Source organism: Euphorbia lathyris, chromosome 2, assembly GCF_963576675.1.
Source record: "Euphorbia lathyris chromosome 2, ddEupLath1.1, whole genome shotgun sequence".
Lineage (NCBI taxonomy): Eukaryota > Viridiplantae > Streptophyta > Magnoliopsida > Malpighiales > Euphorbiaceae > Euphorbia > Euphorbia lathyris.
Window position 1 is genome coordinate 75265531 of NC_088911.1, and position 72089 is coordinate 75337619.

Consider the following 72089-nt stretch of genomic DNA (forward strand, 5'->3'; position numbering starts at 1 on the left):
AACAGACGGTAGTGAGCCCTGTGACAGATTTATATTGTGCGGGACGACGGTTTTTAACCGTCATCTGAATGGGGTTTTGGCATAGTGATGACATTATCAGTTGCGCAGAAGTCAACTCTTTATCTTGTCCAGCGTGGTTGATTCTGTCCAACGTGGCTTGATCTTTATCTTCCGTATTGATCTTATCTTTGAGACAGCTCACTGACTTCTAGATCCTTTTAATTGCTGGGCGGGAGCTTTGATCCACAAGCCTTTGTGTAATGGGCTTGGATTTAAAGGCTTAAACCTTATTTAATTTCTTTGAACTAAAGCTTATATTATCAAACACTTCAATAAGGATATTAGTATAAATAAATCAACATTTTATTTTAATGTGTTGTTAATTATGAAGATTTTAATTTAATATTTTTGTCATAATTAAAATCAATGTGGAAATTGTGTTTCAATATAAATAAGCTTTGACCCTTAAAAAATAGCATCCATCTCAACTTGGATGGTCGAACACCTTTTTATGTTCATGATAAAACCCGATATCCACTTACTCAGGAATTTTCATATGCACCTTAATGAGCAAATGAATTTGCTCATTCACCGTTAGATATAGGCTTATTAAATCTAAGCCTTAATTAGGATGCTTTGAATTTCCACTTTAGGATTATAATAAGCCTAAATCTAACGGTGAATGAGCAAATTCTACATGCTCATTAAGGTGCATGTGATCAAGACTGTCCACTTACTATTAGAGTCATCTAACGGTGAATGAGCAAATTCTACATACTCATTAAGGTACATGTGATCAAGACTGTCCACTTACTATTGGAGTCTTGTATAACGTTGTCAACTTACACAATACGTGGATTGCTCTTACTACAACCATCGTATTAATACATTCATTAGAGAAACTTAAAAGATCACCCTAAGATAATTAATCTCATAATTAAGGTCTTCGGAATATGAAGTTCAATGTGTAGGGTTTTTATTGCGCCCTTTAGATATAAAAACACATTTGAATATAAAAATCTATCCCTTACCAGAGATAATATTCTAGAATGTAAGGTGTTGTTTGATAAAACTGAAAATTAAATACTGAAAAAATAAGTACTGAATTTTAAGTGCTGAATATTATAAGTGGTGAAAAATATTAAGTGATATAATTATTATAAAAATATTAGTTGATAATGTTTAACTTAAAATGTTAAGTTAAATATTTTGACTTACCAAAATAAATGTTTTTTTAACTTAATTTATTAATTTAAGTGGTGGAGAAATAATTGTTATCGAACGTACTTAAATTAAATAAATGCTTAATATTTTAATTTAAGTCATTAAGTGGCTTATCAAATAAGGTCTAACTTTCCTATGAATATCTGTGATGATCTTGAGAAGTTGATGAATTCTTTTTGGTGGGGATCGGATGTTTCAGGTAAAGGTAGCTTACATTGGAAAGCGTGGGATAAGCTGTGTTGTCCTAAAAAAGCTGGTGGAATGGGTTTCAGAAAATTGCATAATTTCAACTTAGCTTTATTGGCCAAGCAAGGTTGGCGGCTTAGCTCAAATCCTGAGTCTCTTGTGGCTCGAGTTTTTAAGGCTCTTTATTATCCAAATTGTTCTTTTCTTGATGCATCTTTATCTGATGGGCCTAGCTTCATTTGGCGCAGTATTATGGGCGCTCAAGAATTGTTAAAGTCGGGTATTCGAAAATTTGTAGGGGAGGGTGGGGAGGTCCGGATTTGGGATGACCCGTGGCTCCCTGACGATCATTTTCCATATATTGTAAGTGAAAAATTGGATGGGGTAGGGGTGGAAGTGGCTGCTGATCTAATGGAGGAGGGTCAGCGATCTTGGGATGTTGGGTTAGTTTCGAGCATTTTTGCTCCTCGAGATGCAGATCTTATTCTCCGTATCCCCTTATCTGATCGGGTTGATCAAGATGTGTGGTATTGGAGGGATGACCGTCGGGGCAACTATACAGTTAAAAGTGGGTACATAAAGCTTATGTCTGGATTTGGAACAAATTGGTTCATTGATTCTCCTCTATGGAATAAAGTTTGGAATCTTAAAGTGCCCCCTAAAGTTAAGAACCTCCTTTGGCGGGTTCTTGCTAACTGTTTCCCTTCTAAAGTCGCGCTGAAAGCCCGAGGGGTTCCTATCTCAGATTTATGTGAGCTCTGTCATGGGGCGGTGGAAGATTCGTATCACATTTTTCTCAGATGTACTATGGCTCGAGCTATTTGGACTATTTCGCCTATTGGGGATGTGGGAACCCAATTTCAAAACATTTTTGATTATTGGGGGTGGATCTTCTCTAAACCGATGGAGCTTGTTGAGCTTGTAGCGGTCTTATGGTGGATTATTTGGGGTTATAGAAATGACATTGTGTGGAATCGGAAGGATTCACAAGCTTCGATCTTGTTCCATTCGGCTGTTTCATTCCTATAGGCCTGGAAGAAAGCGTAGGCGTCGGTTTCTCCTTCAGGTAGTCCGGCTGTGCCAAGCCTGAAGGTGTGGCAGCGTCCTCCAATTGGATTCCTAAAATTGAATGTGGATGGTGCGTTATTTGTAGACAAGAATGTGGCTGGGTTTGGGTGTATTGTTCGGGATGAGTTGGGCCGTTTTGTTGCGGCTAAAAATGGATCCTTGCAGAATTATCAAGATGCATCGTTCATTGAAGCGCTATCGGTCCGAGAGGCTCTTAGTTGGATCAAAGACCGCGGATGGAAGGATATAATCATTGAATCAGATTCTTTGATCGTGGTACAGTCTATGGCCCGCCCGTTACAGGTTTCATCTCCTTTTAACGCCTTAGCCAATGATTGTCATTTTTCTTTGAACGAGTCTTTTAATTGCTCTATTCGTTTTGTCTGTCGTTCTGCAAACTCTGTTGCTCATTTGTTAGCTAGAAGTAGTATTTTACCTTTACATCGGGGTGAGTGGTTTTCTATACCCCCTGATTTTATTTGTAATATGCTTCTTCTTGATTCTTAATATATGTTATTTGGTTGTCAAAAAAAAATAAGGTCTAACTTTCAAATTGAAATTTAATGAAAATATGATAAATAATTTATTAGTCCCCTAGTTTTTACCTAATATATTGTTTAGTCCTTCTATTTTGAAAAACACATTTTAAAGTCCCTATTTTTTTGCCAATACTAACCTTGTAGTCCTTTTATCTATTTTTTTTAGATTTTTAACCATACATATCTTAGCTTTTAGGACAGCCACAATATAATACAAGTTGACTGTGTTACTCTGTTATTTTATATATATATATATATATATCTGTTTATACTAAAATATAACGATTACAAGTCTGAAAAAACTAGATAAAATGATCAAAAGGTTAATATTGGTAAAAATCATGAACCTTATAATATATTTTTTAAAATAGAGAGACTAAACAATGTGTTAGATAAAAAAATAAGAGACTAATAAATTATTTATCCATGAAAATAGGTAAACTTTTATATGAGAGCTATTTATTTATTTATTTTAGGTTCGGTATTCGGTTTCCATTCCATTGCCTGTCTCCCTCCTCTCCATTAACGTTCCAACTCCAATCAAAGCCTTATTAGTATAACTTAAACTTACAAAAGTAAAGTAGATTGTTGTAGTGAATCAAAGATTAGATTTTATGAACAACGTTGCAGCTAAGGTCGCAGTGATTGGTAGTGGAAGTGGGTTTTCAGTTTCAACTCTTTGTCTCTTCTTCTACTTAATTTTCTCTCGCACACGATCTCACTAAAACTTGAACCGCGCTGCAGTATCAGGAGCGGTATGCGCTTCAACTCTTGCTAGGAATGGAGTTTCAGTCACTCTCTTCGACTCCGCCCGAGGCCCTGGCGGCCGCATGTCCCAGAGGAGGTTTTTCACAATCTTTCCCTTGTTAATCATTTCTCCATTTCAACTCTTTCTCTTCTGTTTTCAATTTGTATCTCTTTCATCTTATGTGATCGATTCATTAAATTCCCCTTTTGGGATTTTCCTTGTAAAAACTGGATTTCAATTTCTAACAGAGAAATTGCTGAAAATGGGACGGAACTTGTGTTCGATCATGGTGCTCCGTGTTTTAGCGTTCAAAATACTGATGCGTTGAGGCTTGTTCATGAATGGGAATTGAGAGGTCTTGTTGTTGAATGGAAAGAGAAGTTTGGCTCGTTCGATTGTCTCTCCAACAAATTTCTTCACGTTGAACAGGTTTATAAACTATTCTTCTTTTATGTACTAATTTGCTTAAATTTTGCAGACTGTACCCTGTTATGCATATATAAACTATGGTACCATAGGTTGGATTGGGTGGAAAGGATCCACACATACATCTTAAGAAGTCAGTATCCAGTTTGATTTTGAGCAGCAAATTTTAATTGGGAGTGACTACTGAGTGCCTGATAAGCTCGAACTCGTTTAGTTTGTTCCACCTACAAAAAATATATATTAATTGCAAAATCATAAAAGGAATCAAAATAAGCAAGCTGACTTCTCAACTATTAATATATATCTCAAAGTAGCTAGATAGCATTCTGCTTGCGCGCATAGGTACTTGTATATCCTATTCCCATTATAATGCATACATCTGTTCCTAAGTCTCCATTTGGGTGATTCCAACATAAGATCATGGCAATTTGGTTAATCAATAATATCAATTTGCACTTATTGGGTTACTTAGCCTTTTGATCATCTGTGGCACAATAATCTCTTTCCTTCCCTTCTAACTTCTTAGTAGCTGAGACAATCTTCAAACTACCTCCAGTAAGACTCTAGTTGGCATCCCTAGTCGAGATCATGTTGATCAACCCCAGTGAATTCTAATACCTGTTAAAGGGACTGGCAAAGAAAAAAAAAAGGGGGAAGTGTGGGCATATTTTTGTACAGGTGAGGCACTTTAGTCCAAATGTTTGCGTATGTTCATGGATATATCAATGACTGTTACTATTTCTTGTATGTTGTCACCTTTATTTTGTGTGATTTTAGCACTGAAATCTCCTATTTGAATTTTCAACAGTTGTTGGTCTGTGTTTCTGTTTTTCTATATTTAACTTTCTGTGTTTAATGAAAATTCAAGTTTCTTTTATTTTTGGGTAATGACACTGTGTTGCATGAACAACTCGGAACTTTTTGTTGTACATTGTTCGAGTGCATATACTTCAACTTGAATAATCTATATATAATATAAAACAGTAACGATGGAACTGAGGTGTCACTTCCTCATTTTTTACTGATAAAAAATATAATATAATATATAATATATTAGTTTTTATTTTATTATTATATTTATCTATAAAAATATTATTTAAAGTAAATGTGAAAATCAAATAATAATATTTAATTTATATAACACATTTATGTCATTAATTGTAATTATTAGATTGTATTTTTATTAATATTTATATATTAAGATGAATCCGTGCATCGCACGGGCCAAAAACTAGTTAAGTGCATAAATGGTCTGAGTAGCTATGGGTAAATTATACTCATGGCCTTCCAACTTGGGTGCTTTTCACATTTTGGTACCAAATTTTCACTTAGAAATGCTTGAATTTGGTGACCAAGCCCAAATTACGAGTTTCTTACCTTTTGACCGTGACACATCATTCTTTAACTCTCTTTTAACACATAGTTTGGGCCCACCGTACTTGAAAATACTCTTTTGTCCTTCACCCACTCACCCTTTTCCTTCTCTTTCCCAAATCCTCTCTTTCTCAAATCCCAAAAGTTCCAATTTCCATCATATGAACCATTGCTCTCTCTTAAACCTCTCTCATGGTTCTTCCCTTTACATTCCATAAGCTATGGCAGTAATTCAATTTCAACAATGGATTTTTTTGTTGGAGTCAAACCATCTTATCTTTAATATTTTTTCTTTCAATATTTTGATCCCATCAACTGAGAAAGCTTATGCACTTCTTTTTCAGTCTCACATCCGTAATAACTAAACAAACAAAACAGAAAAAAATCGTGAAAAAAATCAAGAAACATAGATTGAAAGGTGTGAAACATAAAAATTCTTCATTGCTATACCAATAGATCTTTCCACGTTTGCATCTTATCCAGGTGCTACCATATACTCCGATGATGCAGCACCACCACCTTCACTATCATCAGCATCATCTCACCAAACCCCTCACTTTCCCACATCACCAATTGCAATTGCAGGAATTTTGCATCAAAGAACATAAGTAACATCTCACGCTAACCTGTAACAGTTTCATATCCGATTTGGAGAACCTTTTGCATTTTGTTTTTGTCGATGTTAGTTGGTATACATTGGACGAAAAGGGTCTGGTAAAAAAAAAGGGGCGGCCCGGTGCACTACGCGTCCCCGCTAAGTGAGGGTCCAGGGAGGGGTCTCACCACAAGGGTGTACTTGGGGCAAGCCTTCCATTGCCAATTTTTTTTGGCAAGAGGTCGCTCCTAAGACTCGAACCCGTGACCTTCGGTCACACGACAACAACGTTTTACCGTTGCGCCAATATGTATGCTGTCAAGGTGGTGGGGGAACCTTATAATATAACCACGGTGGCAAAGTTTGATTGGAAGATTTGAAGTCTTCCAGAGATCAATTAAAGGCATCCTTAAAAGTTCAATCATGGGCACACCTCAACAACATTGTGACTCCAACTTATGGTAGGATGAAATTGTTTAGGAGAAAACTAAATGGATTGGAGAATCAAAGATGAGAATGATAGAGTGCAATGTTGATGGCGATTTGGGGAGACAAGACCGATTGACGAGTGAGTAGCAGTTTAGTTGATTTTTGGAGTGAAATACAATTCGATTTGGGAGATAGAGGAAACTGGGATGCAAGCAGAGAATATGAATTCAAAATCTAAAATAAAATCATTTCAGATTCAGGATTGGTCTGGAAGAGACAGAGACGAGGGTGGCTGCTTCTGTATGTGAAAATTGATATCATTTCGGATGAGAAGAATGGTTTCTTCGAGCATCTCCAATAGAAAGGAAGAGATGAGAATAAACAGAAGAGTGGCTCAATAGAGGGAGAAGCAGGAGATTGAGAAATTCTAAGAGAGAGAATGGTTAGCCTTGGTAAATTGAGAAGGGTAGAAGAACTTTTGAAAAATTAGTGGGTCCTATATTTTATGTTGAAAAAGCATAAAATGCTGATGTGGTATGAGTAACCTTTGATAGCAGTTCATATGGGATACAATGTTAGGTCATCACTAAGTTCAATACTTTTTAAGTAAAAAATAGAAGTTTAGGTACCAACGTGTGAAAAGCGCATTAGTTGGAGGGCCATGAATGTAATTTACCTGAGTAACTACAATTAGTTGCATATGGAGATAGCTGAAATTGTTGTTTTGGATCAAGGAAAATAATAAAATTTTACTTGTTTTTACTTTTTAGAACCAACCCTGCTCATTGGCGGCGGTATTGATGATGTGCTTGTCATGTGATCTCCAACATTTTTCATCGGATACCCTAATCACATGATACAAAACGTGATCTACATTTTCAAGAAAGAAATTTGAAACCACTAAACTATAATATATACAATAACATAATAACTTGTCATGAGCCATGGAAGGAAAGGATTAGTAAACCCTAACTGGGTATGTGCACGGGCAAGAAGTTGACACCAAGCTTCCATTTCAAAGAAGAAACATTTATATATGGATTTTGCTAGAGCTACTTCACTTTCCTATCAATCCCATTTGAAATGAGAGCATTAGTAGCCCAAGGTTTTCAGAGTGTGCAATCCACCAAAATAACTTTACTAAATCCACTACAAAAGAAACATTTGAAAGAACTCATAAAAAATGTCACACATTGCTCCAGAAGGAAATGAATCATGATTTACGAAGAATCATATGGATGAAAAAGAGAGTGAGAAAACCATAGTGCATTTGGGAAACTAAAATGAAGTAGAGACTCCTTAGGATGAAGGAGGAAGATGCAGGGAAGATACCAAATATAGGAATCTGAAGGATATATAGGGAGAAAGTAGAGAAGGGTAAACAAAAATGAAGAAGCGAGATCCATTAATTGGTTATTTAGCAAAGAATTACTTTGGATAAAGACAGACAACAAAAGGACAGAAAATGGAAACAAAAAAATAAAGGAAGCTCAACTAATTGATTTAAGATTAAAACATATTTATGTAGTTTATTTTCATTCCCACATATAGTCACCATCCTTCTGTTTTTTTAATGAACTTGTATCCTGGTTGATCAGATATGACTGGACTTTTGTATTACTACTCAGTGTGCCGTTTATTTTTTATTGACATTCAAATTTGAACTTGAGCTGGAACTTTTCAATTTTATACCGCCTGCTGCACTAAATATAAGACAGGCACAAGTGACACTGCTAGTCCAAGATGCTTAGACTCAATAATTGCAGCAAATTAGTCTTACCTTTTGCTGAATAGCGTGGAAAATATAGGATGTTATTTATCTTAAAGGATTTTTTTTCAACTTTAAACTTCTTATGATGCTGGTGTTAGATGCAAGATGGTGCGCTTTACATTTATTTTATTTTTCAATAGTAATATCTTTATATATGAATTTATTTAGGAAGAAGTGGGCAAAAGATATGTTGGTGTACCAGGCATGAATTCTATTTGTAAAGCATTATGCAATGAGATCGGTTCGTATTCATCTTTTCTCTTTTATTCTGGAACCTTTAGAGTTCAATTACCAAATGGTTATCTTTGTGTTTCAGGAGTGGAAAGCAAGTTTGGTATCGGGGTTAAGAGGTTGGAATGGGTTGATGATGTGAATTCATGGATGGTAATGGGCATGGATGGACAAAATCATGGTTATTTTAAGGGAGTGGTTGCATCAGACAAAAACTTATTGTCTCCAAGGTTCAAAGATGTGACGGGACATCCACCACCATTAGGTAAGCATTTAAATTGAGATAGATAGAAACTAAATGTTTACTTGTAGATTCTATTGAAGTCAAAACATTGATTACTATTATTTTCTTCTTTCTTTCTTGCTCTTATCAGAAAGAATATGAAAAGAAATTGAAGCTTTTTTGCTTCCTCTTGTTTTCTTCTTTCTTTCTTGCTCTTTTGGTAAGGTTGTTTTGTATTATGTTATCCCAACTAGATATTTCTAGGGAGAATGAGAAAGTAATTTTTATTATAAGCAAGCATGCTTTTTATCATTCTTTTTGCTTCATCTTCTTGGAAAGTTCTTCCTATTTTACCCGAACATTTACCAAGCATGTGCATTTGATAACATGGCATGAATAACTGCACAAACATCTACTGCCTGTGTCATGGAATGCGGTTAAAATACAAAATAGTTTTCAAACTTAGCATTTATAAAAAAAGATTAATTTTATAGTTAACATTGTAGCTTTAATAGTTCAAACTTATTTAAATAAATTGCAAACTTTTTTTAATAGTTCAATTTTTTGAGCTTGTTAGAGATTTAATTTATGTAATGACATTATTTTCGGATAATGCACTGAATTTAATTGATATTACTAATCATATGATTTGCTTGAAATGTAATGTTTTATTATTTTATTTATTTTTCAATTTTTTTTTTTTTCGGGAGACAATGGTGTCATTGTCTTTTTAATTTGTAGCTTTCTATCATAGGTATATTTTAGGCAAAATGAATATTCATCTCATCCATTAAGAAAAAAGTATAAAAATAAAAAATCATATATGCAATTTATGTAGTATATATACACCAAAATTTCTAAATTTATACATATTAATATATAAAAAAACTATTATTTATTCTCTTAAATTTTTATTCTTATTTTTTATTTATTTAATACAATATCTTTAAACTAATATTTAACATTATTATGAAATTGATAAAAAAAAAATTTCAAATTTTTTTTCTTTTATTTTATCTATAAAATTCATTTGAGATAAAAGTTCACATTTACAATTTTGAAATATTTTTTATTCATTTTTGTAGTGAAGCAAGTGCTTTGCGGCTAAATTGAAGTTCTATAATTATATAAAAATTAATACATCAATTACTATATATTGAAGAGATTAATATTACATGGGAAAGAAAAGAAAAGAAAAGAAAACATAAAATAGAAAGAAAAATAATTGTTTGATCATTATAAAATAAAGTAAAGGGTAATTTTGTTATCTTAAATTTGATTTAGTCTAATTTGACCATTGACTCTAATAGAAGGACTAAGGCCCTATTCTTTTTTACTGAAATTAAATGAATTGAACTAAACTGAAATTACTGAATTGAAATAATAAATTTTATATATAAATAGTTATAATTATAATAAATAATGATAAATTTTATATAAATAATGATGAATTATAATAAATAATGATGAATTATATATAAAGAATGCTAAATTATTATTTTTTTTTGGTAGGGAAAAGATTGCTAAATTATAAATAATATATATATATATATATAAAATAATAATAAATTATATATAAATAATTATAATTATAATAAATAATGATAAATTACTGAACTGAAATTAAGTAACAAAGAACATGGCCTAAATAGTTTGATAGAAACAAAACTTAGGGACTACATAATTATTTCTAAAACACAAGGGCTGACTAGTGTAATATGTAAAAACATAGAGAGTAATAAATTGCTTACCTATTCTTTGTGTGACCCATGGGATTGCTATCTAGCCTAGTGCCCCACCATGTAGGAATGCCACATCAGATGGGCACATACCTTTGAGCTTTCTTTTTTCTTTTTGGGAGAAAATGAAAGAAATTAGAGTATGTTTATACAGAAAATTGTAAAAGATATATTTGAGAATCTGACAAAACAGCCAAATTGCCATTATATCGATCACTAGACCTTATAGAAACTTGCTCCAAATCTCCACATAACATATTAAATAGCAATGCAATTAGTGTTTTGTGCTGTATTTAATCCTCAAGGAATATATCATAAAGCGTTTGTGTATGTAACAATTTAGTGAACATACTTGTGAGTTTAGGGATTAGAGAAGGATCACCTGAGATGGTGCCATCACACAGCTTCATTTATTTTTATTTCATTTTCTGTCTTTATATGAGTTCCCCAGTTGATGTACAGTGGGGAAGGCTCTTATCTTTACCCATTAGCCATTTATGATCAATTCAGATTTGCGGTTGGTTCCAGAACTGGCAATGAAGCTAGAAGATATTCCTGTAAATCCATGTTTTGTTCTTATGCTAGCATTTGCTGAGCCTTTGTCATCAGTAAGTTGTCACCTATTTATTTTTGTAGAGCACTTGCTCGTAAAAAGTTTGCCCATATGATTTTATAAAGACCGGCTGAAATCCAATTTTTCATGAACTGACTGAATTCTGTTGCGGTGGTTAAGATACCTGTAAAAGGTTTCTCATTCAAAAATTCTGAAGTTTTAAGCTGGGGTCACTGTGACAGTAGCAAGCCTGGGCGTGCCACCTTGAGGTATGCATTTTATCACTTGCAATGATACAAAACAACGAAACAACCAAGCCTTATTATTCCTAGCTAGCTGGGGTTGGCTACCTAGATTCTGCTCTAGCTAGTACCCGTTTTTTTCCACTATAATATGTCATTGTAAGATCTTCAGAAAGATTTTTATCAAAAAAAAAAAGATCTTCAGAAAGATCTAATAAGCTGAAGTCAATTTCATAATTTTGATCTAAGTTAATCTGTCTTCTTTCTTCTTATACTATATAGAATTTCTATGTTGCATGAAAACATACCTGGAAACTGACAAGGAAATGGACACTTGAAATGGTTTTTCGTTTCAAAATATAAGAAATGGAAACATGGGGGAAACGTGTAAATAATGAAAATATAAGGGTATATTTATGAGGGCGAGCCTTGGCGCAATGGTAAACGTTGTTGTCGTGTGACTGAGAGGTCACGGGTTCGAGTCTTAGGAGCGGCCTCTTGCCAAAAAATTGGCAGGGGAAGGCTTGCCCAGTACACTCTTGTGGGGGGCCCCTCCCTGGACCCTCGCTACGCGTAGTGCACCGGGCCGCCCTTTTATAAGGGTATATTTATAAAATTTATAACTATTAAGGTATTCATTCGTACTTCTTTATATAGAAAATGAAAAGAATTTACATAAAAAGGGTAAAAACAGGTTTTTATTTTTCAGTTTGAGAAGCTTGAGAAAGTTGATATAGAAAATATTAGGGATCTAATGCGAAGTGTGATATGCATGATATATTTGGTCGATGCACAAATTTGCTTCTGGAAACCTATTTTATTTTAATCAAAGTAGTTTCCAATTTTTTAAATTTACAGAAATGTTAACCAAAACGTTTTCTACGAGTTCCTGAAATTTCAAAGTTTCCATGCATCATAGCCGAAATTTTATTCAATCAAATTTACAGACGGGAGCATCTGTAGGCTCATGTTGAATCAGATGTGTTAATTGTGAGATAAATAATTTCCCTGTTTTTCCACATTCTTATATTTGCTATCTTGCTTTGTCGTGTAGTGAACGATGGGTATTGCATTCAACAGTGCAGTACGCTAGGGATGTAATTGCCCAAACTGGACTTCGGAAACCTTCAAGTGAAACATTAGCAAAAGTAACTCAAGAGTTGGTTCAAGAATTTGAAAACACGGGACTTAATAGCTCTCAGCCATTTTTCACAAAAGCTCATCGATGGTCAGTATTTACATTAATCCGCTGAAAACAGTGCCTGCTATCTTTGTTTGAGTTTCACGTGGAAAAGTTGGCATTAGCTTTTTTTCTTCAAGTCTATCCTAGAAATATTAAACTCTGAGGCATTGGATTACTCCAGTTTCAACTCTGAGGCATTCTATAACCTACCCGAATCTAGGGCTGTAATCGAGCCGAGCCGAGCTTTGGCCTACTCATGCTCGGCTAGTCAGAAAATTGACGAGTTTGAGCTCAACATCCTATTCATGAACTTCGCTCACGATCAGCTAATTAATTATGTACATTTGAAATTTCTTTAACACAAAACTACATAGTTTTGAAACCTACAAAACTAAAATTTACACAAAACTACATTGTTTTACATTTCACCTTTTATAGAAATACTATTATTAAAGAAAACATTGAACCAAGCTTGCTCATGAACACTGTGATCGAGTTTGTTTATGATCTTGTTCATGAACCTATAACCGAATATGTTCGCGAGCTTTCGATCCGAGTTTTGCTGTGCTCAAGCTCGGCTCGTTTATAAATCGAGGTGAATGTGTTCGAGCTTTTATTGAGCCAAACGAGCGGCTCGGCTCATTTGCAGCCCTACCTAAGTCTGTTTGATTTACTTTCTTAAAATGGCTAGGGAGAAAATGTATATACTATAGCTGTCCCTATCTATATTACTTTGCTGGAGTAATACAGCGAATTGAATTCAGGTTCAATTTGTTGGGCGTAGATAACCAAGTGAATTGATCAATTGATATTGCATACTTTACATCTAAGTGACAGGTCCTAGAAAAGTTAAGGCTTGGGCTGAAAATCTAGAGATAGGGCTTGTATATGGCACCTCACATGTAGTAATGGTACTCTGAAGGAATAAATGTTATTTGAGTGCAGATATGGAGCAGTTGTCAATTTTAAAAAGAAAGAAACTAGAGATAGGGCTTGTAAAGGGGACCCGAAAATTTCTAGTGGTTATTTGAAGGAAGAAATGGACTTTAATGTCCATTTTTTAAATTATGAAAGAAATTGGAGTATTGTTATTGGAACAGATTTGAATCCAAGCGATTCCCACTGTTATGTCATCAATCGGTTTGGCCTTGTGTGTCTATGTATTTGCTTATTATATCATCTAGGTAATGAATCCATGGAAAACGCCATAAGAAAAGGTTTAGACTAAATTCATTAGATGGATAAATTTGGCATATGATATGATTGCAATTAAACTTCACGTGAGACCTTTTATGTTTGGGTTTAAAACAGGTAATTTTGGTTGTGACTCTCTTTGTTTGTATACTGATAGGGGAAGTGCTTTTCCGGGTGCAACAGTAGCAGGAGAAGAAAAGTGCTTATGGGATAGTGAGAAAAGATTGGCCGTTTGTGGAGATTTCTGTGTTAGCCCAAATGTGGAAGGTGCAATACTTAGCGGCTTGGCTGCAGCTGCAAAGCTTATAGAAACCCCTAGTTGCTTGTAGTTTACATTATTATGTGAACCAACTCCTTTATATTTATTTGTTTTCCCGAAATTATGAGAGCATTTAATTTATAAATTATTGATAATGTACTACGTTAATTATTCTATTCTTTTTATGTCATTCAAAATTCTAGTTTGTTGTAGAAAAATTTGAGGCAGATTAAATTCCAAGGGAAAATGAGCACTCCATTTGGCGATTGCTCAACAGTACTCTCCCTCGCCGTTAATGCATTATGCACCTGTTGTCGTGAAGAAGATGAAATGCACTTTTGCTCATACATGTAAAGTAGCCCTTTGGCGTTCACTTAGTTATGATTTTGTGGATTGGTATTGTAATAATACCACCTAGATATTCTTCCTGTCCAAATTTAGTTATTGGGTCTCAAGATTTCAAAATGTCTCCACATATATTCGAATCCTACTCATTCATGTTTCTATCGTCATTTCTTAGGATTGTTGCTTGTTTAGGCTTTCTATCTCGGTACCACCCGTTTCGGGCTGAATCATTATAGACTCGCTAGTTTCCGTCTGATTTGTTAACACATAAATGAAGAGTCGGCTATGCTATCGATTGTAACAGTCTGATCCAATACCTTGTAGATGATGTCTGCTTTGCTCAAATCCAACCGATTGGGTCTCAAGACTTTAAAACGCGTCTAAATATATTAGAAGCACACTTTATTAATATACTTTAATAATTATCTCTTTATTTCTGATGTGAGGTTCAGTTCATTCCTGGTCCTATCGCATTCCCTTAGGTTGCTCATTGTTAATGTCTTCTACCCTAGCGCCACTCATTGTAATAGTCTGGTCCAATCCCATTTAGATATTGTACGCCCACCCAAATTCAATTGATTGGACCACATAAATTTAAAACGTGTCTACATGTATTAAAACCAAGCTTATTAATACTACCCCAATAACTCTCTCTCTCTCTCTCAACTTTGATTTTTGTCATTTTATATACTGCTTGTGGTGGTTATGGTACTCCACGAACGATCTAGCGCATGAGAAGGAGATGATGTCCTGTCAACTTTTAGTATTAAAAGAGATATGAGTTCGGAAGGGGAGGGGGGTTTTCTTTGGGGATCGAGAGATGGAATAGATAGGGCTCTATAAGTTTTATATTCGCCGTTGGCGAATTCACATGAAAGGGAACGAGGATTTTTCAACGAAAAAAGTGCTTCTCTGAACCGAAAGTAGTTTTTCATTAGACAATTGTTCCCTCCACTCTCGACTTGGATTATATATCCAAAAAGGTCCGCTCTTAGCCATTCCACACACTGCCTAACAGAGGCGTGGTTATTTAAAGTGGATCCTCTCTTTTCTAGTAGATGTCGTACCTGTTGCGCATCAACTACATAGACCCGTTCCTTTCTGTTTTTGCCAGCACTTTCCGAGGCCGAGCCAGAATTCTTTATTTGAAAGGGCAGGCAAAGTTCGAAGGTTGCTATCCCAATAGGCCAACGGTCGGAACAAGGAGAGGGTCCGACAATTATACCACCGCGGTCGAAAAAGCGTGTTCCCTTTAGATAACACGCATCGTAGACCATCCTCAGCCTTCTTCGTTTTTGATGAAAAATAAATCCAATCTTGATCTCTGAAAGTGTTTTCCTTCCCCCATTGCATTTCCCCTCCTCCGTTTCCTACATATTTGTTATAAGGTCAAGTAAGACTAAAAAGCATCATTGGAGACGATAGAGAGGAAGACATGAAGCTCACGACTCTACTTGCTGTTGAGGGAGCCTGGATGCATGCAGTTGGTAATGTAGCAACTCTAATGTACTTCGCCATATGCCTCTCTTGGAGTAGAGTGCCTTGGTGGAAAAAGGTTTTCCTTTTTGCGAGTTTTTCAAGGAAGCTAAGGCAAGCTAGGTTATTGATCTAATTTTAGTGCCCTTTAGAGCATCCAATATTCTCTAAGCAGAAGAAAGCTAACACTCATTTCCTCATTCTATTTTCATTGAACGAGTGGTTGCTAGTCCTTCTTCATCCATTTTGAGTTCCTAATAGCCTTCGATTCTTTCTAAGTATATGCCGTTCTCGAAAAGAGGGCATCCAGTTTCAAGCCATCAATCATAGAGGGATAATCCCTTCCAGTTGCAGTGGGAGTTGGAGTTTCTAGAATTTTATCAAGAATTCTAGGATCACATAGGTCAGGATGTGTTTCTTGCTTGTATTGAATGGTTGGAAAATGGTGTGTTCCCTGAAAAATTGAATGAAACGGTTATTGTTATGATTCCCAAGTGTAATGCGTCGATTGCCTTAAAGACTTTAGACCCATCTCCCATTGCAATGTGTTGTACAAATTGATTGCTAAGGTCTTAGCAAATAGGCTAAAGGGCATACTCCCGGAAATCATTAGTGATACCCAATCATTTTTTGTCCCATGGAGGTTAATTATGGATAGTGTGCAAGTGGATTTCGAGACAATACACTTCATAAAGCGCCATAATAGGGGAGAGGTGGGGGAGGTTGCCCTTAAGATTGACATAAGCAAGGCCTATGATAGGGTTGATTGGGGATTTTTGGAGAATGTTATGACCAAGATGGGTTTTAATGATAAATGGGTACAATGGATTATGTGGTGTGTCACAAAAGTCAAGTATAAGGTCACGTTGAACAATGATTTAACGGATACAATTATTCCTGGGAGAGGGCTCAGGCAGGGAGATCTGTTGTCTCCATATCTCTTTATTCTTTGTGTTGAGGTTCTATCTAGATTAATTTCCTAGGCCGAGGAGAACAACCTTATTACTAGCTGCAAGGTGTGTAAACGGGCCCCATCGGTTACACATTTATTTTTTGTTGATGATAATTTCCTATTTTTTGGGGCCACGGCTTCAGAAACCAGTACGATTGTGAAATTGTTGACTGAGTATGAGCATGCTTCTGGGCAGGCGGTTAATCTTAACAAGTCGGGTATTTTCTTCAGTACAAATGTAAAGCAGGAAGTTAGGGTCAACATAAAGAGTATATTAAATGTCTCTAATCCATTAGATACAGGCCGATATTTGGGTCTCCCGTCCCTAATAGGGAGATCTAAGAGACGTATTTTCCTTTTTCTTATTGACAGGTTAAGAAGGAAATTTGGGAGTTGGGGTCATCGATTTTTGTCTAGTGCAGGGAAGGAAGTATTGATTAAATCAGTGGCACAAGCGTTGTCGACTTTCTATATAAGTACCTTCCTTCTGCCCCATTCTATTTGTGATGACCTGTTGAAAATTATGAACTCTTTTTGGTGGGGTTCGAAACTTGAGGGCAAACAGAGTATCCATTGGTTTGACTGGTCTAATCTATGTCAAGGGAAGGAGCAAAGGGGTCTTGGTTTTAGGGACCTACATATGTTTAACCTAGCCTTGTTGGGAAAGCAGGGTTGGAAACCGATTCAGTCTTCGAATACTTTGGTGAGTAAGATATTCAAAGTAAAATATTATCCAAATGAGTCTCTCCTATCGTCCAAATTAGGAAATAATCCTAGGGTTATTTAGCGTAGTATTTGGAGTGGAATTGATGTTTTACGGTTGGGTTTGAGATAGAAGATTGGTACTAGACGTTCTGTTAATGTGTGGGAGGATCCCTAGGTTCCAAATCTGCCTGGGTTTTCGATTATTTTGTTTCGTGTCCCGGGTTTGGAGGATATAAAAGTCGCGGATTTTTTTGTTAGAGAATTCGAGGGCATGGGATAGAACTAAGGTGGCAGGGTGCTTTTGTGAAGAAGAGGCTGAAGCTGTTCTTTCCATTATTATACCGTACCAGGAGATTGAGGATGAGTGGGTCTGAAATTGGACCAAGGAAGTTGTGTACACGGTTAAATCAGGTTATACTGAGGGTATGGCGGGGAGTAATGGTGTCGAGGTTATGAAGGGGTGGAAGGAACTGTTGAAGTTACTTGTGCCGCCTAAAATGAGAAACTTTTTATGGCGCCTTTGTCGTGGGTTTTTACTGACACGCAACAGACTTGTCCAGCGACGAGTTAATATTCCCAACTGTTCTATGTTTTGCAAGTTTGAAGTTGAAACTGACAAAACATTTATTTGTGCTGTGTGGAGCCACAGACGAGATGTGGTGGGAAGCGGGTCGGAACACTCCATCCCTAGGAGACCCTAGCTTGCTTGAGCACTAAATCTCCCACTCTAATTCTGTTTGTCTTGACCTTCCTGTTGAGCACCCGGGCGATGTGCCTTGATGGAGAGATGGCTTGCTTTATCTTTATGGGCTTGGGTATGGAGATGCGATAGAAGCATGAGTTGACCTGACCCTTTGAGTATCGTTGTTAGGGTTCCAAACCTTCTAGTCTCTAGTCTGATATCTTGTTTCACTTTTATTTCAAGGGTCTTTGTTTAACAAGTCTAAAGCAGATGAGGGACTAGCGAGTTCAATTCTCTTCTAATATGAGGAGGAAAGTTAGTAGTGTCTCTTGCGAGACCTAACCATTCGTTCTAACAAGTGGGTTTCCTTGTTTTTAGGCTTTTATGATGTATAGTGCAAACAAGCACGGGAAAAGATACCAATCCAAGAGAGAAAAGAAAGTCCACGAAATTACATAAAAGATAGGAGAAAGCTTTTTTATCTAATAAAAGATAGATCAATCCACTTTACCAGAAAAGTCATAATGGAATAACTTAAAGAAACATATTTTAGTCACTACGTTATCTAGTTTATCTTCTTTCTCTTGTGAATGAATCTTTTTCGAAAATGCACTTCGAACTCTTTCTATACCTAACCTCATAACGACCCTTGAAGTAAGATTATGTGAAACTGACTGATTAAGTAAGTCTCCTGGTTGCTTGGACAATTGAAGAGGATCACATCAGATGAAATGGTTCACATTTTGGCGATTCTACATGCCATTTGGAACAGGAGGATTCAGCTAGTTTGGGCGAATAAGCTGTTGAATTCAAAGCAATGTTTCAAAAGCATCAGGGAGGTCATAAGCGACTGGAAAGCGTTCAGGGCTGGTTATATTGGCGGGTCGTGTAGCGGGGCTAGAAGTCGGAGTAGGCGTAGGGTGGGGTGGCAGCATCCATAGCACGGGTTCGTCAAGTGCAACGTGGATGGGGCGATCTTCACAGGTGATGGCAAATGTGGACTCGGGACGGTTGTTCGAGATGATCAGGGGCAGTTCATATGTTGCAGTAGCAGCATAATTCAAGGGATGAAGGATCTGAAGATTATAGAGGCTCTAGCTGTAAGGACGAGTCTATTGTGGATGGCAGACATAGGGTACCATCAAGTGGAATTCGAATCGGACGCCCAACTTGTGTTTGACAAAATCGGAGCCCCAAATCTCAATTCGTCCGAATTCAGGTCATTAATTTAGGATTGTCATTCTATACTTCAACGTTACCTAGGTTTTAAAATTTCATTTATTTCTCGTTTAGTGAACGGTACGGCCCACCTTACGGCTAGGCAAGCTCGCTACAGTGCTAGCGATTATTATGTGTCAATTGTGCGACATTGGCTTGCTGATGTTATTTTTAAGAATTTGCATCCTTTAGGCTTTGATTGAATGAGAGGTTTTGAAGGGTAATTAAAGGGAGGGTGGGGAAGGGGAATGAGGGGGAGAGAGGGTATTACCCTTACCCTTATTTGGGAGAAAGGGAAGGGTTCATCAAAACCCTTCAAAATCGGCCTCTTACCCTTATTTGGGAGAAAGGGAAGGGTTCATCAAAACCCTTCAAAACCCACCGATTTGGTGGTGGGTTGAAAATCCATTAAAAACCTATTGATTTTGAACCATTCAAAACCCTTCATTAACCCTTCAAAACCTTTAGCCTCCTATTTTTTAATTTTCCAAACAAGGGTTTCCACTAACCCTTCCCTACCCTCCCTTTAATTACCATTCAAAACCTTCCATCCAATCAAAACCTTAGTTTAATAATAAGTATTCTATTAAAAAAAAGCAATAAACCTATATTAATTTTAATAACCCTAATAATCAAAACATATTAATTTTTTTTTTTTTGATAACCACTTAAATTTTGAAAGTAAATATTCCATTATAAGAATGTGATGTGATAAGGTAAAATGAAGAAGCAATGGAATGAAGGCACGTGTATTGGTAGGATAATGTGTGAGTGAGTGATGATAAGGTTAGGAAAATGATATCCACAAAAGATGTGGCACGTGGCAAAGCATGGATCACAGTCGTCTTATTCTTATTCTTATTCTTATTCTTATGTAGGAAAGGAAAGAAAGGCAGGCAATAGGAAATTAAGAGAGAGAGAAATGGCAAGCTCATCAGTAATGTCTTCTACATTGAGCCTAAAAGCATGCCCTCCTCCTTTCTCAGCAGCAGCACCAAGAGGAGTTCCTTCTCTCTCCTCCTCCACTAAATCATTCAGCGTTCAAGCCAGTGGTGTCAAGAAGATCAAGACTGACACTCCTTATGGTCTCTCTCTCTCTCTCTCTTTCTTTCTCCATTTAATTAATGTATACCTTCTTCTTTTATTTATTCTATATATGCAGGAACTGGTGGTGGTATGAACTTGAGGAATGGTGTTGATGCTTCCGGAAGGAAACCTCGGGTGGGTTCTTTCTCTACTCTCTACCCTTTTCTTTATTCTTTATTCTTTATTAAGAAAGATTCATTATGCTTGAGTTGATGATGTGCATCTGAATGGATTCAGGGAAAGGGAGTTTACCAATATGTTGACAAATATGGTGCCAACGTGGATGGCTACAGCCCGATCTACAACGCGGATGAATGGGCTCCAACGGGTGATGTATATGCTGGGGGTATAACTGGTTTGGCAATATGGGCAGTAACATTAGTTGGTATTCTAGCTGGAGGAGCACTTCTTGTTTACAACACTAGTGCTTTGTCTCAGTAGAAGAATCTATTTTTATATATGTACTCCACTCCACTTTATACCTTGTGAATCCGTCTTTGTAATTCTTCCTCCCTATCAATACTTTTATTTAATTACTCTCTTTTTATTACTTCATCCCATTTTATTCCAAAATATCTATCATTCCACCAACTACTAACAAAGAGAGGACAACAAATGCTACTTTATATAAACATCTCTTGTGACTGGTTTAGTAATTAGATTTGATACCATGTCATGAGTGTAACATACTTCATATATTAACTTCTTTGACTACAATTAAATATCTAACAAAATGATACTTAATTTTTATCTACCTTGATTTTCTATGGAATCTATGGTCTTTAGTAAAACCAGTAGCATATTGACTCTCACTACTGTAGGAGTATATGAGATACTAATGTTCAAACGATTCATGAATTTATTCAATTATACTACCTTTTGAATTGTAAACGCGTATGATATACTCTGCTTTCATAGTGGATAGAGATACACAAGTTTGTTTCGTACTACTTTATGATATGGTACCATTTCCTAGCAAGAAAACATAGCTTGACGTGGAATTCCTTTCCTGCAATTCTCGCCCAATTTCTATATATGTATCCTCTTAGTTGAACATATTTTCCTTGATAATATAAAGAATAATCCACAGTTGTCTTGAGATATCTTAGTATCCTTTTTACAGTAGTCCAATGTGTTTTGTACTAATATCTGCTCACCGTCCCAACAACGTGACTAATATCAGGTCTTGTACACAACATGTCATACATCAAACTACATACTAAACTATCATAGGTAACATTTCTCATATGTTCAATCTCTTGTTATGTTTGAAGAAACATTTCAGTGCTAAGGGTCATATCCTTAACCATTGGGTTTTCTATGGGTTTGCAATTTCAAATATTTGAATTGATACGAAGATTTTGTTAACTTATGTCTATTGAGACAAGGCCAACAATTTCTTTGAAACATCTCTTATAATATTAACTCCAAGAATATACGTGCTATACACATATGTTTAATTTCAAAACTCATATTGAGCCAAACTTTGATTTGGTTTATGTATCCAATGTCATTTCTAGTTATTAGGATGCCATCGATATATAACAAAAAGGATGACAATTTACTTCTAGAACATTGTATAGACACGATGGTCTTTTCAATTAGATTGAAACCATTTAATATCATTTGATTGTGAAATCGAATATGTCATTCTCTAGAAGAATGTTTAAAGCCATAAATTGATTTTCTCGATTTGTAAATCTTTTGTTCGCATCCTTGTTAGATAAAACCTACAAGTTGTTCCATGTACATTTATTCTTCCAATTTTTCATTAAACTGGAAATTATTTGTAATTGCATAGTGTATGATTCCTTCTTTTAGGATTTGCTTGTTTTTAAAAATTTATGCAACATAAAAATCATCTTGTTTTGGGTCTACAATTCTGATTTCTTTTGTTGAGTGATTATATGTATGTGTTCTTGCTATAGAGTTAATGGTTGGTGTTTTTAGTGAGGCTTCTTATATAACCTCATCCTCTGTTGGTTGGAGGTCTTCTATCTAAGTAATAATATTTTTATATGTTATGATTTGCAATTTTTTTTAACTTCAATGCTTTCTGCACATGCAATTGTCTTTCTTAATTTGTGAAACTATTTTTTTTTTTTTTGTCTTTTTCCTTTTTTGAATTTTTAATATATATTTTTTATGCAGTTTAACCAAATTGCACATGATTTTCACTAAAGTGAAACTTGATGAAACCCTAGTGATAATGATTTGCAATAGTTTCATTAAGTTTCACATAAGTTTCAACAAGGTTTTGCCAATTTTCATCGTAATTTCACCAAAACCATATGAGTCTCACCAAACTTCTTATGAGTTACACCAAAACTCTAGTGAAACCTTGATGAAACTATTATTGGTAGTATAACCATGATTTCATTAAGCTTCAATAGAGTTTCACCAAGGTGAAATGCAGAGTTTCAATTTGTTGAAAGCTTGGTGAAATTTCACTAAAATTTAATGGAAATGATTCACAATGGTTCATCCAGTTTCACTGAAGTTTCACCAAGGTTTTACATGGGTTTTCACCAACTCTAGTGAAACCTTGATGAAATTTTTGTGATTCTTTTTGTTAAAATATGCTAAAACATTTTCATTAAGTTCAATATGAGTTTCACTAAGGATTTCACCTTAGTGAAATTCGACGGAACTTTTTAAAACTCCAGTGAAACTTAATGACACCTTCGTGATAATATTTGACATAACTTCATCAAATTTTACATGAGTTTAAATAAAGGTTTCACCAATTTTCTTTGTAGATTCACCAAACTCTAGTGAAAATTTGATACGACGTTGGTGAAACTCTATCAAAGCTTGGTGAAACTATTTTAATAAGTTTTACATGAGTTCCATCAACGTTCCATCAAAGTTTCAACAAGGTGAAACTTGGTGAAACCTAATGAGACTTTGCTGAAAGTCTTGCTTACCAGTTTGACATGAGTTTCACCTAGCGGAAACTAAGAGTTCTTATTTATAACCTTGTTGATTGTTATAGTACTGGTCAACTATGCATGTCTGAACATACGTGATATATAGAGGAGATCTTATTAGGATGTTTCTCACTTTTAGCTGAAGGTATAATCAAGGGCTAATTACTAATCTAGCTCATTTGAAGGGGTCCATTAACATATTTAACACACTTCCCTTTCATCTTACTAAATTAGACACTTTCATCAACTTTGGACAAGAATACCCTTATTTCAATTCACCTTCTTCCTCAGATTCTCAAACGTCTTCTTTGCCATCCCAAACCAAAATAGAAAAAGTCAAAGAGAGCCACAACCAAAACCAAAAGTAGAGATAAAATATTTATATAAATGTCCTTTGAATTTGATGATCTCAGGAACATGTGTGATGAGTTCGATTTCGTTAGTGATTTTGAGATCAGCACAGACTAGAGGAAAGCATTTATTGAAGTATTCTAAATTTTGGAAAGGAAACACAAAACAGATGAAGCTTTCCATTAGAAATGGTATGCTTTTAGCATATACGTCTACTTTTCTCGCTGGTCTTGCCTCTTTCTTCATCTGCAATGGTATCGTCTCAATTTTCTCCATTTTTGTTGCATTTGTGACGAAATTTGTCGCACCTGCACTGTCGCAAATGCGATAAATTTCGTCCATATGCGACAAATTTCGTCGCAAATGCGACAGAAACAACTATCGATGCAACAAAAATGGAGGAAATCGGAAATGACGGGTTCAACGAGAAAACATTCAACTAACCAACTGCGTACTTGAATAATGTGTATGTAAAATGAAGAAAGTATAATTACATGAACTTGAATAATGTATGAATATGCTTAGATCTTGGATTGAATTATTGAATTTTGTTGTAAGTATTTGAAAGAAATGAAAAGGAGAAGAAGGTTGGGGGAGGTTAGGGTATATTTGTCTAGAATGGATGAAAGTGTCTAATTTGATAAAATAAAAGAGAAATATATCAAATATGTTAATGGACCCTTCAAATGCGCTAAATTAGTAATTAGCCCTAAAATCAAATTGTTATATTATTGTTAATTAGCATTGATTAATGTCCTTTTTTTTACCTTGGATTTGGACATCAATTTTTATTTATTTATGGACTTCCAGATTAACTTTAGGTGAAACTAAGAGTTCTTATTTTTAACCTTGTTGATTGTTACTGTACTGGTCATATGTGGTGCATAGAGGCGGTTCTGTTAGGATGTTTCTCACTTTTAACTAAGCCTAATACACAAATAACCCACTGAACTTATTCAAATGTTGCAACTGCCCTCCCGAACTTTCAATCGTAACAACTTACCCCTCAAACTTGTCTAATTGTAAAACATAACCCCTCAAACTTGTCCAATTGTAAAACATAACCCTCAATTGCTGACATGGACTGCAATTGAAGAAACACGTGAAATACAAAAGATGCAACGCTCGTGGAGTGTGATAATCAGATCTTTAGCGTGATATGAATATGGGGAAACGTTTTTATGGTTGCTTCAAGTACGGGGTAAAAAAATTCCCAATTTGGGGTTATGTTTTACAATTGGACAAGTTTAAGAGGTAAATTGTTACAATTGAAAGTTGAAGGGACAGTTACAACATTTGGACAAGTTCAGAGGGTTATTTATGTATTAGACCTTTTAACTAAAGGTAAAATGAAAGTGTCATGTCATTATTAATTGGCATTGGTTGATGTCCTTTTTTTCTAACCTTGGAAATGAACATCAATTTTTTTACTGTTTTTTATTGACTTACAGATTAACTTTGATTGTTACGTATTAAGAAATATTTGAATCCCCATAATTTGGGGATCAAAACTCCATTCATTTTGTAATTGATAATCCTGTTTTCTTCAGAATAAAATGTTTAGATTGAATGTCATTCCTAACAATACAATTAACATAACTGCCAAGGAAACCAAAAAATAAAACCAGCATTTTGAGCCACCCCTGAACTGGCAGACAAATTGACTGTTGTTGCTCCCCCAACATGGAAGGAGGAAAATGCAAGAAAACTGAATATGAATATGATGTCTGCCTTCAACCACAAACCTCTGTCCTTTTGGCATTTACTTAGATCTCCTCATAAGCATTTTCATTTTCTTCTTGAATAGGCAATGATGGGTTCCTCGAGAAAACAGCATCTGTGTTTACTGTTCCGTCTGCAATCATGGATCTAACAATCTATGTTGCCAATCAAACGAAAAACAAACAAACTTACTCGTTATTATTCAAAATGCAGTATGTAATTCTGCAGAAACAGTGTGAGAGTTCTATATACAGGGAATTTCATGAAGAATCCACAAGTATCATTCTATAGCATCAATTAGAAAAGATTATGCAACTGACCTTCTCTATTTCTTCATGAACATGAGGATTGTCTCTCAAGTACTGTAATGCTCTATCTCTTCCTTGTCCCAATCTTCTCCAAATCAAAACCAGAGACAGTAACAATAAGCCGTTATGTTTATGCTAAACAAAATGAGTTTTTTTAAGAAAATTACTAAAAACTACAACAAAATCTGAAACTCAGCATATTATAATAGTCTGACACTTTTGTTAATCGGAAACTAGTAGTATAAAACATCTTCAAGACCAATCATAAGCAGTTGGAGAAACAAACTGTAAGTTATTACTAGTTCTCTTCATCATTGCCAACAACAAATGGGTTTGTTTTCCCTTCATGCTAATGTACTCATAGTCCACCCGTGACAGAAAATTAAGAAGCTTCAAATCAATGAGCTTGCAAAACTTTTCCATGAAATTTTGTTTCTTCAAAACAACTTAACTTATTTACATATTCAAAGCACTGGACTAGTCAAAGCTAATATGAAAAGCCACCATTATGCTTGCTTATGCTATAAAAAAAGGCAGATTGTGCACAAGTCTTCCACAATTTTGAGTAGATCATACTAGTCATAGCAATTTCCTGACATTAATTCCTAAACTTCAACTACACGGAGTAGGACAAACAGATAGGTATAATTCAAGAGAGAGAAAAAGACTAGAAGTGAAATTGGACCAAGAACAATAACAAAGTCTAAGAGCAAACCTATGGTCTCCGTAGCTATACCAAGCACCCTTCTTTACCACAACATCCATCATTTCAGCACAATCCAGAATGCAACCCTGCATATTGAATCAAATTCAAAATGGACAGAGCAACATGCACAATTTAACCAGTGTCATATTGCAATACTAACCAGTTGACTTACTCCCTCCCCAAATATAATTTCAAACTCAGCTTGCTTGTACGGCCTTGATACCTATCATAACAACTAATCAGGCAATTGTTTGCTCTAAAAAAAAAAAACATAAAGTCAGAAGCAAAAGCAATACATAATACATATTTAGAAGACCTCTTGAGACTTGTCAATATGCATTTAAATCTTCTCTCATTAAAATTTGTTACAGCTGGTATACCTTAATTATGGGAGTTTAGATTCCCAGATCATAGGGAGTGGATTTAATTATTTTTTTTATTTATATGTATAGCCAATTTATATGTACATCCTTGTGGTGGGACCCCTCCCCGGACCCTCGCTCAGCAGGGACGCGTAGTGCACCGGGCCGCCCTATATGTATAGCATACTCATGTATATATATGTGTATTAATCCTTAATACAAATCATATAGTTTTCGCATTCTCTCTGTTTATGTGGGGGCCAAATTGGCTATTCACCAAAAACCTTAGGGCTATTTTGGTACTTTATCCCTATATATATATATAGAAAATAAACATAGATTCTTATAATTTTAAAAATTTATAGATATATCCATATATTCTTATTGTTTACCCACGTTTGCATTTTCTATAAATATCATTATCTAGTTCACGGAAAAAAAATTCGTATCCGTTTCGGTTTTCATGTAACATCGATGTTTCATATGCAAGTCCAAAAGCTTTCAGGAAGGCAATGTTGTTTCCACTGTCTCTTCTAATAACCGATGCCTTCTTCTGTTCTTAAAAGTCAAATCCCATACTCTATATTTTTCATCCAATACTTTATTTCTTTCCTCCTCGGGTTTTTGAATGTACGTGTTTTGTTCAAGACGTGACCTCAAGTCTCAAAATTTGATCCCAAATCACTCAAGTGTGTCTTTTTGGGTTACTCTCAGATGACAAAAAAGGATATTGTTATTACTCTCCTTCCTTGGGTCGTTACCTGGTGTTTATTGCTGTTACCTTCTTTGAGACTACTCCTTTCTTTAGTTCTGCTACTTCTTCTTCTTCTCTCTCTAGCACATTTGAGGACGTTTTTATGTTGATACTGTAAGCGAGCAGGAGGTTTCTGTTCCTTCTTGCCTTGTTGTTCGTCAAATTTATTCTCGACGTGTACAACATGCGACTGAGGCACCTCCTATCGCCCCAGACACCGAATCCTTCACCATCTCCTAATTGTAGCATTGACATTCCTAGCTCTCCATCAAGGTACACCCACTTATAGCCTCTTTATAATGCCTTAATCACCCTCCAAGTTTTTTTGTAGGGTCTTTAGAGCATCTCCAAAAGACTCTTAGTCCACTCTCTAAAAACAATATGAACAATTGACTCTTAGTGATTTGAGGAGTAACTAATACATATTATCTCCAACAATACTCCTCATATTCACTCCTTATTTATTATTTTTTCATTAAAATTATTAAGTGTTGTTATATTTACCAATAGTGGAAGGACAGAGAGTACTCAATAATAAACTATTAATAAAAAGTGAAATAAGGAGGGACTAGGAGTGGAGAGAGGCTCCTCAATAATAGAGAGGATGGAGAGGCTTTTAGTGATTTGAGGAGTCACTAAGAGGTGGTTGGAGTTGGTTTTTAACTCTCCCTCTCCTCAAATTTTAACTTAAGAGCCCAACTAAGAGGCTGTTGAAGATGCTCTTAGATTTTGTTGTTGTTTCCACGTCTCTTACTAAAGATTGCCTCATCCTGGTTAGCAAGAAGCAATGAAAGAAGAACCAAAAGCACTTGAACATACTTGGGATCTTGCATCTCTTCCTCCCAAAAAAGATCTATTGCTTGTAAGTGGGTGACCACTGTGAAAATGAACCCTAATAGTTATGTTGCTCGGTTGAAAGTTAGCTTGGTTGCAAATGGTTATGCTCGGACATATGACATAGACTATTTTGAGACTTTTTCTCCAGTTACCAAACTTTCTTCAGTTTGACTATATATTCTTGTCACGATAATTATAAAATTTATTCTTGGACCTTAACTATCAGCTTGACCTTTTAGACCAAACGATCGAGGGTTCGAATCCTGGCAACCCCACTTATTGATGGAATTTCAATACATGGTAAGATGGACCGATGTACACGCTTCAAGCCCAGGGGCATTCACATGAAGGGATGTGTCAGACGTAATTATAAAAGTTATTCTTGGGCCTTAACTATCACCTTAAACTTTTAGGTCAATTGGTTTCATGACAATTGCTTTGGTTGCTACTTTACAATTGGGCACTTCATCAACTCAATATTGAGAATGTCTTCTTAAATAGTAATTTAAGTGAGGAGGTTTATATGGAGCAATCACCTGCATTTGTTGCACAAGGGAGACTGAGAAGTTGTGCAAGTTATGAATATCCTTGTACAACTTGAAACAATCTCTTTGTGTGCCTGGTTTGGGAGATCCAATGCTACAATGATTAAATTTTGCTTATGTAAAAGTGAATCTGATCATTTTGTGTTCTTTTCATCATCTAGTTCTGGATGCATTTTACTGGAATCACAAAGTTGAAAGAATTCCTTGTGACTTGTTTTAAAACAAATGACCTTGGACCATTGAAATATTTCTTAGGAATTGAAACTGTAAGAGAATTTGTCTAACTTAGAGGAAATATTGCCTAGACTTATCAAATGATGTTGGTTTGATTGATGCAAAGACTTGTGATGCGCCTATGATATCAAAGTGAAGTTGAAAGCTAAAGATGGTGATTTACTTGAGAATGTTGAAATTGTTGGGAAGTTGAACTCCCTCATAATCACCCAACCTTATATTGCCTTCCAAGTGAGTGTTGTAAGCCAATTCATGTCATCTCCTAGGACTTCACATTGGGATGGCTATGAGTCATATTCTTAGATATCTCAAAGGTGCTCCAGGTCATGGTATCTAATACCAAAACTATGGTCATCGGCTATAAAAGGTTATGGAGATGTTGATTATATTATACGAAAAATCTTGCAGATAGACATTCTACTGCTGGTTATTGTGTATTGTTAGAGCAATCTTGTATTCTGGAAGCGTAAAAAGCAAAGTGTGATACCTAGATCGAGTGCACAATTTGAATATAGGGCTATGTCATAGACTACATGTGAACTTGTATGGTATGTCATCCACTAGGTAAGATTGGTTTGCTCAGACGAAACTAATGAAGTTATGGTATGACAATGAAGCAACTACTTATATTGCCAATAATCTTGTATTTAACAAAAGAATCAAGTATATAGAAGTTGACTGCCATTTTACTCGGGAAAAACAAGAAGATGGGTTAATCACTACTCCACATGTCAGAACAAGGAGCGAGTTAGTATATGTGTTTACTATAATATTACTAGGGAATTGGGTCGACTATATATGTACCAAGATGGACATGATTAATATCTACACTCCCAGCTTGAGGGGGAATGTTACAGTTGGTGTCAGATATTAATATGATGTGGACCTTTAACTATCAGCTTGAGCTTTTAGTTCAAACGGTTCCATGACATGGTATTAGAGCCAGTTGAACCAAGTGATCTAGGGTTCGATTCAGGGCTGAAAGTTTTACTTTATACAGAATCCGAGAGTCTAAAAAATTAATGCACTTCAAACTGCGTACAGTGCCCAAAAGTCAAAGACTCGAAGGTCAAGGAGGTGTTGTATCTTACCCAAATGAAAATATGTAAATAATCAGACTGTTGTATGCATTTTGACATATAACAATATTAATTGTACGTTGATTCATCTTATTAGTGAACAAAAAGATATAAACATTTTTACAGAAGAGTTTTGATTTTTATTGCAAGCACAAGCTGATTTAAGGAAAACATATTTATATGCAAAAACCTATCCAAGTGAAAGTGATAAACTGTAGAAATGCATGCTCTGAATCTTATTCTATATTTATTCACATCATCACGTCTTCTTGATGTCCTAAAATATCGCAAAAACTGAAGACAGCACAAATCCTCTCGATATAACAAGTAATAACTATCTATAACCAATTGTTCTATAGAAAGTACCATATGAAGTAAGACATGTAGTAGCACTCAAATTTTTATTTTCACATACCTTGCTCTTTTGAACTCTAATACGAACACGAACCCCAATATCTTCATCTCCTTTAGCCTATGATGCCATAGAACTTTACTTTAAGCAATTCACATCCATCAAATTCCGTGAAAATAGACGGCAGAGGAAAAGAAATCAAAGTTTCATGCTCCTCAAATGAGATCTTAAGAGAGAATAACATTTTAAGCAGTTGTAAGGCCTTTTCTTTTATGAAGTAGCAATGGTGCTTACAGATTTTATCTTCCCTGTAGAACGTATTTCAAGACGAACTGAAGCAAAAAATTTCAAAGCAATTCCTCCGCTTGTCACTTCTGGATTCCCATAATATACACCAATCTAGCAAATTGATAAGAATATTTAGTTACTGGAAAATAAAATTAATTAATGATAGTTAATGATCTTGGCGCAACGGTAAACGTTGTTGTCGTGTGACCAAGAGGTCACGGGTTCGAGTCTTAGGAGCGGCCTCTTGCCAAATAAATTGGCAGGGAAGGCTTGCCCTAGTACACCCTTGTGGTGGGACCCCTCCCCGGACACTCGCTCAGCGGGGACGCATAGTGCGACCGGGCCGCCCTTTTTTTAATGATCTTGCAGAACTACAATATAATGACTTATATATACCTACTGAAGAGGATGCTAAACATAATCAATCAATACCTTGTATCTTATTTGGTTAAGGAAAATGAGAGTACAACCAGCTTTTGAAGCATTTCCTGACATTTTACGTAGTGCTTGGCTCATAAGGCGTGCTTGCAAACCCATTTGCTGCATACCAATCTCACCCTACGGATAAAACACAATTGTGGCAAGTCATAAAAAGGTAAAGCAGCTCAGCTATTATACATACAAAGTTATCAAAAGAGGTCAAAGTTGATAGCACACTTCGATCTCCGCTCGTGGAGTAAGAGCTGACACAGAATCAACACAAATAAGATCTACAGCACCAGATCTGCACATACGATCTGCAACTGAAATATGGCAATGCTGTTAGACCTCAAAATATGAGCTATCATTCCAAATATACCTGCATTCCACATTATTTCTTTAGTCACTGAGCAGATTTTAAATAAAAAAACTGATACAATGTCATAATCCAGAACATTATATTACTTTCAAGTGCCATCTCGCCATGATCAGGTTGGCACACAATCAAATTTTCCACATCCACTCCCAGTGCTTTTGAATATGCTGGGTCAAAAGCATGCTCTGCATCAACAAGCATTGCATTGCCACCAAGTTTCTGCATCGAACAGTTACCTCATGGTCCTTAATAGGAATGACCATCAATAAAAGTCATGTAATAAAATACCAGAACTTAGAAGTAACAAGAAAATGAAGAGAACCTGAACTTCTGCAATCGCATGAAGTGCTATAGTGGTCTTCCCGCTACTTTCTGGACCAAATATCTGCAAAGAAAAATAACTGTTTGTAATGGAAATAAAAAATACAACCAAACAACTATAACAAAACTGTTATTTGCAGTATGAAAAGTTCATTGCAATTCAGTCAATTAAATGGAAGAAGTTTTGACACTATGCAGAGAGAAGGCAAATACAGTTGGCATAAATATAAGGATTAGATAGATTAAGTGCCACAACTGAACAAGTAATAAAGCTCCTAAAAAAAATAACGAATTCTTAGTTCATATTCTATTGTGTCATATGCTACAAATGGCAGGAAAAGAAGAATATTTTTAGAGCCATGCCAGAAAAAATCTCCATTACCGTATGACTGGAAATGGACAAAGCACAAGTACTGACCAAACAGGAAAACCCATCACTCAAGTGTTGAAGGCCAAAATCACATGCTTACCACAACAACAACAACAACAAAGCCTTAGTCCCGAAATGATTCGGGGTCGGCTAACATGAACCATCATATAAAACCGTGAAATCAGGTCGTGTCCGCAACACAAATTCGCTCCCTCCACTCCGTCCTATCCACTACCATATTTTCCTTAATTCCCAGGAAACTCATATCACTCTCGATCACCCTCCTCCAAGTTTGCTTAGGTCTTCCCCTACCCCTCACTACTACATCCCTTTGCCACTCTTCGGTTCTCCTAACCGGCGCATCAAGCGCTCTACGTCTCACATGGCCAAACCACCTTAGTCGGTTTTCCCTCATTTTATTCTCAATCTATGAAGCACGGACACGGGTGCGGATACGGGTGCGGACACGGGTGCGGACACGGCAAACGGCGTTTTTGGAAAATCTGAGACACGAGTGCGGCGGGGACACAGCAAATTTTATATAATTAATTATATATATATATATATATATTAAATATAAAAATATTTAAAAAAACTGGCTAAATCACAAATAAATCATTCTCTAATGCATAAAAAAAAACATACATAATAAGATAAGTCATTAGAAGTATGAAATTAGAAGGGAAGGGAGATGAAGAACCCCAAAAATCAGAATCCCTGGAGAAGAACAGGAGAAGAATCGCACATGAGAAGAAGAACCCAGGAGATAAGGAATTGTTTCTGATGTTGATTTGCGCAGGAAGGACATGGAATCGTGATATTGATTTGCGCAGGAAGAAGATGGAATCGTGATGTTGAAGGAGATGGAATCGTGATTTGCAGGAGATGGTCGCGCAAGGAAGGAGAGAAAGAATAGCTAATTTAAAAAAAAACCCTAATCTTTAACTTTTTTACCCCAGCCGAGTCCCCCAGTGTCCCGCCGTGTCCCCCGCCGTGTCCAACTTTCCGGCCGTGTCCCCGCCGTGTCCCCGTGTCCGGCGAGTCCGACTCGGCCACGGCGACCCCGGGGAAGAGTCCGTGCTTCATAGTTCTCAATAGATGTGACCCCTACTTTTGTCCTAATTATTTCATTACTCACTCGATCCTTCCTCGTATGACCACACATCCATCTCAACATACGCATCTCCGCCACCGACATCTTATGGATGTGGCAGTGTTTCACTTCCCAACACTCCGTACCATATAACAATGCTGGTCTAATTGCCGTCCGGTAGAATTTCCCTTCAATCTATTAGGCATGCCGGGGTCACAAAGGAAACCCGTAGCACTCTTCCACCTCGACCAACCAGCTTTAATCCTATGAGCAACATCTCCATCTACTTCTCCATCCGTTTGGATAATAGATCCTAAATACCGGAAGCAATCCGAGGCCTGAACAACTCTCCCATCTAGGGTGATTGTCCCTGCCTCCCTACTCCTATGGCCGCTAAACTTACACTCCAAATATTCCGTCTTACTTCGGCTCAACTTAAAACCTCTAGATTCTAGAGTTTGTCTCCATAGTTCCAACTTCCTCTCCACTCCTTCTTTCGTCTCATCAACCAACACAATATCATCTGCAAACAGCATGCACCATGGTATACCATCTTGAAGTGAACTTGTTAGTTCATCCATAACGATGGCAAAAAGAAATGGGCTTAGTGCGGAACCTTGATGCACTCCAATAGTAATAGGAAACTCTTCAGTCTTCCCAACACTAGTACGTACAGTCGTGCATGCTCCCTCATACATGTCCTTTATGATGTCAATATATTTCCGCGAAATGCCTTGCCTTATCAAGGCCCACCAAAGTACTTCCCTTGGTACCTTATCATATGCTTTCTCCAAGTCAATGAAAACCATATGCAAGTCTTTCTTCTTATTTCGATAGTGCTCAATTAATTGTCTCATTAGATGGATGGCTTCCATAGTTGATCTTCCCGGCATAAAGCCAAACTGGTTTTCCGAGATCTTCACCGTCCTCCTTAGCCTTTGTTCGATCACTCGCTCCCAAAGTTTCATAGTGTGACTCATTAATTTGATTCCCCGATAGTTGGCACAATCTTGGACATCGCCTTTGTTCTTATACAAAGGGATTAAGATACTTTTCCTCCATTCTGATGGCATCTTATTGTTTCTCCAAATTTTGTTGAAGAACGTCGTCAACCATTCGATTCCTCTTTCTCCCAAACATCTCCAAATCTCAATAGGGATGCCATCAGGTCCTACTGCTTTCTTCAACTTCATCTTACTTAATGCCATTTTGACTTCACCTTTTTGAATTCTCTTTTTGAATTCTCCGCAGGCATTCATGATTTATCATATCGTGATGGATACTTATATCTCCCACATCTTGTCTGCGATCTCCATTAAATAAGTCATCAAAATAGGACCTCCATCGTTCCTTGATATCCTTATCTCCAACTAGGACTTGCTGGTCCACATCCTTCACACATTTAACTTTTCCGAGATCTCGCGTCTTCCTATCTCTCATCCGAGCAATTCTATATATGTCTCTTTCCCCTTCTTTCGTATCCAATCTGGTATACAGATCCCGATTCACCTTTGCTCTAGCATCTCGTATGACCTTCTTTACTTCCCTTTTAGCCTCTTTGTATTTTTCGTAGTTTCTCAACCATCAATGTGTTTGAAAGCTGCTCAAGACAGTATATCAACAATCACACAAATCAAAATGAGTGACAGAACTTTCGCTGCCCAGCATAACCACATGGTGTCTTTTATTAATGATATACATATGAAATCACCTCAAAGTAAGACAAAAATAAGTAGGACCACATGAAAATTTGATACCTCAACAATTCTCCCTTTTGGAAGGCCGCCACCTAAAGCAAAATCTAGTGTCAAGCAGCCACTGGGGAAAGTCTCGCTGCAATTAAATATTATAATGTGTAAGGTCTACTTAAGAGAATATCCAGAAAGGATGCAACAACAGCACAAGAATATACTGAAAAAGAAGAGAAAAATCAGAGAGATTATCTCGGTACAAGAAACTTACACCAGTGCTCCACCAGCACTACCCAATCTCGTAACACTTCCTTTACCAAATGAATTATTTATTTCATTCAATGCTGCCTCCAGTGCTTTTTGCTGGAAAAGAATATTGTATGTAAATACATATATATATCAATTTCAGATTGGTCAACTACAATAATCATGTGACAAAAAGGGCTCATATATGTAACCAGACCCGAAAAGAATGAATAACAAAAGACAACTTAAACAGTTCCGTATTCCCCACCCCTTTTGTTTCAAATAGTGGAATTACAGTGGTGGAAGCACCAGATAAAATGCTATATCCTGTCATATGTTTTAGATCATGTGCATGTCAAGACACTTTCATGTGGTTAAGCCACAGTCCTCGTCACCGGAGTGGCTGATAATAAAGTTTACCAACCAAGGATATGTACACTGATAAGGCAGCTAATCACACACACACACAAAATTTGATACATAAAATTACACATCTATATGTAACCAAAAATTTAAGCAAAACACGAAGAAAGTTAGTTTGCATAAAATCACCAGCTGTACACAATTTGGTGATTATATGGCATTTCATACTACTTTACACAGAAATCATTTCTCTTTTCATGATAATTACAATAGAAAGTACATCTTATACTAATTGCAATTGTTCCAAACATGTTTGATGTTCTGGAACATTGGACTGCAGCAGATTGTTGTGCAAAAGAATGAGACTATAAAAATATTTATATGATGAAAACAATTATATATGTTACTTATTTTGTAATGTATTAGAGATCAATATTTCTATTCATAGTTTCAGTTCAAATTATAACTGAGGATCTAAGCATCATTGAAAAAGAAAAAGGTAATTTGGACAAGGAAAAGCGAGACAGAAAGGAGTATTCCCTTCCATAAATCCTCCTAGAGACAACAAGAATGACCACTTCTTCTTTGGTTTTATTTATATATAAATGCTAGAGGGTATATTTCAGAGCAGTTGTAAGCGTACTTCATGTTTATCGTTTTACACTTAGTATGCTTTATGCAAGTATTAAGTACAAAAGTAAGGAGCTTTACTCTATTGCTAAATTGGTGTACAACAACCAATTTCATCTATTAAAAAGATAAAGAGTTTATGTACAAGAATGAGAAAAGGAAGTGGAGAAATATACAAATCCATTTGGTTACTGCTTTGGTTCATACTATAACAAAAAAGCATTCTCAAGGACAACGCATAAAGGATGCCTTATAAAATCTTCATTTAGAAGATTGCTAAATACTATAGTTCCATATGCGGGCGGACACAATACAGAAAGAAAAGCAGCTAAAAGAATAATAGAAAAGAGTAAATACCCGGTCGAGGAAGCGAGAGTCGAAGTCAGGAGAGGAAGAGCCATTATTGAGTTTGGGTGCATATTCACAGCGAATTTTGTGAGATTTAATCCTAGGCGTTGGTACTTGTGAGGATTTAAAATTGAAAGCAAGGGTAGAAGAAGATAGGAGAAATGGGTATGTTTTGCTTTTGCAACATAGTTTTGTAGGGAATACTAATGAATCCATTCAAGCTTTCTTATGGGTTTGTTTCAATTTGTTAGTAAGAAGAAAGCAAGCCAAGGGAGGGAGGGAGGGAGGGTTCCAGAGTCAAGCTGCTTTATCAGACATTGAAATGGAAATTGAAATTGAAATTTCTCAAAATTATAACTTTTCATTCCTACGCATACACTGCACTGCACATAAAATAATCGACAAATTGAAAAACAATAAATTAACCCAACCCGATATAAATTATAATAGGATTATTTTGTAATGACAGTATGTTTGTGTCAATCAGACTATCTATTGCTTCTTGTAAATATATAAAAAGTTAAACTCATAATTGGATCCCTTGAATTTCGGAGTAATAAAGATTGTGGTTGTCAAAACCGGATTGGTTAGAAAAACTGAAATACATATAAGATCAAGGGTTAGATGTTCAATCGAGGTTGAACCGGATTTTAATCGGTGTTAAAAAAATTATGTGAAAATTATATTTTTATTCGCATTTAACATTATAACATATAGTACAATATTAATAAAAGGTATAGTAATAATAATAATTCTTTAATATTATGATATTTTGAGATATCAAATTAATAAATTTAATATGAAGAAATTTCGGCGATCTGGGAGACGAAGGACACGCGCTCCTGTGGCCCATAATCTCCCTCCTGACATTAGTAATGATCAGCTCCTGCTCCAGAATGATTATGGAAGGAAGGAAATAGCTAGTCCAAAGAAATGTGATGCTACAAACATCCCCTTAGAGGTATGTTCTGGATCTAGATTTGGGGTTCTTCCCGTGGATGGTGATCAGGACCCTGGACCTACTGATGATCAATCAGAGTTGGAGATGTCGGACTTAGAACCTACAGATCCAGTTGAGAATAATGTGGAGACTGTCAACCCTCTATTTGAAGCCAAAGAAGTATCCCAAAATTGTCCTCAGGTTCAAGATCCTCAAGTCTCAGAGTTGAAAAAAGAGGTTAGTTTCTCTAAACTCAGTATTAAGGCTAGAAATGGGAAAACCATAAGGGTCAATAAATTGAATATGAAAAAACTTAAGGGCAGTCATAAGAATAACCAAAATTCTTTTAGTCTCATGGAGAAAAGGGGTCTGCAGGTGCCTCATCTAGGCTCTTAGGAGCCCCAAATAAATATCTGGTTTAGTTTGGCTGGGCCTGTGTTTGCTTTCCTCTTTTGATGGATTTGTTTGTATGGAATGTTAGAGGAGCGGCAAGCAAGGCTACCCGTGTCCATGTGAAGGATTTGATTAAACAGTTTAACCCGTCGTGTTTTGCTTTACTGGAAACTAAAATCAGTGGAGCTAAAGCTGATGAGGTGGTTAAAGTATTTAGAAGTTGGATGTGTGTCAGGTCTGAGCTACTGGCCGAGCTGGTGGTATTTGGCTGTTTTGGAAGCCTAATCTGGTTCAGTTTGATATTGTGAAGATGGATAAACAGTTTATTCATAGTAAAGTTACTTACCCGGGTAATAAACCCCTCTTTATCACTATTGTGTATGTTGATCCTATTTTGTCCAATCGTAAACGTCTTTGGGAGGTTTTGTTTTCGTTAAGTACGAGTATGGTGGACGCCTGGTTTGTTGCTGGAGATTTTAACGATATTGCTATTATGAGTGATCAAAGAGGGGGAGGAAACCACTATATTAATAGGTGTCTTAATCATAAAAAGAATATGGATTTGTGTGGTCTAACGGATCTTGGGGCTACTGGACACAAGTTTACTTGGAAACGTAATAGTACCTTTGTTCGTTTGGACAAAATCTATGCTAATATTGTTGCTCAGAGCAGGTTTCCTGATGCAGCTGTGTTGAATCTTCCCTTCCGTCATTCTGATCATTGTCCTATCCTTGTCAGGTTGGTGAGAGCTCCTCGTCCTAGAGGGGAAAGACCCTTTAGGTATCTTGTGGCTTGGGAATCTCATCTTGAGTTTAAAAACTTTATTCATGATAATTGGAAACCCCATTCTAATGTCTTACTGGCTGCGGAAGGGTTTAGAAGTAATGTGGTGAGCTGGAATAAGAACATCTTTGGCCATATTATCAGGAGGAAACAAAAAATTCTGAGGAGGATGGAAGGAATCCAACGTATCTTGGAAATCAGGTTTGATCATAGTTTGAGTTGTCTCCTTAGATCCCTCCAGAATGAGTTGGAAGCTGTGCTGAGACAAGAGGAGTTACTTTGGTTTCAGAAATCAAGGAAAACTTGGATTAAAGATGGCGATCGTAATACAAGGTATTTCCATCTATCTACTGTTATCAGAAGGCAGAAAAATCGGATTGAGGCTATCAAAGATCCTAATGGTAATTGGGTTTATAAGGATGAAGAGATCCATCTCTTGGCCCTCAATTTTTACAAAGATTTATTTAAAGAAGACCCGGTGGATTTAGATGGAGCTCTATCTAAGTCTACGTTTCCAACAGCATTGGTGCTACTAAAGCTCCTAGGGTTGATGGGCTCCCGGTCGGCTTTTATCATAAGCATTGGGAAACTGTAAAGGAGGGAATGTTCAGTTTTATTAAAGGGGTTTTTGACGGGACTGAGGATATTAGGCTTGTGAACAAAACTCTTCTGGTCCTGATTCCTAAAGTGGAGAAGCCTTCCTCTTTCTTACAAATGAGACCGATTAGTCTATGTAATGTGATTTATAAGGTGGTTACCAAAATCGTGGCTAATAGACTTCGGTGTATTCTTCCTGAGATCATTAGCCAGAATCAAGGTAGTTTTGTTCCGGGGAGACAGATGATGGACAATATTGTTATCGCCCAGGAGATGGTTCATTCGATGAAGGTCAAAAAGGGTAAGTGTGGTATTGTGGCCCTGAAGCTGGATCTTGAAAAAGCCTATGATCGGATTAACTGGAGATTTCTTATTGATAGCTTGGAGAAAGCTGGGATTCCGGATAGTTGGAAAAATTTAATTGAGGCTTGTATCTCTTCCCATGTCTTCCAAGTTTTGATTAATGGGGATTTTCCTGAGGAGTTTACTCTTTCCCGGGGTATCCGTCAAGGGGACCCTATGAGCCCATTCTTATTTGTTATTGCTATGGAGAGGCTAACTCATCTTATCCAAGATGCTGTTAGCACCGGGAGGCTTCATCCTGTGTCCATTAATAAATTCTGTCCCACGATCACTCATTTGTTCTTTGCTGATGATGTGATGATCTTTGTTGAAGGAAGTGAGGAGCAAATTGGTGTGATTATGAATATCCTTAATAACTTTTGTTCTGCTTCTCGTCAAAAGCTTAACATCCAAAAGTCTAGGATGTTGTGCTCTAAGAATATGGACCAAAGGGTCTGTAAGAAGATGAGTGAGATTTCTAGTATTCCTCTCACCAAGGCTTTTGGTAACTATCTGGGGGTTCCTCTCCATAGTGATAGAGTTTCGAAAACTTCTTTTAAAGAGATCTTCGATAAAACCAATAATAACTATGCGAAATGGAAAGCTAAAACCCTTTCTCTTGCAGGCCGTCTTACTTTGATCCAATCGGTGAACTGTGCGGCTCCCAATCACTTAATGCAAGCTTGTAAGCTGCTAGATCCAGTTCTTAATGGCCTTGATAAAATCAATCGTCGGTTCCTGTGGGGGAACTCAGAAGAGGGGAGGAAAGTTCATTTGGTTCCGTGGAAGGAAGTTTGCCAACCTAAAAATATGGGAGGGTTAGGGATTAGACAATCTAGGGACAATAATAAAGTCCTGTTAATAAAGCTTCTTTGGAGAATGTGGAAATCCCCGTCGGCCCTTTGGGTTCGGCTATTGTGTGGTAAATACAGAAAGGATAGGATTTTTGGAGGCCCTAAAGAGAGAGTTCTTAATTGTTCCTTCCTTTGGAAAGGGGTTAATGCCGTGTTCTCTGAGTTCTGTTCTGGGATTGGTTGGTCGGTGGGCAATGGCAGATCTATTAGTTTTTGGAATGACACCTGGCTGGGGAAGAAGCCTTTATTAGAGATATGTAATTCTCCGTCGCCTCTAGAAATTCAAAATTGGAGTATTTCTGATGTGGTTGACTCGGAGGGGGATTGGATTTGGTCGAGATTTGAGGCCTTCCTTAATCTGGAAACACTCCTGAAGATTTGGAGAGTTAAAGTTAGTAGTAAAGAGGAAGATGGGGATAATCACGGTTGGTCCCTTACGAACAACAGGGCTTATTCTTGCAAATCTGCGTACGAGGCATTCTATCTCAATTTGGATCCTCCTCCTTTAGTCGCTTGGAAGAACTTTTGGGACTCGAAAGTTCCTTATCGCATAAGGAGTTTCCTATGGCTTGGAGCAAAAGATAGGTTGCTTACGAATGTGGAAAGGAAAAGACGCCATTTAATGGAGGCTGATACTTGTAGCAGATGCAGAACTCAGGCAGAAACTATCTGCCATGTGCTTAGAGATTGTGTGAAGAGTTTAAATGTGTGGAGGGAAATTCTTCTGGTCCATCTGCTCCCTAATTTCTTGGCATATTCTGATCATGATTGGTTTATAGATGGAGTTAGGGGTTTGTTATTGCCTGAGCTTGAGCATGGTGTTATCCTCTTTGCGGTTGTATGTCACCAGCTGTGGCATTGGAGAAATGCTGATATTTTTGGAGAAGGAGCAATTGTCTCTCCTAATTTATTTGCTTTTTTCTCTAAAAAAATTAATACTATTATTAATAGCTTCAAGGAGGATAGTTCATCTAGTACTATCCAGAGGAATGTGATTCATCTATTGGGTTGGAGTAGACCTGGGGAGGGGATAGTAAAGCTGAATACTGATGGCTCGTGTCTTATGGACGACATAATTGCGGCTAGTGGTGTTTTAAGAGACGCTGGTGGTGCCTGGGTGTCTAGTTTTGCTCAGAATCTAGGAGTGGGCTCTTCATTCACTGCCGAGCTCTGGAGGATTTTCTCTGCGCTTAGGCTTGCCAAGAATCTGGGTGTGAAAAGGCTTCTGGTGGAATCTGACAACCTTGAGGCGGTTAAAATTATCTCTGATAACAAGGCTTTGTGTTTGGGTAGCCAAAATTTAGTGAAAGGGATCAAAAGATTATGTCCTTCCTTCGAGTCCATCATCTTTGGACATGTCTTCAGGGAGCAGAACAGGGTTGCTGACCGCCTTGCTGCAGAGGGCTATGTGAGGATGTTGGGGGTCTCAACCTTCTCGCATCCTCCGGACTTCCTCCTTTCTTTACTCTCAGATGATCTTGTGGGGGTTAGCTTTCCTAGACTAATCCCGGGTTAGTTTATGAGGTTGTTTTGTTTGTTTTTCTTTTCCTTTTCCTACCAAAAAAATATATGAAAAAATTAAAAATTTATTAAAATTCAATAAATTTATAAAAATTAAAAAAGATGTAGACTTAACCTTAAAGTTTAAAAATTCAATAATAATTCTTTTAGTTATTTTTTTAACCCTTAAAGTTTAAATGTTAATTAAAATTTATTAATATTGAGGATATAAAATATATTTTTTATAATATTTATCTAAATATAAAATAAAAATAATTAATACTTAATAATATTTTACTTATAAAATCCATATCTCTAGGTCGCAATTCTCTTTAGGTCTTCGAGCGGCGTTGGGCGAATAGGAGATCTAGTTTTTTCAGGCGGTGCTCGACGGAGGATTCTGTTTGCGATGGTGTCAACGGTGAGAGCGAGGGAGAAGGAGCGGGCGGCGCTAGGCGGAATGAAGGATAGGATGTTCCAGCGGCAGGTTTGGGATTGGGCGGGATCTCGAAGTCAGGTGGGATAAGGGAGGGGGGAGAAAGGGATTCGAAAGTGGCTGTTTTGGGGGAGACCGGCGGATCTGGTTTGGGGGGTGATGGGGAGATCCGACGGTTTCGGAAGGGATGCGATGGGAGGGATCTAGGTGGAGAGGTCGGGGCGGGGGAGTGTCTTGCGGCTGTTTGTTTTAGCAAGGATGAAATTCTTGTGTCTAGGTCGGGGGGAGAGGGTGATGGCCAAGGGGATGGTGATGCGGGGTTTAGCGTAGGCAACAGGGGTCCTGCGGTGGACAGCGTTGCCCTGGCTTGTTGTGGAAATTCAGCTATTCCCTTAGCTGATAGGGGGTAATCGGGACAAGGTGGCTGAGGGATTTGGTAAGGCACCGGCTATGTTGAATTTGAAAAACTCGTGGAAACATACGGTCATGGGAGTGGTCGAGGAGGAGCATTTATTTTCTGATGGACTTTTAGATTGTGATTCAGAGGAGCTTTATTCTGATTCAGACGAGGAGGATGGGGAAAAGGATGATCCTTTATGCCCGGTGATTAGGCTTTCCTTGGATGATAAACGTAGCCTTAGGGCTAATTGGAAATTATCTTTAATAGTGACGGTGCTTGGAAAAAGAATTAGTTTCAATTATTTTGCTCAGAGAATTCAGGCACAGTGGGCCAAAAAAGGGAAAGTCAGTATAACTGATTTAGAAAATGAATATTATGTAATTAAATTTACCCGAGCTGAAGACTATAATGCGGTGATTAATGGGGGTCCATATATTATATCCAATCATGTTCTGGCCTTAAGGCCATGGGTCCCTAACTTTAATCCACATGATTATTCGGTGAATAGAATTCTGACTTGGGTGAGATTCCCGGGCCTCCCAATTGAATATTATAATGAAAGGTTCCTTAATAAGATAAGTGGGCTTGTGGGAAAATTTCACCATGTGGATAAAACTACCATTGGGGCAGTTAGAGGAAAGTTTGCTAGAGTATGTATTGATATTGACCTTGCGAAGCCCTTTTGTCTAAATTTTGTCTAAAAAATACGGTTTATCTTATTGAATATGAAGGTATCCATAATATCTGTTATGAGTGTGGGATGTATGGTCATACTTTTGAGGGTTGCCCAAAGAGGGAGAAGGTGGTGGAAGAGGTTTGAAGCTGAGAAAGCAAGAGAAGAAGGGATTCAAGGAGATGGGAGGAATTTTGGCCCTTGGATGGTTGCTAAGAGGACGGGAAGACGAAGGACACGTACGTCAGTTGTTCAGAATCGTCCTCCTGACATCAATAAGGATACTGATATGGTCCTAAGGAGTCCTGGAGTAAAAGAGAAACCCTTCCCTAAAAGGAATGAAGGTCCTGGTGTTACTTTGGTTATCAACTCAGGGTCTAGATTTGGGGCGCTTACTATTGAGGATGATCATGTCTCTGACCATTCGACCGAGGATGTTGAGCTGAGGATGCCAGGGTTGGAATCAGTTGAGTCGGCAATTAATATTATGGAGACAGTTAATCCTCTTTTTGTATCCAAAGAAGAGGTCCAAGGTGGTTCCCTGGCTCTTGCCTCCCAGGAAAAAGATAAGCACAATGAGGTTAATATCCGTAAACTCGGTGTGGAGCCTAAAAATGGAAAGGCTATGGGTATTAATAAAACAAGTATGAAAAAACCTAAGGGTAGTCATAAGAATAACCAATCATCTTTGGAATTCTTGGTTAAAAGGGGGCCAGCTGGTACCTCTTTTAGGCTCATAGGAGCCCCTAATCAATATTTGGTCTAGGGTTTTGGGCCTGGGGTCAGTAGTCTTCCGTCTTATGGATTTGTTCGTTTGGAATGTTAGAGGAGCGGCTAGCAAGGCTACCCGCATCCATGTTAAAGATTTAATTAAACAGTTTAATCCTTCTTGTTTTGCTTTACTGGAAACTAAGATCAGTGGAGTTAAAGCTGATGAGGTGGTTAGAGTGTTTAGAAATTGGAAGTGTGTTAGATCGGAGGCTATTGGCCGGGCTGATGGGATTTGGCTTTTCTGGAAGCCTAATCTGGTCCAGTTTGATATTGTCAAGATTGATAATCAGTTTATTCATAGGAAAGTTTCCTCCCCTGGTAATAAACCTCTCTTTATCACTATTGTTTATACTGATCTGATTCTGGCAAACCATAAACGTCTTTGGGAGGCTCTGTTTTCTTTTAGTACGAATATGGTGGAGGCCTGGTTTGTGGCCGGGGATTTTAATGATATTGCAGTTATGAGTGATCAAAGAGGATGTGGTAATCACTACATCAATAGGTGTCTTAATCACAAAAAGGATATGGATTTGTGTGGCCTCTCGGACCTAAGTGCTGCTGGCCACAAGTTTACTTGGAAGCGTAATAGTACCTTTGTTCGTTTGGACAAAGTCTATACTAACATTGTGGCTCTGAGCAGATTTCCAGATGTGGTCATGTTTAATCTCCCATTCCGTCATTCGGATCATTGCCCTATCCTGTTCAGGTTGGTAAGAGCTCCTCGTCCTAGAGGGGAGAGACCCTTTAGATATCTGGTTGCGTGGGAATCTCACCCGGATTTTAAAAACTTTGTTCATGAGAATTGGAAACCTCATTCAAATGTTTTACAGGTAGCTGAAGATTTTAGAAGTAAAGTGGTTAGCTGGAACAAGAAATTTTTTGGCCATATCTTAAGAAGAAAGCAGAAAATTCTGAGAAGGATAGAAGGTATCCAACGTTGCTTGGAATCAACTTTGATCATAGTATGAGTTTTCTTCTGAGATCTCTCCAAAATGAGTTGGAAGCAGTCCTAAAGCAAGAGGAATTACTTTTGTTTCAGAAATCAAGGAAAACCCGGATTAAGGAGGGAGATTGTAATACAAGGTACTTCCATCTGTCTACGGTTATAAGAAGGCAGAGGAATCGGATTGACGCTATTAAAGATCCGAATGGTAACTGGGTTTATGAGGATGAGGAGATCCGTATTTTGGCCCTCAATTTCTATAAAGAGTTATTCAAAGACGACCCGGTGGACTTAGATTGCGCTCTGACTGTGTCTGCTTTTCCTAAAGCCGGTGAGGATAAGGTTCTTGAAGCTTTTTGCCCTATCGATCTTAAAGAGATTGGTCAGGCAGTTTTTAGCATTGGTGCCTCTAAAGCTCCTGGGGTTGATGGGCTTCCGACTGGTTTTTATCATAAGCACTGGGAGACTGTTAAAGAGGGGGTCTACAGTTTTATTAAAGGGGTGTTTGAAGGCTCTGAGGATATTAGGCTTGTGAATAAAACTCTTCTGGTCCAAATCCCCAAAGTAGAGAAGCCGTCCTCTTTCTTATAGATGAGACCTATTAGTCTTTGTAATGTGATTTATAAAGTGGTCACCAAAATTGTGGCTAATAGACTTCGGTGTATTCTCCCTGAAATCATTAGCCAGAATCAAGGGAGTTTTGTCCCAGGAAGACAGATGATGGACAATATTGTTATCGCTCAGGAGATGGTTCACTCAATGAAGGTCAAGAAGGGGAAGCGAGGTATTGTGGCTTTTAAGCTGGATTTGGAAAAAGCTTACGATCGGATTAACTGGGGCTTTCTTCTGGATAGTTTGGAGAAAGCTGGGATCCCGGATAATTGGAGGAAGATTATTGTGGCTTGCATTTCCTCTCATGTCTTTCAAGTTTTGATTAATGGGGATATGTCAGAGTATTGGGGTTTAGTGTCCTATAGACAATTGTTCTAGGATATAAACTAAATATGAATGAAGTGTTCTTTATGTCATTTGTTTTAATAAGATATGGTTTCATAACTATATAAAGGCAACCCCTTTTAAAGAACTAAATAAGTCTAATAAAAGGAAATCCCTAAGTTTGTTTAAAGTGATTGTAAAGTGTTCATACAAGCATGAAGTGAGACGAAACTTTATAATAAACTTAAAACCACCCCAAGTCAAGTACTATGTTTAGGATTGACATATCACTGTTAAGACTTGCATGTAACAATGTCTTCTGTCAAGACAGAGAGCTGATCTCACAAGCTTCAGATATACAGATAATCTGGACAGTTGCATGGATCCAATGAAAGGGAGTTCATTAGGATTGGGGACCCGACTTGAGATAACAGGATGGGTAGATTCATCCTTGTCACCTGTTCATCTCATTGGTATTAATAGGTATAAGTAATCCTCAGACTCAAAGGAATGTTAATTAGTGATTCTGGAATACGGAATGTGATGCTTTGATCCTGTTGTAACACGATCCATAATAGAGATGACTCTGGGGTGTGAACGGCAGATGTTGGGTGTCACAGGAAGTAATTGCAGGATAATTATACATTGGATTGAGCATTTGTCACTCCCGATAAATGGGAGATACGTCCAAGGATTGCTTGTGGAAGACTTGACTCTAAATCCTTGGAAGGTGATAGCTTAAGACTTGAAATACATATTTCACTTAACCTATCTAATTGGAGTTGACTCGACCTGTACAAGTAAAACGAACGTCTCGCTATATGTGACTTGACATTATCCATAGTCATAAGATTCAGTTCAAGGATGTAGTTGATAAAGGATCGAATTATACTGTAACTAATACGGAAAGGTCAACGACAGAATCAACATGTCTTCTTATAGCTCTGGGGGAATGTTTCGGATTTGCTAATCACATTTCGCGTACTCATTTTGTTATGCAAAGATTAAATATAATTCTGTGAAAATTAATTTAATAGTACGGCTAGAAGCAATAAGAACCTAATGGGTCACACATAAGACTTGGAGCCCAAAAAAGAAACAGATGATAATTAATTGATGGAAGCCCAACTGAGTCCACTAAGGCCCAGTAAATGAGGGGGGCGATTTTATGTAGTAAAATACATAAATAATTAATTTGATTTTTAACAATTCTAATTAGATTATAATTGTGAATTAAATTAATTAAAGGATAAATAAGTTAGGAGTTTTAATGAGATTAAATTGCTCCTATTATTATCCTATAAGGTTATTATTATTATCTTTATATTTAGATATATTTATAGATAATAACTAATAAGAATTTTATTCCGAATTAAATTCTTATTCAGTAACCTAATTCTATCTAACTAGGGTTTAGATACAAGAGAATATAAATACCCCCTACATGTAATTTTCGAAATACACATACACAACCCGGGAGAGAGAATTTCGACCCACAGTATTGAGGACGAGATTATCCACCGCTTCCTTCCTTTCAATTGATTTTCATCTCTTTCTCTTATTCCTTGATATTGTGTTGATTTATTAGAGACAATCTATTCTTGATTGTTTTATACGGTTGATATCTAACTTGATTTTGGATTGTGTTTTTATCTTGTGCTCGGGAACTCGAAGTAAGAGTTGTGGGCACTTCGATTGCAACAGTAGATAGAACATCAAAAGGTATTTCCTTCTATCCCTCTTTATATGAAATAACGATTAACGGATCTTGGGTTAATGGAAAAAGGTTAAAATTTTTATATTTTCGCTGCCAAACGTTTGCCTATTTTCCTTCAGTGGTATCAGAGCCTGCGTTAAATCCGTTATTTCATATATGAAAATTTAGAAGTTTTTCAATCAGATTGAATAAATATTTATAGTTAGGTTAATTAACAAATCTATTTTGATTAATTAGTTCTAAAGATAAATAAGTTTTAATTAATTGTTAATTAAAATAGTTTATGCATATGTTCCTAATTATTTTGGTTGATAATCATTATAACAAAATCTATTTGTTTTATAGTTAGATTGATAAAAGTTAATTTTATTGATTCTAAAGATAAAACGGAAAATCTATAATAGGTTTTCTTATTTTCTGAAAATCGTTTTAAAACCATTTTAAAACTGATATACATACATACATATATATATATATATATATATATATATATATATATATATATATATATATAACTATAATAAAAAAAATAAATGGACAGCAGCTCGGGTCGCGCCTCACGGCGCAACCCGGCCGCTGTCCTGCGGTTGCTGCCTCGCGGCAGCAACCGCGGAGCGGCGGGGCCAGGCGCAGTAGGGCTGCTGCCAAACGACAGCAACCGCGTCCTCGGGCCCGTCCCAAAACCCACGTATTTTAAAATCGTTTTAAAATAGTTTTAAATATATATATATATATATATATATATATATATATATATGTTTCAGAAATTAATAGTTTTCTGTTTTGATTATCGAATGAATGAATTTATTTAAAAGTTTGTTTTACCTATTTGTAAATCAAAAGTATTAAATGAATTGAAATCAAAATAATTGGGACATGCATAAATAAAGTTTTGTATAGTTGTATTAATCTAAAAGGTTAATATAGAAGATACGAAACTATTAGAGTTAAAATTGGATGAAAGTTAATTGATGAGTTAATGTGATTAACCTAAATATTACATAAAGTATTTTATGTAATCAACCAATTAAATTTATTTAATTGAGTCTATGCATGTTTGGAGTTATGGACATATTTGGACCCTCTTTTTAGTCTTTTGGTATTTTTGAAATAGGGCCTGCGAGTCCTGCCTTTCTACTATCTATTGTAATTTCTCCTCTCATCTAATTCCCTTCAAGTTAATTGAAGTTTTCTTTAGTAGTATAGAAATTAATATGTAATTTCAAGGCGCCATAGAGAAGACGGAGGACCTAAAGAGAAATATGTAATAGTTAGTATTTCCCTAGGTTTGGCCTTTTATTCCGTCTCTGGCTCGACGAAATAATTTAGATGATATGTCCATAACACCAATGTATGTGTCTGATGTATGCTAAAGCAAATCAAGACTAAGTTAGATTATGAGACTTAAAATAAAAATCTCTCACTAATTAAAAGTTAAGTAAATAAGCAAGTTATTAAAATCGGTTGCCCCTCCCTAATATTATAATTCAGCCGGCAGTACTGGGGGCCTTTGAGTTGTTGAGCAAACTCAAGCTCGGGGTCTTATGGTAACACCTGAATTATTGAAAATCATCTTTTCATGAATATGGGGTAATACTTAAATTAGATTATGATAATTGGATGAGCAAACTCATGTTATCATAAACTAATGAGCAATATGGTTGGGATTAATATGAATAGCATATTAGTTACTAATGTGCTTAGTAACCCAATAACCTAGGAATCACATCAAAGATGTGATTGATTACATGAATCTACCTAACAAATGAGACTAGCTTGTTGAGAAAACTCAAGGTGAAATCTCAGGAGTTAGGATCCTAGCTCACTAAAGGATTTTTGAAATTCTTCGAATTAATATGGAGGGCTATTAATTTGGTAAAATAGTAGGAGCAATCTAAAATAAACTAAAAGACCTATAATTTTAGATTGATGTATTTTAAGGCAAATGAATAACGTACGTTTACTCTTTCTCACTCTCAGGTTTAAATTAAAACACTCCTAAAATCATGACTAACACCAATCTGCAAAATATACTTACCGATAACAAGTTGAACGGTTCAAACTTCACCGACTGGTTTCGTAACCTCAAAATCATTTTGAAGTTCGATAAGATAGGGTATGTACTTGATACAACGATACCCCCTATCCCAGCTGATGATGCTCCCATCGAAGAGATTGATGCTTACCATAAGCACAAAGCTGATGACGATCATGCGGAATGCATCATACTTGCATCGATGACACCGGAATTGCAAAGGCAACATGAGGAAATGGATGCCTATTCCATCATCATGCACCTAAAGGAATTGTTTGGAAAACAGACCAGGTGCGAACGCTACGAGATATCAAAATTGTTATATCGTTGTAGGATGCAAGAGGGCACATCTGTAATGACACATTGTGTCAAGATGATTGGCTATATTACCAAGCTTTCTAGTATTTGATTCGCGATGGATAACGAACTAAGCATAGACTTAATTCTTCAATCCCTCCCAGAGAGTTATTCACAATTCATCATGAACTACCAGATGAATGACTTGCAAACCTCTCTTGAAGAGCTTGCAAATATGCTCAAGTCAGTTGACCCCAATATAAAGAAAGACAAGGCAATACCGGCTCTTGTCATAGAGGGATCAAAGAAGAGGAAAAGGAATTTTCCCAATCCTAAACATCCCAAGAAAGGCAAGAGGGCCATGCCCACTAGAGCTAAGGGAAAGGAAGTGAAGAAGCCCAAAGGAGAGTGCCACTTCTGTGGTAAAGACGGGCATTGGAGAAGGAACTGCAAGGAGTACCTAGCCTCCCTCAAGAAGGGAAAAGACGGTGCTTCAACATCTGATATGTTTTATATTGAAATAAATACAATTTCACAGTCTGAATCTTGGGTACTTGATACCGGATGCGGATCTCATATTTGTACAAATATGCAGGAACTAAATCGGACTAAGGAATTGAAGAAAGGAAGCATAAACTTGCGAGTAGGAAATGGAGCAAGAGTTGCCGCCCTCGCTATTGGAGATTATGCTTTAAGTTTGCCCTCTGGGCTTGTAATAGAATTAGGGAACTGTTTGTATGTTCCTGAAATGTCCATAAACATTATTTCTATTAGCCGTCTTGTTGACGACGGTTTTCATATTTCAATAAAAGATAAACATTGCGAGTTTTATAGAGATGAGATTTTCTATTTTTCAGGAATATCACAAAATGGGATTTATGTGCTAGATGACAAAATTCTGTATTCGCAATTGATACCAAAAGACATAAGCTAGATAATTCAACTTACTTGTGGCATTATCGTTTAGGCCATATAAACAAAAGACGCATGCTTAAGCTACACCAAGATGGGCTTATAGATTCAATTGATTCTGAATCATTGGAAACATGCGAAGCATATTTAAAAGGTAAAATGACAAAGACAACCTTTATCAATAAAGGTGAGCGTGTAACAGATCTAGGATTAATACATTCAGATGTATGTGGTCCTATGTCAGTCCAAGCAAGAGGAGGATTCAGATACTTCATAAGCTTCATAGACAACCATTCCAGATATGGTTATGTTTACTTAATGAAGCACAAGTCCAAAGCTTTTGAGAAATTCAAATGCTTCAAGAATGAAGTAGAAAATCAATTAGGAAAGAAAATAAAGATACTCCGATCCGATCGAGGTGGCGAATATCTTTCAGATGATTTTCTTATCTAACTGAATGTGGGATATGCTCACAATGGACACCTCCCTATACACCACAACACAATGGTGTATCCGAAAGGAGGAACCGTACCTTACTAGATATGGTACGATCTATGATGAGCGTAGCATTACTTCCAAAGACATTCTGGGGCTATGCCTTAGAAACTTCCCTCTTCACTCTAAATCGAGTACCAACTAAATCCGCTAGTTCCACACCATATGAATTGTTCGTTGGTAGGAAACCCACATTCTCATTCATGAGAGTATGGGGGTTGTTCAGCATTTGTCAAACGCATAGCGTCAGACAAACTAGATTCTAAATCTGATAAGTGTTTCTTCATTGGATACCCTAAGGCAACTGTGGGGTATTACTTCTATCATCCAGATGATCAGAAAGTAATAGTATCCAAGCACGCAACCTTCTTGGAGAAAGAGTTTCTCGAAGAAACAGAAAAGGGAAGCATGATTGAACTTGATGAAGTTCAAGAATAAGAAACACCGACTGAAACAACAGAGGCGGTTGAGGAACCCGAAGCAGTCCCATTAGATGAGAATCTAGTGCCACCCATTCGTAGATCACAAAGAGTTCGTGAACTTCCAATTAGATATGGTTTTCTAGTGGGAGATAATGATGAGGTTCCCGTGTTAGACGACGAACCCGAAAACTACGAAGAGGCTCTTACCAGTCTAGATTCTAAAGCATGGCTCGAGGCCATGGATTCTGAAATGGATTCCATGTACACCAACCAAGTTTGGACTTTGGTTGATCCACCCGAAGGGATAAAACCCATTGGGTGCAGGTGGATCTTAAAAAAGAAGACTGACATGAATGAAAGGTTAGCACCTACAAAGCTAGGTTAGTTGCGAAAGGATATCGTCAGAAACAAGGAATTGATTATGACGAAACTTTCTCTCCTGTGGCTATGTCCAAATCAATCAGAATTATGCTCGTTATTGCCGCTCACTACGATTACGAGATTTGGCAAATGGATGTGAAAACAGCTTTCCTAAATGGAAACCTGCGTGAGGATGTATATATGATGCAACTTGAAGGTTTCATATCAAAGGATGCAAACAAGGTTTGCAAACTTCAGAGATCCATTTATGGACTCAAGCAAGCATCGAGAAGCTAGAACAAGCGTTTTGACGAAACCATAAAACAATTTGGTTTCGAACAAAATTGCGAAGAAGCTTGCATTTACAAAAAAGCAAGTGGGAGCTCAGTAGCATTTCTAATATTATATGTGGACGATATATTATTAATGGGAAATGATATAGCTCTTCTACAGTCGGTAAAATTATGGTTATTAAGTAACTTCTCCATGAAAGACATTGGTGAAGCAGCTTATATACTTGGTATAAAAATCTACAGAGATAGATCAAGAAGACTGCTTGGTCTTTCGCAGGCTACATACATTGAAAAGGTGCTAAAGCGGTTTAGCATGCTTGAATCGAAACGAGGTAACTTACCCATGATACATGGAGTAAAGTTAAGTAATCATCAATGTCTTAAATCGAAGATGATAAGAAACGCATGGCCGTAATCCCATACGCCAGCGCAATCGGTTCGATTATGTATGCTATACTTTGCACTAGACCTGACGTAGCGTTCACGTTAAGTATAACGAGTCGTTATCAAGGTTGTCACGTCCGTGTCTAAAATTTTTCGATATAGATTTTGAAGTATTATCTAATTATGATTTTAAATACACTGTTGGGTTTAATTTAAGATATAAAAGTTTTAGATAAATTTTAAAAGAAATTATAAATTAAGAGGACCTTAATTGATTTTTTTGTTAATCATTATTTATAATCTTACCAATGGCATAAAATAAGTCAAAATAATAAATAATAATAATAATCTATTAATTATTTAGGTGTCATTTTGCATGGTGTTATATATATATAGGTGTCACTTTGCATGTTTGCCCATATATATATGATAGACACTTGTAATTAGTTGGGAGTAAGATTTGAATTATAAAATTTATCTACTTAATTAATCTATGCTTCATTTTATGTATAGTTAGTTGCTAGAATTAATTAGCGGAGGAGTATTCTTCATTCTTTATGGGTCATTAACAAGTGAAGCTTGAGTTTTAATAAAAGAGAGACACTTGTACAAATTTAGAAAATCTAGAAAATATTGGTGTCTAGAATTTACAAATCAATATTTTACAAACTTCTAAAAAAATAATAAAAAAAAAAAGAGAAGGGGCCATGAACCTAGAAGGTTCCATTGGATGGTATAAAAACTTATTATTTTGACTCAATTCATTATTATTTTTCTAATCTGTATTCCTTTCATTTTGTTTTCACAATTTTCATTAACTTTCCATTAATATTGTTTTTCCTTCAAAAAAAACATTTCAGAAATTTAAAGTTTTGATCTTTATCAACATTAGTTTTGGGTTCTATTTTTCTTAGGAAATGGGTGATTAATTCTAAAACAAGAGTTTTTGTTTTTTTTAAAGTTTAAGAAAAACGTTTTTTCGGGTATGTGAGTTGGTATTTGTTTTATTTCAATTGTTTTATTGGTTTGAATTTTAAATAACCAAAACGTAAAGAAAGAGATGATTTTGATCCAATATATAAAGATGTGTGTATAAGGTGGGCAATAAAGGTTTTTATATATTAGAAAAGAATGATTTGATTAATGGTTTTGATAACGAACGATCGAATCCGGATTTAAGCAAAGTGTCTCGCGTGAACAAACTAGGATTTGTAACATTTACGAGGTAACATTATTTTATTTCAGTTGTTTAGATTTATCTTTATATCAGTTCTAGTTAGACAGTCAGATAGTTACAGTTATATATTCTAGACTTAGATAGTCACTTATTAAAATAGACGACCAATTAGAGATTTCGGTCACGGAAAAGATTTGACGATTGTTACTGTCTAAATTTTTATATATTGAATAATAATAATAATATAAAGAAATTAAAAATAAAAATTTGTACGGATTGACTCCTAGCAATGTCACGAGTCTAACTGAACTTTCTGTCAGAATTAACGATACTAGTTTAGTGTTACAGATTACATTTCGATGACAAACATAAGTGGTCTGATAAAAGTGTTTGATGTAAAATTTAGTTTTATATAATAATTAAGTGATGTTAAATTGTCGAATTAAAATAAGTTATAAACTGAAAAGACTAATACCGATATTTTCCAATTTGAGTCGGTATAAAGAAAGATAGTAGAATATAAATTTTATACAATAATTTGAATATAAGATTAGTACAAGTAGACTTATGACATCAGAATGAGTCTAACGATATATTCGGTTTAAAATAACTATACCGGTTTAGTATTATACGTAGCTATTCCGGATAAAAATTAAGTTATAAAAGTAATTAATTTAAAATCTATTTAAGTTTATACATTTTTGAGTGATTTAAATCTTTAGAATCGTGAACTTATGATTTTTATGGAAATATATTGTTTAAATCATTTATGTTTGATTTTATTTGTAAAAGGAGGATTTTGAAGTATAATTTTATATTTATGGTATTAACTTTGGAAATTTGGATCGAGAAAATGAATTCGATGTGAATGGTTTTTGGATTGAGAAAGTTTAATTGAGGATATTACGATAATGATTTTTTATATATATCCATCTAGAGTAATCCGGATCGGTGGTTTTATATTTGAAGTCCATGTTCAGTGAGGGACATGGCCTGTGTACACAGTCAAAAGACCTATCGGGTATGGCAAAGAAGTGTTGAGTAAGACCATGCGGGATAGGTAAAATTATGAGATATCTCAGTTCTATTGTGGGGATTGATACGTAAGGGGAGAAACTCTAGGATGGATATAATATTAAGTTTGTTGATTACGAATTTGGTTTGCTAAACCTTTGTTTGATTATGAATGTGGTTTGGTAAAACGTTTATTTGGTTACAAATTGGTCTGATAACCCGTTTATTTGGTTACGAACTCGTTTAATAAAGAGTTTATTTGATTATGAGTCAGTTTTGATAAACAATTATTTGATTACGGTTTATTTTGATAAAAATGTTAAATTCGAAAATATCAATATTTATTTGTGAATTGATTTCATCTGTGATACGAGTTAATTTGATAAAGTGATTTTGGAACTTAAAAGTTTATCGGTTTTGATAAAATATTTATGTATATCATTTATAAAATAATATTTACATTTTAAGAGGATTATATTATATGAATTCCCAAAGAAATTCAAGATACTAAGTATTAGTTTATGCTCAATAATTTTATTGTGAAAAATAAAATTGTATAATAAAATGAAATATACAATTAAATGATTAATGAGTTAAACAAGTGCATAATTAAAGAGAACTACCTAATTTAAGAGAACTACGTAAAATAGGTAGAACTACGTGGCTTTGATTCCCGATTTAAAATTTAAGACGTTCGGGATACGTAGGAAGCTTGATAGAATTATCGAGTTCAAGCCAAATAATTAAATAAAACTTTAGGTAGTCCAAATACATTTTAATCTATTAGAATATTAAAAATTGAACGAGTTAAAGATTGAAGAGCCGAATTCGTAGATTGTTATCCGGTTTCCTTTTCATACCCGATGCCGTTTCGAGTCGGGTGTGACAAAGGTAATCCAGGAGACGAGCACTGGAATGCCGTCAACAACATTCTTAAGTACTTGAGAAGGACTAAAGACATGTTCCTAGTGTACGGAGAAGGGGATCTGAAAATAGAAGGATTTTCAGACGCTTCTCATCTCATAGATGAGAACGATTTTAGATCCCAATCAGGATACCTGTTTATCTTGAATGGGGGCGCGGTCAGTTGGAAGAGTTCCGAGCAGGGAAGCGTAGCTTTCTCTACGACCGAGTCAGAGTATATCGCTGCCGCATAAGCAGCAATGGAAGCAGTTTGGATTAAGAAGTTCATTACTGAACTTGGTGTGGTGCCTGACATTGTAAATCCCATTACACTGTACTGTGATAACAATGGAGCCATTGCGCAAGCAAATGAACCACAGTCTCATAAGGCATCCAAGCATTACCTAAAGCGATACCACATTGTAAAAGGAGATGTGGCAAGAGGAGATGTGAGAATAGAAAGAGTACCTACTGAGGACAACGTTGCAGATCCGTTGACAAAGCCCTTAGCCCAGAAAGTACATGATCATCATCTAACTTCTACTGGGATAAGTTGTAGAAACAATTGGCTTTAGTCCAAGTGGGAGTATGTTGGGGTTTAGTGTCCTATAGACAATTGTTCTAGGATATAAACTAAATATGAATGAAGTGTTCTTTATGTCATTTGTTTTAATAAGATATGGTTTCATAACTATATAAAGACACCCCCTTTTAAAGAACTAAATAAGTCTAATAAAAGGAAATCTCTAAGTTTGTTTAAAGTGATTGTAAAGTGTTCATACAAGCATGAAGTGAGACAAAACTTTATAAGAAACTAATAAACTTAAAACCACCACAAGTCAAGTAATATGTTTAGGATTGACATATCACTATTGAGACTTGCATGTAACAATGTCTTCTGTCAAGACAGAGAGCTGATCTCACAAGCTTCAGATATACAGATAATCTGGACAGTTGCATGGATCCAATGAAAGGGAGTTCATTAAGATTGGGGACCCGACTTGAGATAACAGGATGGGTAGATTCATCCTTGTCACATGTTCATCTCATTGGTATTAATAGGTATAAGTAATCCTCAGACTCAAAGGAATGTTAATTAGTGATTCTGGATTATGGAATGTGATGCTTTGATCCTGTTGTAACACGATCCATAACAGAGATGACTCTGGGGTGTGAACGGCAGATGTTGGGTGTCACAGGAAGTAATTGCAGGATAATTATTCATTGGATTGAGCATTTGTCACTCCCGATAAATGGGAGATACGTCCAAGGATTGCTTGTGGAAGACTTGACTCTAAATCCTTGCAAGGTGATAGCTTAAGACTTGAAATACAGATTTCACTTAACCTATCTAATTGGAGTTGACTCGGCCTGTACAAGTAAAACGAACGTCTCGCTATATGTGACTTGACATCATCCATAGTCATAAGATTCAGTTCAAGAATGTAGTTGATAAAGGATTGAATTATACTGTAACTAATACGGAAAGGTCAACGACAGAATCAACCTGTCTTCTTATAGCTCTGGGGGAATGTTTCGGATTTGCTAATCACATTTCGCGTACTCATTCCGTTATGCAAAGATTAAATATAATTCTGTGAAAATTAATTTAATAGTTACATACGGCTAGAAGCAATAAGAACATAATGGGTCACACATAAGACTTGGAGCCCAAAAGAGAAACAGATGCTAATTAATTGATGGAAGCCCAACTGAGTCCACTAAGGCCCAGTAAATGAGGGGGGCGATTTTATGTAGTAAAATACATAAATAATTAACTTGATTTTTAACAATTCTAATTAGATTATAATTGTGAATTAAATTAATTAAAGGATAAATAAGTTAGGAGTTTTAATGAGATTAAATTGCTCCTATTATTATCCTATAAGGTTATTATTAGGGTAATTAATTTATTAGTCCCTATATTTTGACAAAATACACTGTTTAGTCCCTGTATTTTCAAAAACACATGATAAAGTCCCTAACTTTTTTCTCAATGAACTGTTTAGTCCCTAACGTTTTTCTCGGTGAACTGTTTAGTCCCTGCCGTTAGACTCTCATGAAGATTTTGTTAGTCAATTTGGATTTGCGTTCTTCTTTTCCTTTCCTTTAAACTCTAATGCATCTGAAATCAACTTTGAATGTTATTCTTCTTGATTTTCTTCTTAATCGTTCAAATTCGTATGCATTGGGTCTTTTCTTTTTCTTGTTCTCCATACAAATAGCTTCTTTTAAATTGGATTTTCTCTTTTAAAGTTTGAAGGTAAATTGTAAAGAGTAATTTAATCATTTCTGAAATCATAAACGGTAAAAAAAATCTAACAAACAGGCGGAAGGACTAAACAGTTCATTGATAAAAAGGTTAGGGACCTTAATATGTGTTTTTGAAAATACAGGGACTAAACAGTGTGTTTTGTCAAAATATAGGGACTAATAAATTAATTACCCTTATTATTATTATCTTTATATTTAGATATATTTATAGATAATAACTAATAAGAATTTTATTCCGAATTAAATTCTTATTCAGTAACCTAATTCTATCTAACTAGGGTTTAGATATAAGAGAATATAAATACCCCCTACATGTAATTTTTGAAATACACATACACAACCCGGGAGAGAGAATTTCGACCCACAGTATTGAGGATGAGATTATCCACCGCTTCCTTCCGTTCAATTGATTTTCATCTCTTTCTCTTATTCATTGATCTTGTGTTGATTTATTAGAGACAATCTATTCTTGATTGTTTTATACGGTTGATATCTAACTTGATTTTGGATTGTGTTTTTGTCTTGTGCTCGGGAACTCGAAGTAAGAGTTGTGGGCACTTCGATTGCAACAGTAGATAGAACATCAAAAGGTATTTCCTTCTATCCCTCTTTATATGAAATAACGATTAACGGATCTTGGATTAATGGAAAAAGGTTAAAATTTTTATATTTCCGCTGCCAAACGTTTGCCTATTTTCCTTCACAGAGGAGTTTTCTCCTTCCAGAGGCATCCGTCAAGGGGATCCTATGAGCCTGTTCTTATTTTTCATTGCCATGGAAAGACTTACTCATCTTATCCAAGATGCTGTCAGTTTTGGGAGGCTTCACCCGGTCTCCATTAATAAATTTTGCTCGTCAATCACTCATTTGTTCTTTGCTGATGATATGATGATCTTTGTGGATGGAAGTGAGGAGCAAATTGGTGTGATTATGGAGATCCTTTCTAACTTTTGCTCTGCTTCTGGTCAAAGACTTAACATTCAGAAGTCTAGAATGTTGTGCTCTAAAAACATGGACCAAAGGGTCTGTAAGAATTTGAGTGAGTTTTCTGGTATCCCTTTAACCAAAGCCTTTGGTAACTAGCTTGGAGTTCCTCTCCATAGTGATAGGGTGTCTACGGTGTCTTTTAAAGAGATCCTTGATAAAAACCAATAAGAAGTGTGCAAATTGGAAAGCTAACTCCCTTTCTCTGGCTGGTAGGCTTACTTTAATCCAATCAGTGAACTATGCAGCTCCTAATCATTTAATGCAAGCTTGTAAGCTGCCGGAACCTGTTCTTAATGGCCTTGATAAAATCAATCGTCGTTTCCTTTGGGGGAACTCGGAGGAAGGAAATAAAATTCATCCGGTTCCTTGGAAGGATGTCTGCCAACCTAAAGTTAGAGGAGGTTTAGGTATTAGACAAGCCAGAGATAATAATAAAGTTATGTTGATGAAGCTTCTGTGGAAAATATGGCAGTCCCCGTCAGCTCTCTGGGTTCGATTGTTATGTAGTAAGTATAGAAAAGATAAAGTTTTTGGGGGGGCCAAAAGATAGAGTTCATGTTTACTCCTTCTTATGGAAATGGGTTAATGCTGTTTTTTTCGAATTCTGCTCTGGGATTGGTTGGTCGGTGGGTAATGGCAGATCTATTAGTTTTTGGAATGACACATGGCTAGGGGGTAAGTCTTTATTAGAGGAGTGTATTTCTCCTCCGCCGTTGGAGATCCGTCACTGTAGTATTGCCGATGTGGTGGACTCTGAGGGTGATTGGATTTGGTCCAAATTTGAATCTTACCTTAATCTGGAGTCGCTCCTGAAGATCCGGGGAGTTAAAGTGAGCAGTGAGGAGGATGATAGAGATAGTCATTGTTGGTCCCATACTAATAATGGGGCCTTTTCTTATAAATCTGCTTTTGAGGCTTTCTGTACTAACTCGGACTTTCTTCATTCAGCTACTTGGAAGAGCATTTGGACCCTGAAGGTTCCTTACCGCATTAGGAGTTTCATGTGGATTGGGGCTAAAGACAGGTTGCTCACAAACGTGGAAAGGAAAAGACGCCATTTAGTGGAGGCTGATACTTGCAGTAGATGTAAAGGTCAGGCTGAAACTGTCTGCCATACTCTTAGAGACTGTGAAAAGAGTAATAAGGTGTGGAGGGAAGTTCTTCCGGACTTTTTGTTGCATAGATTCTTGGCCTACCCTAGTCAGGATTGGTTCATTGATGGAGTTAAAGGTTTGTTATTACCTGAGCTTGAGCATGGTGCTATCCTCTTTGCTGTTGTTTGTCACCAACTGTGGAAGTAGAGGAATGAGGATATCTTTGGTGAAGGAGCAGTAATCTTTCCTAACTTACTTGCCTTTTTTTCTAAAAAAACTAATACTATTATTGAGAGCTTTAAGGAGGAGGATTTTCCTTTTACTTGCCAGAGGAAAGTGGTTCAGTTATTGGGTTGGAGCAAACCCGGGGAAGGGACTGTGAAGCTTAATACTGATGGTTCTTGTCTTTCAGATGGTAGGATCGCGGTGGGGGGAGTCTTGAGAGACGCTGGAGGTGCTTGGGTGTCTGGCTTTGCTCAGAACCTAGGAGTGGGTTCTTCCTTCACTGCTGAGCCCTGGGGAATTTTCTCTGGGCTTAGGCTCGCTAAGAACCTGGGTTTAAAAAGGTTGCTTGTGGAATTTGACAACCTTGAAGCTGTTAAAGCTATTTCTGAAAATAAGACTATTTGTTTGGGCAGCCAAAATTTATTCAAAGGGATCAAAAGGTTATGCTCTTCCTTTGATACCATCAATTTTAGGCATGTCTTCAGAGAGCAGAACAGGGTTGCTGACCACCTTGCTGTTGAGGGCCAGGAGAGAATGCTTGGTGTCTCTACCTTCTCATCGCCTCCAGAATTCCTTTATTCTTTACTTTCTGCTGATCAAGTTTGGGTTAGCTTTCCCAGGCTAATCCCGGGTTAATTTGTTCTGGTCTTTTGTTTTTTCTTTCCTTTACCTACAAAAAAAAATATTTTACTTATTTAATTTATAACATCACTGTATATTTTTAAATAGTTAATAATAATCATAATTGAATTAATGGTGCAGTGGTAAGCATTATTATTTACAATTTAAAGGTATATTATTCGAATCTCACCTTTCTTAAATTTACATTTTTTTCAATCGGTTCACGATTCAACCGACCAGTTTCATGGTAAAGAATGAGTCTCTAATCATTTATTTTTCTAAATTAAATTTTAACGGTTTTAAAGATTAGATCTTGATCTTTAATTTTCAAGTAAATGGAACCCTTCATTAATTGTTCTGTTCTGTTAGCTAAGTTGTTAATAAATGGTCCAATGTATGTAAAAGTTAAACATAAAGGACTTAAAAAGAAAAGCTATAAAGATCATTTAAATATAATATTTTATATAATAATAATAATAATAATAATAAATGAGAATAAACTTGGGAGACCTTATTTATCTATAAATAACGTCAATTAGGTGTTGTTTGATAAAACTGAAAATTAAATGCTGAAAAAATAAGTACTAAATTTTAAGTACTGAATATTATAAGTGCTGAAAGTATTTAATGATGTAACTTTTATAAAAATATTAGTGGATAACATTTAACTTAAAATGTTAAGTTAAATACTTTGACTTGTCAAAATAAGTGATTTTTAATTTAATTAACTAATTTAAGTGGTGAAGAAACAACCGTTATCCAATGCACTTAAATTAAATAAGTACTTAACATTTTAATTTAAGTGATTAATTGGGTAAGGACTTAGTATAATCAATGTTACTAATATATTTTGCTTATTAGTTTTTTATATATATTAATTTGGAAGTGAAATTATAAATTCAAATTACTTCAAATGTTACTCATATCGCACGTTGTCCTCTACGGAGAGCACGTGGCCGGCTCGCTCCACCTTTCGATCAGTTTTGAGTGGCCACCGATCATCTCTTTTTATTATATATGTAGGCGTGATTGGGCGCTATGTTCATTTGGATTGACTATGTATAATTTGATTTTGATAAAGATGATCTGCAAAGGGATTTAGGTTCATTTTCCCGATTATGTGTAAGGAAGAGACGCAATCTCACCCTAACCGCCTGATAAATTGATACTATTTAACTGACTGGACAATAGATTCTGATGCGACTCACTATTTAACTGTTGATCTTGGAAATCTCCATCTTCACTCTGATTATGATGGTCCTGAGAAAGTCCTAGTAGGTAATGGCAATTCTATTCCTATCTCGCATTTTGGTAATTCAAATTTTCAAATCTCTTATTCTTCCTTAAAGTTTCACAATATTCTTCATGTTCCCAAAACAGTGAAAAATTTACTCTGTTTTGTCACTGACTCGTTCTAATCCTATTTCAATTGCATTTTTTTTTTGCTAATTACTTTGTTTTAAAGGATTTGAAGACAAAACATGTGATTCATCAAGGATAGAATAAAAATGGGCTCTACACCATGTCACTGCCATCCTCAATTCCTCATCAGATTCAAGCATTTTGATGTTTCTTTACCTTTGTGGTATGCACGTTTAAGACAAGCCAACCTTCCTATTGTTAAACGCACTTTAACTATGAATAAAATTTCATTTGTTGCTGATAATAAAAATTCGACCATGTGTGAATCGTGTTGTGCTAGCAAATCACATCATTTTTCATTCCCCAAATCAAATTATGTTGCTTCACATCCATTATAATTAATTTGTTCTGGCGTTTGGGGACCAGCTCCAGGTGAGTCCTATAATAAATATCGTTACTATGTGTTATTTTATGATATACTTTGTTCATTTCAAATCGGAAGTCTTAAGTGTGTTCATTAAGTTTCAAAATCTTGTTGAAAAGTTCTTTAATCGTTTAATAAAATCCTTTCAATCGGATTGGGGTGGGGGTTTTAAGCCTTAACTGACTATTTATCTACTCATCGCATTAATCACCATGTTTCATGTTCATATACACCGGAACAAAATGGATGTGCTAAAACACAAACACGTAGTTGAACAGGCTCATCCTTGCTTCATAATTCAGGCTTGCCATCCAAATTTTGGACCTTTGCTTTAAACAGTGCCATTTATGCTATTAATAGTTTCCCTATTCCCAATTTAAACTATTCCACTCTATATGAGAAACTTTTTGGTGTATCTCTTGATTATTCTTTTCTGTCTTTTTGGTTGTTTATTTTTTTCATGGTTTCGTCCTTATAGTCCTAATAAATTGTCTCCTCTTTCACGAAAGTGCATTTTTTTGTTGGGTTACAGTAAAATACATAAAGGTTACTGCTGCTTTGATTGGGTGAATGATAAAGAATTTATCTCAGGCCATGTGGTTGTTGATGAACATGTGTTTCCATATCAGTAATTAACACGGGAATCTCGCCAATTATCTACTAAAAGTCTGTCTGCACCATTATTAATTACCTTCCCAGTGTCACGGGGCCCATCCGAAGCCTAGCCAAAGCCCCGTGTGGCACCGAGGTTTCCCCGAGTCTCGGCCAGCCAACACCATCCGAAGGGGTCTATCCCATTTTAACCGAAGGTATCCCGTCAATTCATATATCCGTAATCCGTCCCGGGGGGGGGGGGGGGTTATCATGGGTAAGCCTCCACATATAAACAACTCGCACTATGGGCCCACCCAAAGTGTCCTCCGGGATTCCACCCGAACGGAGACATCCGCCTCCCTTCCCGAAGGCCGGATGCCCGACTCTCCTAGTCCCTAGTGGACTAGGGTGGATCTCTTAAACCAGTCTCGACAATTGGCCCAGGGGTTGGCGGAGATCCGACGCCAGAGACCCTGTCCCCCCTATAGTGTTTCTTATACCAACTCGGGTCATACTGTCGCTTGACACACATAAGCCCCATACACCACAACTTATCCAAAGGTACGTCTAGAGGTTCCCGTTTGTTCTAATCTTTTAGGGAGATTCCTTATAGAATACATTAAGCCTATAGCCTTTGGATCATGCGGGGAAAGTTGCCCCATTTGGGAGAATTGGCATGGACATTCTCCACGGGCCCGATCTTCCCGCCGCTGCCGTAATTCCTCGCCGACGGCTTGATCTTCCACAATTCTGCCGCAAACCTTCTGCGATGCCTTTGCTATGCCAATATTAACACCTTGGTCCAAGCCACGGGCTGAGATTTGCCTACGGCCAAATCTCCGCCCGTGACACTCTCCCCCACTTGGATTATCAACGACCTCGTTGATGGATTCGAAAGGTGAACATCACTTCACCCAGAACAACAACCAAGCTTCTACAATAGTCGACCGCTGCTTCATCATCCACACTAAACTCCACTTGCTTCGAGCTCTCCGACCTTTACCCTTTTGAAAACTTGACCCAATTCCAACCACCATTCCGCGACTTGCCAAATCTTCAACTGACGAATCTAGCCACTGCACTTGAAAGATTACACTTCCCCAATAACAGAAACAAAACAAAAAAAAATTCATCAAAGTTTGAAAAATGTGAAAATTTTCTTCTTGTGTTTCTAATATCATTTATCCGAGTATTCCATATCTTATACGATTATATACTTATATTCACGGTCCACATAGAGATTATACTTATATTATACTTATATCCATGGCCCTTACGGGTGCATTCTTCCTCCCCCACTTGAGGTATCGCTGCCTTCAGCGATAGGGGAGAAAGGGGTTTGGAACACCGATGACAAACCTGAATACCAACATGGTCCAATAGCAAATTCTCATACGAAAATTAATCAGCCACGATCGAACTGAATGCCCAACCATCGAATCATTTTTCAACTAGCATCACAATTCCCAACTGGCGACCCACTTCTCCATAGCCAGCAGACTCAAGACATGCTCCCATGCTCCTGATTGTTGCTTGATCGCATTCTCGACGATTGTCGACGAACACATTTTACGACCGCTTTGCTAACAACATCTTGCAAAACAAACACTAGCACACCATATTATTTTGAAAAAAAGTTTTGTGAATGTTCGTATTTCCATACACAATTAACGTAGGAACTACCCGAATGAATTATGAACACCAACATTCATAAAACTTCTATAATAAAGGAAATAATTCATCAAGAAAATATCATAACATCAAATTATATACCAATTACCACCCTTGGTTCTGCCTCAATTGGCATTGTTTTGGGTTGCTTCGCCTTCTTTTTTGGGAAGAGTTCGACGTCGAAGTTGACACCCAGCATTAAAAACCCCAGCGCCACACGGGGCTTTGGCTAAGCCTTCGGATGGGCCCCGTGACAAGTGGTATCAGAGCCAGGTTTCCCCGAGTCTCGGCCAGCCAACACCATCCGAAGGGGTCTATCCCCTTTTAACCGAAGGCATCCCGTCAATTCATATATCCGTAATCCGTCCTGGGAGGGTTTATCGTGGGTAAGCCTCCACATATAAACAACTCGCACTATGGGCCCACCCAAAGTGTCCGCCGGGATTCCACCCGAACGGAGACATCCGCCTCCCTTCCCGAAGGCCGGATGTCCGGCTCTCCTAGTCCCTAGTTGACTAGGGTGGATCACTTAAACTAGTCCCGACAACTGGCCCAGGGGTTGGTGGAGATCCGACGCCAGAGACCCTGTCCCCCCTATAGTGTTTCTTATACCAACTCGGGTCATACTGTCGCTGGACACACATAAGCCCCATACACCACAACTTATCCAAAGGTACGTCTAGAGGTTCCCGTTTGTTCTAATCTTTTAGGGAGATTTCTTATAGAATATATTAAGCCTATAGGCTTTGGATCATGCGGGGAAAGTTGCCCCATTTGGGAGAATTGGCATGGACATTCTCCACGGGCCCGATCTTCCCGCCGCAGCCCCAATTCCTCGCCGACGGCTTGATCTTCCACAATTCTGCCGCAAACCTTCTGCGATGCCTTTGCTATGCCAATATTAACACCTTGGTCCAAGCCACGGGCTGAGATTTTCCTACGGCCAAATCTCCGCCCGTGACACCCAGCACAGCATTTCGAGAACCATTAGCTAATGTACTGCGACCACAAGCTGCACCTGTAATAAATATGGACACTACCTAGAACTAATTATCCTTCTTTACCATGCCATAATTCACCAATTTCTTAAATTTGTGACTAGCTCCCATAAACCTACTCACTTTATTTCATCTCAACACCTAGAACAATTGCCTCCCACCAATGTCAGACCCCACACTCCACCCAAGCCAAATTACACAAACTCCCGATCCCTCACAAATTAATACTATGCCTCCACTCATTACCTATATAAACTACCAACAAAATTTTAACTCAACCCTCCACTACAGACTCAACTCACCCAATGGTCACACGAAGCAAAACTGGACACTTAACACCAAAATTATATCAGGCAACGACATCAATTTTGACACCAACATTTTAGACACATGCATTCAAATATTCACATTGGCCTGAGGCTATGCAACAAGAGTACAATGCATTGAATGAAAATGTAACTTAGGAACTGGTACCTTTAGAAAACCCATCAAACATTATTGGGTGTTGATAGGTGTTTTGTCTTAAGCTTAATAAGGATGGCTTGTTGCAAAAGGGTTTCATCAACATCCCAGGCCTTGAATTTGAGCAAACTTATAATCCATTGATCAAGCCTACTACTATATGGTTACTTCTTTCTATTGTTGTATCTATAGATCATTATCTATAAAGCATGACTTGTTGCAAAGCGGTTTCATCAACATCCCGGCCTTGAATTTGAGCAAACGTATAGTCCATTGATCAACCCTACTACTATATGGTTACTTCTTTCCATTGTTGTATCTAATAATTGGTTCATCACACAATTTGACGTCTCAAACGCATTCCTTCACGGTACCATTTATGAAATTATTTACACGGAACAGCCACCTGGGTTTGTAAATCAGCAGCATCCTCATCATGTGTGTCATTTAAGGAAGAGCTTGTATGGGCATAAATGTCTTACCTCGGCTCTCATTGATATTGGCTTTGTTTGCTCAAAAGCAGATTTTTCTCTCTATTGTTTTGCGCAACATAAGACTCGTCTATTTTGTCCAATTTATGTCAATGATATTCTTATTATTGGGAATGATAATGATGCAATCTCTAAGCTAATTTGCTCAGTTGCAGAAAATGTTTGCAATCAAAAATCTTGGCAGGCTATCCTACTTTCTTGACTTGGAGGCTAATTGGTCCAACAATGTACTGACACTCAACCAACACAAATATATACAAGATTTGTTAAGCAAAACTGCAATGTCTGACTCGAAGGCTATCTCTACGCATGCATGCTCCTCGACCAAGATGTCTCAAAATGGTGGAGAACCATTTGATGATCCAAGACTTTATCGAAGTGTGTGATAGCTCCCATTTGTATAGGGTTTTTAGATCCCTTTTAGTTCATTTTTGGTTTATTTCCCTTCAGTTTTCTTATTATTTTGGTAGCTTTTAGTTAAAATAAGTAATCTTTAGTATTTATGGCGTTTTCTGTATTTTCAGGTGTTTTTAGGCTTATTTGAGCATTCCCGAACCAGACCCGAGCCTTTTGGAGCAATTCCGGACAATTCAGGGACCGTCGGAGCACTTTTGGGATTCATCACAGACCATTAGCGCGGATTTCGGAAGCCCATGGACCAAAATGGAGAAAAATCAGACCTTTGCCCCATCTGGATGCCTGTCTCGTCGAGACACAGGCCTGTCTCACCGAGACAGGCATTGTCTCGTCGAGACACTAGGCTGTCTCGATGAGACATCCACTCGTCTCGACGAGACAACCTCTGTCTCGGCGAGACGAGGCGGGAGAGGCGCAAAAACGCCTCTCCCCAGCTGGAATCTCGAACTTTAGGTTTTAAAACACCTAATTTAGCACGGTAAAGGACCTTATTACCCCCGGAGACCTAGGTTAGCTGCCTACAACTATAAATAGGCAACTTAACTCAGTTCTTCGGGGAAATTACACAGATTATTATTTTCCTGTACCAGTTTTATATATTTTAGCTTTAGATTTCAATTAAAGTTTGTAGCTAGTTTTACTTTCGTGAAGAACAGCTCAACGGGTGGAGGATCTACCTGCTTTGTTATACTGTAATCAGAAAACGGGTTTTAGAATTTCTTTCTCTTTCCCTTTGTCTCAATTTACGTATTAATAAAGTATGCCTTCGTTTATTCCCTTTTGCATTATAATTGTGATGAGTTTGTCTATGAACTAATCCCCATCCAATCTAGGATGGGGATGAAATTGGTATAATTGTTATGAATGTTTAGGGTTTAGGGTTTGAGAATTGGCTTTTGATTTGATCAGTTTATGCATGCTTTATGCCTAAGTAATGTTAGGAACAAGATTAATTGTTAGAATGATCATTGATAATGATCAACTAGCGCGTTTATGTATATAATGTGCCTAATGCCTGTAACCCTGACATTAGCTAGATCTTAGATAGATGGATTCTTGACCATGGAATAATCTATACCGAATTTGCATTAACCTGACTTCACTAGAGACCACTAGGAATGAGGCTTTGTGGCTGGGCTACGGCTTTAGTCTTAGTTGCCAAGAAACCTAATGCTTTGCATGACCTATGGTATATGCCTAATCAAGCCGTCACCCGAATGCATGTGAATAGGAAGGGCAATACTGATCACATTAGTCCTTCACTTAGGGAAATTACCTTCAATCACTAGTTGAACTTGAACCTGAACCCTTATAAACCCATTCATAGAAATTAACCGATAGATTCTCCTTCCTAGGTTGTAACTATCATCAATCATAATCCACCCTGCGGCTAGTTCTGTTTACTGGTTTCTTAGTTTAGTTGTTTATTTTATTAGTTTACACACTAAATTGCTTTTCAACCCTGCTAAACAGAGAGACTACCAATTGAATACACTAATTAGGATATTAGTCCTTGTGGTTCGATCTCGTGCTTAAGAACTGTATTACTTATTGCGATAGGATACGCTTGTCCTATTTATTGCTATATACTTTACGAGCATCAAGTTTTTGGCGCCGTTGCCGGGGACTATTGTAATTTTGATTAGTTTAATTTTCATTAGTATATTTGTTTGTTTAGCTTACCATGAACCGACGTTCTCGGAGTCATTCTCCATTACGGTTTGATCATGATATAGACCATCTTTCTCGAAAGGTTAAGGAATGCCAAGCAGTTTTGCTTAGACAAAGAGCCGAGGAGAGCTTCAATACAACCATCCCCGAGGAAGTTTGTGAAGAGGAAACAATGGCGGATAGGTCTATTATGGAGCTGCTCAAGGCACAGAGGCCGGCTTTGACCTCAAGCATCCTTGATCCCGAGATTACGGCAGCTTCCTTTGAGATCAAACCGGCGATGATACAGATGATCCAGAACTCGGGTCAATTTGGTGGGGATTACCATAAAGATCCCAACGCACACCTCAACAAATTTATGGAGTATTGTGGCACCTTCAAGTACAAAGATGTTACACCTGAACAAGTCTTCATGAAGCTGTTCAGATTTTCTCTGAAGGATGATGCTGCAGATTGGCTGAGCTCACTAGCACCGGGTTCTCTGACGGATTGGAACGTCACAATGACCGCATTCTTGGCCAAGTTCTTCCCGCCATCAAAGACTACACAGTTCAAGAGCGACATCACTTCGTTCCGGCAGTTTGAGAGTGAGAACCTGCATCTGGCATAGGAGAGATTCCAAAAGTTGTTGAGGAAGTGCCCCCACCACGGTTTCGAGGTGCACCATCTTGTTGACCTTTTCTATTCTGGTATCACTTCTGCTAGCAGAGCTTCACTGGATGCCGCAGCGGGAGGTAATCTATTCAACAAGACGGCAGCTCAAGCTTACAGTCTGGTAAAAGAGCTGGCCGAGAGGAGTGCACATTGGCAGATAGAGAAGCAAAGTCAGAGGAGAGGAGTGTTTGCAGTCGCTGCCCCAAGTACATCTGCAGAACTTGATCCACAAATTACAGCACTGACTGAGAAGATGGACCTATTGGTGGCTCAGTTTCAGAAACCGGAAGTAGTGGTGAAGTGTGAGCTTTGTAGTGGCGGGCACAAGAACGCAGAATGCCCGATGGTTATCGAGTCCGTGAACTACATCAAACAGTTTGGACTGTAAAGCACACCGTGGAGGCAAAATCATCCAGGGTTCAGTTGGTCCAACAACCAAACAGCTCTAGGACCACCAGGATTTACAGCTCCTCCACCTCAGCAGAACCAAAACCAGAACCTGAACCAGGGGCAAAGGCCCAAAAGTGGGATGGAGGAGAAGATTGATGCTATGGTAAAGATCCTTGGAATAATGGAAGGCAGGCTAGCCAACAATGAGGCCTTCTGCAAAGGCCTGGAAACTCAGATAAGCCAATTGGCTAAAATTAATTCTGAGCGAGCTACCGGACAACTGCCGCCTAATAATGAACCGAATCTAAGGCACAGACAACCACCAGCACCCTGAGGGGGAAGGACAGTCTAAAGCTCTATAGACTTTAAAACTGAGCGCTGTTGGGAGGCACCCCAAAGATGAGTACAATTTTTTTTAAAACAATTCTTTTGATTCTTTTATTTTAGTTTCTATCACACTATCTGAATTATTAACTTCTTATCATTTTCGTAATTTTATTTAGGGTTTCATTAGGATTTGTTTTTCTTTAAGTTTAAATTGAAATTTTGTTTATATTAGCTGTTTATACGAATTAGAATAGAATAGATTAGTTAGAATTAGAAGAGAATTGATTAAATAAGTTAGTAAATAAACACTAACAAAAAAAGAGATATTATTATTCGGCCTTGTCTCGGTGAGACAGATAGCATCTCACCGAGACAAAGGCACGTCTCGTCCAAACGAAACACATCTCGACGAGACGTGTTTGGGGGACCGCGGTGGCATTTCTTCCAGTCGCGGTGTCTCGCCGAGACACATAGTGTCTCGGCGAGACGAGCCACCCAAGGCTTATCTTGGGCGGCTCATTTAGGGGATTGGCCGAACCAATCCCCAAAAATCCCCCCAAATTACCTATTCTAACCCTCACCTAACCCTTTTTAACCTACCCCTTCACCTCCTATCACCACCACAACCCTTATCCCCTTTCTCTCTCTTCCAATTCCTTTGCTCTCTCTCTCTCTCTATATATATATATATCTCCATAAACCCCAACTCTTTTTTACCTTCTTCCTCCTCTCCTCAACTCGATTTCTTCCTTCCTTTCATTTGTTTTTCAAGATCATTAGCTGGTAAGTTCTATTTTACTTTGATTGTAGTGATTTTGATTAATTTATGCTTGTTGGTTCTTGGATTTGAGATTGGAAGAATTGGGGATTTGCATGTTTTAGGGTTTACCTTGCTTATTGCTTGATTTGGCTTAGGTTCACTTAGGGATTTTGATTGAGAAAGAGTTAATTAGGGATTTTTAGTGCTTAAGAACTTAATTTTGGTTAATTAGAGATTGATTGTTTCGAGAGGTTATTTTGGTTTTAGATGATTCTGCTTGGGTATGGTTTCTTGTTTTGCATTTCTTAGATTTAGG

General features: G+C 37.0%; 3 protein-coding genes across 4 annotated transcripts; 2 read left to right on the forward strand and 1 right to left on the reverse strand.

The window, feature by feature from the left end:
* Positions 1-3506: 3506 nt before the first annotated feature.
* Positions 3507-14160, forward strand: LOC136218625 (uncharacterized). 2 transcript variants are annotated; one of them, XM_066005633.1, is made up of 9 exons: positions 3507-3674; positions 3762-3861; positions 4014-4194; positions 8529-8601; positions 8677-8856; positions 11064-11161; positions 11287-11375; positions 12403-12576; positions 13883-14160. In XM_066005633.1, the coding sequence occupies exons 1-9, from the start codon at positions 3632-3634 to the stop codon at positions 14052-14054; spliced, it is 1110 nt and encodes a 369-aa protein (XP_065861705.1). In that variant the 5' UTR covers positions 3507-3631; the 3' UTR covers positions 14055-14160. The 2 variants fall into 2 exon arrangements, with proteins under 2 accessions (XP_065861705.1, XP_065861706.1); XM_066005634.1 differs by having other exon boundaries at positions 11082-11161.
* A 6073-nt stretch (positions 14161-20233) lies between these two features.
* Positions 20234-20998, forward strand: LOC136218626 (photosystem II 10 kDa polypeptide, chloroplastic). Its single transcript, XM_066005635.1, has 3 exons — positions 20234-20447; positions 20525-20583; positions 20686-20998. Exons 1-3 carry the CDS (start codon positions 20285-20287, stop codon positions 20887-20889), a joined length of 426 nt encoding a protein of 141 aa, XP_065861707.1. The 5' UTR covers positions 20234-20284; the 3' UTR covers positions 20890-20998.
* A 4203-nt stretch (positions 20999-25201) lies between these two features.
* On the reverse strand, positions 25202-37154 carry LOC136218627 (DNA repair protein recA homolog 1, chloroplastic). Its single transcript, XM_066005636.1, has 13 exons — positions 36784-37154; positions 35459-35550; positions 35254-35329; positions 32035-32097; positions 31802-31931; positions 31574-31659; positions 31349-31474; positions 30923-31027; positions 30692-30748; positions 26626-26688; positions 26475-26551; positions 25772-25844; positions 25202-25606 (listed from the first exon to the last, which is right to left on the reverse strand). The coding sequence occupies exons 1-13, from the start codon at positions 36988-36990 to the stop codon at positions 25496-25498; spliced, it is 1266 nt and encodes a 421-aa protein (XP_065861708.1). The 5' UTR covers positions 36991-37154; the 3' UTR covers positions 25202-25495.
* Between the last annotated feature and the right edge of the window lie 34935 nt (positions 37155-72089).

Coding starts and splice junctions, on each gene's coding strand:
- LOC136218625 (XM_066005633.1), top strand. CDS start 3,632: ATGAACAACGTTGCAGCTAAGGTCGCAGTGATTGGTAGTGGAA. Junction 3,675..3,761: donor CGCAGTGATTGGTAGTGGAA/GTGGGTTTTCAG, acceptor ACCGCGCTGCAG/TATCAGGAGCGGTATGCGCT. Junction 11,162..11,286: donor TTGCTGAGCCTTTGTCATCA/GTAAGTTGTCAC, acceptor GCGGTGGTTAAG/ATACCTGTAAAAGGTTTCTC.
- LOC136218626 (XM_066005635.1), top strand. CDS start 20,285: ATGGCAAGCTCATCAGTAATGTCTTCTACATTGAGCCTAAAAGCATGC. Junction 20,448..20,524: donor CAAGACTGACACTCCTTATG/GTCTCTCTCTCT, acceptor CTATATATGCAG/GAACTGGTGGTGGTATGAAC. Junction 20,584..20,685: donor CTTCCGGAAGGAAACCTCGG/GTGGGTTCTTTC, acceptor GAATGGATTCAG/GGAAAGGGAGTTTACCAATA.
- LOC136218627 (XM_066005636.1), bottom strand. CDS start 36,990: ATGGATTCATTAGTATTCCCTACAAAACTATGTTGCAAAAGCAAAACA. Junction 31,660..31,801: donor TGGCGAGATGGCACTTGAAA/GTAATATAATGT, acceptor GCCATATTTCAG/TTGCAGATCGTATGTGCAGA. Junction 26,689..30,691: donor TTAGAGTTCAAAAGAGCAAG/GTATGTGAAAAT, acceptor TTGTTATGATAG/GTATCAAGGCCGTACAAGCA.